Source organism: Prenolepis imparis, unplaced genomic scaffold, assembly GCF_030444845.1.
Source record: "Prenolepis imparis isolate NDT839.2.m4 unplaced genomic scaffold, iyPreImpa1.0 SCAF_4, whole genome shotgun sequence".
Classification (NCBI taxonomy): Eukaryota; Metazoa; Arthropoda; class Insecta; order Hymenoptera; family Formicidae; genus Prenolepis; species Prenolepis imparis.
This window is the reverse complement of record NW_028141162.1, coordinates 19,002,465-19,074,553: the sequence shown is the minus strand read 5'-3', so window position 1 is coordinate 19,074,553 and position 72,089 is coordinate 19,002,465. Positions and strand designations below refer to the sequence as shown.

Below are 72,089 nucleotides of genomic sequence, written 5' to 3'. Positions count from 1 at the left end.
TTCATCATATTTAAGTTTTCTAAGCAACACATATAGTACTTTATGCATTTTTTCCTACAAATTGTAAAATGATGTAAATTTAAAGTGGTATTCAGTATTATTTTGTTCCTATATGCATCTTAAATTTTTATTACTTATATAAGTTATTATGGAAGTATATTGTCATTTATTTTCTGCTTCGATACATACATTTACACATATTTATACATGTGATTATTCACAATACCGCTTGTGAGCTGAGTACAATGTATACAGAGTGTTAAAAAATTAAACCGACAAACTTTGAAGAGAGAAAGAAGACGTATCAAAATAAACATTTTTTGTTAATATTAATTTCTTATACAACGCTCTACTTTAATTATGCAAATTTAATTTCTTTATTTTTGTTTATGAATTAACCTTTTTAAAATAGGCGCCAAGTATACGCGCGTTTAAATCACAAACTCCTATTTCATACCATATGTAGTATAAAACTAAAAACTCATAGAGAAAAATAATATTAACAAAAAATGTTTATTTTGAAGTCTTTTATTTCCCTTCAAAATTCAAAGGTTGGTGTAATTTTTTATGCATGTATACATATACGTAAATATTCATAATAAAATCAGAAATATTTAAATTTCTTATTAACAATTACGATATGCATCTTTTTCATGTTTTAATTCAAAATCTATTTTAAAGAGTTAATCTTTAATACACCCGCTATGAGTTTTACACAGTTATATCACATAACTGAAAGTGTAATACTGACCATTTTTAGAGTAAAAGATTAATATTATGTTCTTGCATATAATTTTTTTAATTAAATAAGACAAGGTGTCTGAAAATTTGATGGAGAAAAAAATCTTTAAGGTACAAAAGGGGGGCCTTCTTTTATATTTCCTTAAACGGAACAACTAAATTTTTTTTTACATAAATCGATTCCTCACAATAATCTGCATAAAAAGCTATAAGTATAAGATGATCAAAAAGTGAATAGTTTACTAGATATTTTGTAATTTAATGTGTATATTATATAATTTTACATAAATTATATAATATCTTGAAAAATATTCATTTTCGATGATTTTACCTTAATATTTTTATACACAAAATGAGAGAAATCAATTGGTGTAAAGAAAACACATAGTTTTTTTTAATATAAAATATATAATTTACAACTATAGCAGCTACATTTCTGATATGTTACATCTTTATTGACTAGTATAATTTAATTAATTCAAACTATTATTTACCTTAATAATTTCAACTTTTATTCCTCACAGTGGTTCTCGCATTTTGAATTTTTCAATCCTTTTTTGAACTATTTGCAGACAATAGATTTCCACATCACCCAGGGGGTACTATTGTTGATGCGTTTTTTTTTAAGTGGTTTCCCCAGTAGGCCTATTCCACTAAAGAGGACAACTATAAAAATGATTTTTGGTGGTGTTGGTGGAAAGGAAAAATTTTATAGAAATTAATAGTCGTTAAATTAATAATCGTTAATGTATGATACAAAGTATTTTCAATTATAGGAAAAGAAATATATTTAGCAAAACCGCAATCTTTTCACAAGTATTATGTTAATTACTAAAACATTGTAAGTTAGAAAAATAAAACTATAAAAATATATTTAAAAAATATAAAAATATAAAAAATAAAATATATTATAATAAATAAAAATAATACTAATAAAATAATACTAATTTCTTTTTTATATATATATGTAAGCGCAGATGAACGGCAGTAAAGAAATTGTTCTAAATCCCTCAGTGAAAAATAAGATAGAATATATTTGGCTCAAGATACAATATAATTTAGCAATGTCAACGGTATTAAATTCGAGCGAGGACTGTCCTTTCCGACAGTTAATCGGCTGTATTTATTTCTTTCGCTTAGACTTCTAGATAATTCTTGACTTTTCGGTTATTGCTTTGTCTTACGACCTCGTCAAGGTAATCGGAGATATTGTTTTTACTTGGCTGTCTCACGAAACAATCCGAGTCGACTTACACTGTTTTGTTTGCGTCCATATTATAATACCGAGTTTGTCTCGAGTAAATATAACGGTCGAGACAAATACTTTTATTATCGATTCGCAATATCTAAGATAAATTATTCACGCGATACAATATTATAATTTAAAATAATTCCGATCCTACATTCGGCCGTTCTGACAATTAAATCTGTCCTCAGATTTCGTCATGATTATTATCGTCATCGCAAGAATCGTCGTTTTCTAGCCATAACCGTCTCTCTCTCTCCTTTATTAGCTAATGTATAAATATCTCGCAAATTTACGTCCTCTCGCTGGGCCCTCCGAATTCTCGCAACCATACTCTCTTCTGATTCACTTATTAACATACTATGAGGTAACGGGTTTCGACTCAAGGTATCCACGTGAATCATATTCTTACCCGGACGATGTACAATAGTGTAACTGAATTCTTCTAATAGTAAAGCCCATCTAGCGACGCGAACGCACAGATCTTTTTTGTTCATTGTTAACGCAAATGCTTGACAATCTGTCACAATTTTAAAATTAATCCCCAACAAATAGACTCTAAATTTTCGCAGAGCCTTTATTATTGCTAGAGTTTCTAACTCGTAACTTGTATATTTCGCCTCGGCGTCCGTAGTTTTTCCGCTCGCGTAGTATATCGGGTGCAAAGCACCATCGTTATCGCACTTCTGGAACAATATAGCGCCGAAACCGTACATCGATGCGTCGGTGTGTAATTCTGTTTCCGCTTTTTGCTTATACAATCTTAACAGCGGTTTTTCGCTCAATATAAATTTCAATTTATCAAAGGCTTCTTTTTCTTTCGCGCCGAACTCAAATTTCACATTCATTTTTAACAAATTGCTCAAAGGTCTGGCTATTAGCGCATAATTTTTAATAAATTTCCGGAAGTATCCGGTCAGTCCCAAAAAACTCTGTACTTGTTTTATCGTTTTCGGCTGCGAGAATCTCATCACGGCTTCCGTCTTATGTTCGGTTGGGCGCGTCGAACCATTTTCAATAATTAGGCCCAAAAACTCAACTCTAGTTTGCAAAAATTTACATTTCCCCCAATTGATATCTAACCCGAATTTCTCAGCAACGCACAAAACCTTCTCAAGGCCCGACAGCGCGACTTCAAAATTCGCAGACGGGACAATTATGTCATCTACGTAGGTCAAAACCACGCCGTCCCTAATCAGCTCTCGAAAGATCTGGTTTATGAATCTCTGGAATACTGCCGGAGAATTGCATAAACCGAAAGGCGCGTAGAGAAACTCGTATTGTCCATCCGGAACTACGAAGGAGGTGTACTTCCTACTCTCTTTTTCTACCGGCACGTGAAAGAATCCGTTTCTTAAATCGATTGTACTGTATACCGACGCCCCCTGCAACGCATCTAATTGATCATCAATTAATGGGAGTGGGTATCGATCTTTAATTATTTTTTTATTCAATTGCCGATAATCGACACACAATCTCGTTTCTCCCGTTTTTTTTTTTTACTAGGACTACTGGACTCGCGTAGTCTGAAAGCGAAGGTTGAATAATACCCGCGGTCAACCATTCGTTTACATGTGCGCTAACTTTTTCCTTCTCCGACGGAGACAAACGCCTCGGCCTTTGATAAACCGGTTCATCGTCGCGAAGTACAATAGTCATTTTATATTCGGTCTCGCCTTTTTGGGTGGGATTATATTTATTAATTATGTCACTTACATTATTTTTATGCTCGCTCGTCAAATGAGATAAATCGACATCGCTAGACTCGCTCGTTAATTCGATTTTAAAAATTTCAGGGAGTCTGTTCGCCGCTCGGATCTCCGCACTAGGTTTTCGCACCGTAATTTTCCCTTCTTCGACATATAAATTAATTTTGTTTATTAAATCGGTTCCTAAAATCAAGTCATATTGCAGCAATTCGTTCGGCACTACCGATAGGCTTGTTAAGAAATAGTCGTCATCAATTTTAATTTCAATGTCGAATTTTCCCTTAGTTTTAAAGTTCTGTGCGCCTATATCGCGAAACACAATTTCTCGATGGGTCAAATTCGGTGACCCTATATTTAAATATTGATCCTCGCGAATTAGTGACAAATCGCTGCCCGTATCAATTAACGCGACTAAATTCTCGTTATCAATTTTTACGTCTTTAAGATATTTACGCTCCGTTTTCGCGATATCACACGCACTTTTAACTTCATTAATTTTAATTTTCTTTTTCTCGCAATTCGCCGCAATATGGCCAAATTCTTTACATTCGAAACATCGTGTACCTTTTGCTTTAAAAGGACAGTTCGCTGCACGATGTCCCTGCGCCCCGCAATTATGGCACCGCATCACACTCTTTGTCGCCACTGAGTCCTCTCTCTCGGCACGTCCCTGGGCGCGCCGCTCTCCCGTGCTTCCTCGGGCTCCCGGCTGCTCTCTCCCTCGTAGCGACACTCTCTCGAACGCCTCAAGTAACGCCCTCCTCGTTCGCAGCCGTTGCACTCGTGCCTGGTCTCGTAATACTGGATCCGGAATTCCCTCAATAACATATTCGACCATTTCGTCTTCCTCAATTTTAATTCGGTTTCCGAGAATTACTTTCTGATGCAAGTATTCGTTGAACGTCTCATCCCTTCGTCAGACACGCTGCTCGAACTGCTTCCTCATATGCACTCTTCCCGGCTCGTGGAAGAACATATTCTTCAACTCGAGTAACAGCTCGTCAACAGCGATCTCGGTGTACGTCGAATTGGAATGAAACCATTCTTGCGCCTTGCCTTTCAGGCGTGCTCCGATCAAAATTCTCGTTAGATCGTCTGTCAGATTATATGCACTTCTCAGGGATCCCACACGCTTCACCCAGGACTCAAACGTGCTGCCGTCGCCCTCGAAATATCCTAATAAACCCGCAATGGCGTTGATGTTGGTTGCGCCTGATTCATGGGAGGTCTCCTTGCTATCGTTTCATTTCTCGACTCGCCTCCGTCAATATTTGTATTTTGGGTGCGTCTTAATAAGTCATTCTCTCGCCGCATTAACTGCAGCTCGCGCTCCATCAATTGCTTATCTCTCCGACACAACTCCATTTCTCGTCGCAGATATTCGACCTCAGTGTCGATCACGCTCGGTTCGTCTACTTCCTCGTTACTCTCCTCCTCACTCGGCACCCGCGACATCCATCCTCCCGCTGGATCTCTCTCAAAAAGTCTGGCTATTAATTCATTTTTCGCGCCAGTAGTCGCCAGGCCCTTCTCTCGCAGTATCGCTTTAAGTTCGTTGACGGTGAAATTGTTTGCGTCTTTCTCAGTGCTTGCCATTCTCTCTCGTCAACCAATTTTCACAACAATCGCGAAAAATCAATACTTGTGGAACAATTATCAATTATCGATTTCGCGTCGCAGCCGTTCACTGCTCTTCGCAGCGTCAACTCACGTCAGATCCCGGCTGAGCCCCCAAAATGTAAGCGCAGATGAACGGTAGTAAAGAAATTGTTCTAAATCCCTCAGTGAAAAATAAGATAGAATATATTTGGCTCAAGATACAATATAATTTGGCAATGTCAACGGTATTAAATTCGAGCGAGGACTGTCCTTTCCGACAGTTAATCGGCTGTATTTATTTCTTTCGCTTAGACTTCTAGATAATTCTTGACATTTCGGTTATTGCTTTGTCTTACGACCTCGTCAAGGTAATCGGAGATATTGTTTTTACTTGGCTGTCTCACGAAACAATCCGAGTCGACTTACACTGTTTTGTTTGCGTCCATATTATAATACCGAGTTTGTCTCGAGTAAATATAACGGTCGAGACAAATACTTTTATTATCGATTCGCAATATCTAAGATAAATTATTCACGCGATACATTATTATAATTTAAAATAATTCCGATCCTACATATATTAAATATATTTTTCAATATTTAATAAATACATACTTTTCGAGATTTATAAGATCGGAGCTTCGATCTGTAACACAATTCTTCATCTTTTTCTTCTTTTTTTTCTTCTTCAATTTCATTAATTGTGGCAGCTTCTGTCTCTTCTTGACTGCTTTCCTGTTGATTTTAATACGAACGTTAGTTCAAAACTAAGTTTCCCCAAAAATAAACCAAAACTAAGTATTAATATTTTTTCCTTACCATTTCATCCTTTATATTGATGTTATGTGTATTTCGTAAATGTGTTTTTATTTTAATAAAATCATATTGTACAAATGATTCATCGCGACATTATATGCATTCAAACGTATTGTTCTCTAATTTTTTTATAAAGGAAAATAATTTAAATTTTTTATTCTCTCTTTTATAGGATTAACATGGTGTGCTATTATTAAATAGTCGTCCGTTTGTTTCGTAAACTTATAAGTGGCAGAAACAATTTTATCGGAGCACAATGTGCATTTTAATTTGGATTGGTTTTCAATTTTATTAAAATAATTTAGCCAATTATTTTTATCTTTTGCATATTCTTTATGATAATTTCTCATGTGTTCATAAACATGAGTATGGTCTTTCTTTAGAGTATAAATAATATCTCGACATATTCTGCACTTAACATTGCAGTAATCCACAGCATCGTAGTGCAACCATTTCCAAGTTTTAATATTTTTATCCATATTCTGTGAACAAAAACAATATTCCTTGTAACATTCTGCATACAAAATTATAAGGGTAAAATGTTTTTATCTTTTTAATTTTTATAACACTTTATGGCGTTCTGTTATAATTTAACACATAACTTTATTGCATATCTTTGTTCAGTATTTTATCATCCTTAACGAAAATATGATGACATGGTCTATTAATACACACTTATGAAAAATATTATGATGATACATAAACGCAACCGAACGAATCGAAACTTGATGTGCTTTTAGAGGAAGGATTGCGCTATACATTTCGCGTAATTAGAATTTTTCAATGCTGTCACATTATTACTTTTTAAACATTTTAATAAATATATCCTCGTTTTTTTTATTTGTCCGTATAATAAAAAAATTCTTGATCAATTATTATTATTTTTTTTTGTTCGGATTGCGATGTAGATGGGTATTGTTTTTGATTTTCTTCATCCCATACTGCTATTTTCGTTTTCTTATAAATATTTTTCTGCAATGTAATTATTAGGGTTTTAATTTAAAACTTAGAAAAATTTAGATAAAAATAAAGAAACTTACTTTTGTACTTTTTGTTAAAGATTCTTTAACTTCGTCACCTTTAACAGAAAGAACTCCTTTTGAAACATTCTGTAAAAAAAAAAAAAAAACACTAATCTTGCTAGAAACTAATTATATCTTGCTAGAAATTAATTATATTTTTTAATAAGAAACTTAATAAATACATACCAAGTTTTCCTTGTTAAATGATCTCAATTTAGATCTATATGATTCTAATGGTTCTACTTTTGTTTCCTGTTGCTATAAAAATCAAGGGTTAGTTTAAAAGTTTTCCTATTTCTTTCTGCGGATTCTACACTAGAGTCGTAAGTCGTAAGAAATTGACCAATCACAGTTGAATGTGAGGAGAATAATCGACTGTGATTGGCTAATTTCTTACAACATATGACTTTACGACTTTATTTACTTACTACTGTTTCATTAGTTAATTGTGAGACGTGAATTCTGTGTATGTGTTCTTTTAACTCGTTTGGATTATTATATATATTTAAACAACTGCATTTAATGGTGCCATTGTCTAAAAATTTTATGAAGGGGTGTATAATTTTATAATTTTGTTCTTCCTCAATATGATCTATTTTATGCTTTTGTTTCAAATGTTCAATTGCATCATATCCAAACTTGAAAATAATTGTAACAATTTTATCGCAGAATGTGCATTTCAATTTCTGCATCTCCTCCGTTTCATTGAAATATTGCAACCACAATTCTTTTTTTTCAACTGATACCTCTTTATGTCGATCTTTTATGTGTTGTTTCACATGAGTGTAGTCTTTTATTAATTTAAATATTTGCGGGCATAACCGGCATCTAATATTATTGGTATCAGTCATTAATATAAAAAATAGCCATTTCCAGCTGTGTGTTTTATTCTCCATGTTTTCTGTGAAAGAAACTTACTTTTGCACTTTTTGTTAAAGATTCTTTAACTTTATCACCTTTAACAGAAAGAACTTTTGAAACATCTTTCTGTAAAAAAAAAAACACTTTAATTTTGCTAAAAAAACATTAATTATATTTTTTAATATGAAACTTAATAAATACATACCAAGATTGTTTCTTTGTTAAATGATCTCAATTAGGATCTATATGGTTCTATTTTTGTTTCAAGATTTTCCTGTTGGTATAAAAATCAAGGGTTAGTCCAAAAGTTTTCCTATTTCTTTCTGCGGGTTCTACACTAGAATCGTAAAGTCGTAAGTCGTAAGAAATTGACCATTCACAGTTGAATGTGAAGAGAATAATCGACTGTGATTGGTTAATTTCTTACAACTTATGACTTTACGACTCTATTTACTTACTATTATTTCATTATTTAATTGTGAGACGTGAATTTGTATGTGTTCTTTTAATTCGTTGGGATTCTTATATATATTTAAACAAGTGCATTTTATGGTGCCATTGTCTAAAAACTTTAGGAACGGATGTATAATTTTATAATTTTTTTCTTCTTCGATATGATTTATTTCATGTTTTTGTTTTAAATGTTCAATTGCATCATCGCCAAACTTTAAAATAATTGTAACAATTTTATTGCAGAATGTACATTTCAATTTCTGCATCTCCTCCGTTTCATCGAAATATTGCAACCACAATTCTCTTTTCTCAACCGATACCTCTTTATGTAGATCTTTCATGTGTCGTTTCACATGAGTGTAGTCTTTTCTTAATTTAAATATTTGTGGGCATAACCGGCATCTAATATTATTGGTATTAGTAATTAATTGAAAAAATAGCCATTTCCAGCTGTGTGTTTTATTCTCCATGTTTTCTGTGAAAGAAACTTACTTTCGCACTTTTTGTTAAAGATTCTTTAATTTTATCACCTTTAACAGAAAGAACTTTTGAAACATCTTTCTGTAAAAAAAAAAAAAAAAACACTTTAATCTTGCTAAAAAAACATTAATTATATTTTTTAATATGAAACTTAATAAATACATACCAAGTTTTCCTTGTGAAATGATCTCAATTTGGATCTATATGATTCTATTTTTGTTTCCTGTTGCTATAAAAATCAAGGGTTAGTCCAAAAGTTTTCCTATTTCTTTCTGCGGGTTCTACACTAGACTCGTAAAGTCGTAAGTCGTAAGAAATTGACCATTCACAGTTGAATGTGAAGAGAATAATCGACTGTGATTGGCTAATTTCTTACGATATATGACTTTACGACTCTATTGTAGACCCCGCATTTTTTATAGGGAAACTTACTTTGGGACTCTTTTTGTTTTTTAAGATCTGTCCTTATTTTATAACTTCTATTCTAATTGTTTTGTAAAAATAAAATAAATATATATAATATGAATATATATAATATATATAATATATATATTTTTTTTACAGAAATCCAGTACCTTATAAATGGTACCTCAGTAAATAGGGAGGACAGATCTGTAAAAGTAAAAATTGTCCAAAAATAAGTTACTTTTTTACTTACTATTTTACTTACTACTATATTATTGTTTTTATCGTCTACAATGTGTATGTTTAATAAATGTGATTTAAATTCAACTGGATTTTCATACGAGATATTTGGACGACAGGTACATTTTAATGTACCATCGGCTAAAATTTTTATGAGTGGACCAATTGCTTTATAATGATTTTGTTCCTGTAGTTGGTCTATGCTGTGATCATCTATTATGTGTTTAGTAGCATTTTCACCGAATTTAAAAATAATTGTAATGGTTTTATCTTTGCACAACGTGCATTTTAATTTATTGTATTTGTCTGTTGTATGAAAAGTCTGCAGCCACTCTTTTTTCTCTTTTAACGAGATTTCTTTGTGCACATCGTTCAAGTGTTTCTTAATGTGTGTGTAATCTCGTTTTAAGGAATAAATCTCATTACACATACGACATGCAACGTTCGATGTGTTATTTAATCCTCGGAAGTAAATCCATTTCCATGTATGTGTGTTTTTTTCCGTATTCTGTGAATATATCAAATTCGGCACGTTATTATATGACAGCTAATATTACATAATGTCTATAAATAAATAATTAAATTAATACAGTAGGCATGAATAACGTGTGCGCAACGCTTGTGAAAAGAAGAAGAGGGGGAAAAAACTATAAACTATAAATTATAATTCGAAAATTTTGACGCTACGTCACTATGTAAAATATAAATCTACTTTCATCGCGTCTTAAGGAAAATTAAATAATACGATTACAAATTACTTATATACTAATGCAACGTTAATTAAATCCGGCTTGCAATCGCTCGGGGAAACGGATCGATCTACCTGAACGTGACGCAAATCGATTTTTGTGGTTTACATCTCGGTTTTGCGTTGCTTGCGGCTCGTTTACGATACTTTCTTCCCGATCGTTATTTTTGTGCTCTTCGTGTCGCTGTTCTTGGTCTTCAGATACGACGAAAGCGGGCTTGAGTCAATCGGAGACTCTCACGTTTTGTCCTTTGATTTTGATTGTAAAGTTTTTGTCATCTCGTTCGACTACCTCGTATGGTCCATCATAAGGCGGTTGAGACGGTCTTCTTGCCGCGTCGTGGCGGAGGAATACATAAGGTGATGACGAAAGCTCTTTAAAAATGAAAGTTCGCTTAGCGCCGTGTCGTGTGACGGGGCTTGGCTTGATGTCGTTGACGCGTTTCTTCAGACGTGCGACGAAATCTGAGTTTGCCTCCTGGTTGCTAGGCAGGAAAAATTCCGCCGGTAGACGGATTCCTGTTCCATAAACCATTTCGGCCGCCGTTGCTTTCAGATCGTCCTTGTCCGAATCCGAAAGTCGCTGAATCGGGAATCGAATCCTCGACGCACCGACATCCGCGTACGGCTCGAATAGCCTATCTATTACCGATTTATATTTGATATATATCGAGCCTTTATATTCTTAGTGTTTAATTCACGCCGGCTGAAAAAGGTGTTATTTACAAATAGTTATTTATCAAGGCAGAGAAAAATATAGAGTCGAAGGGTCTGAATAGCTCAGATGGTGAGAGCAGTCGCCCGGCAAACGAAAGGTCTCGGGTTCGATTCCCGATTCAGCGACTTTCGGATCTATATTTTTCTCGCCTATAATTCTGTAGGGGGGTTAGAGGGGATTTTTGGAATTAAAAATCTCGAATTGAGATTGTTCCTTAATAAAGTCTTGGCGGTGTACCAAGCAAAATGTGTCCCCAGTGCACAATTAGTTAATTCCCCAGTTAATTTGGAATCGACGCACCGACATCCGCGTACGGCTAGAATAACCTATCTATTACCGATTTATGTTAAATAAAAAAGTTTGCACACTCATATATGGAATAAAAATAATCTGCAAACAATGTACTGCACAAAACAAACAAGCGATGAATTCTTGACTTTTTAGAATATTAAGAATCGATACTGTGTAGCCGCGGACTCTATAGGGAATAGTTTGCAGATTATTTTGGTACCATAACCATACCAGCGTACTACCTTTTTGATCTAATATACGTAAAATGAATCCGCGCCGTATGGGGTGCGCGGTTTAAAAATTTTAATTTTCAATATTTTAAAGCGAGCCAAAAATTAATCTTTCATATATTTTAACAGTACATTGTCTGCATATTATGATGGTACCATCAGCATACCAGCCTACAAACTTTTTGATCTAATATACGTAAAATGAATCCGCGCCATATGATATCCACGGCTTAAAAATTTTAATTTTCAATATTTCAAAAACGAGACAAAAATAAATCGTATATATATTTCAACATTACATTGTCTGCACATTATAATGGTACCATCAGCATACCAGCCTACAAACTTTATGGTATAAAATACGAAATATAATTGTTCGCCGCATGAGGTCAGAGGCTTAAAAATTTTAATTTTCAATATTTAAAAACGAGCCAAAAATTAATCGTATATATATATTTCAATAGTACATTGTCTGCACATTATGATGGTACCATCAGCATACCAGCGTACAAACTTTTTGATCTAATATACGTAAAATGAATCCGCGCCATATAGGGTCCGCGGTTTAAAAATTTTAATTTTCAATATTTTAAAACGAGCCAAAAATTAATCTTTCATATATTTTAACATTACATTGTCTGCACATTATGATGGTACCATCAGCATATCAGCGTACAAACATTTTGATCTAACGAGCGCGCGCTACGCGCGCGCCATTCCTCGATTTTATAGAAAGAAGGTTGATATTTTTATATAACGTTTGTTTAAATTTGATTAATATTTTTTGATAGAAATCAGCTGATTAAAGCGTTAATTTGCTAATTTCGCAAAATATATATATTCATTTAATCGAATAAGAATTGAAGAAATATAATTATTATATTAAAATTTAATTATTATGTGTATAGCTTTACTAAAACAAATAAGCAATTGAATACTTAAATACTTTGGAAGTCGATAATATAAAATATGCCGAATAACAATTATAGCTGTGGCGGAACAGTTATAGTTCCACGTAAACTTGTGTCCTCAAACAGTTGAATCTGTAAACAATATTTATTATTTATTATTAGCTTATTTTTTTTTTAATATCAAGGTTAATACGAGATATAAAAATAAATATGAATTTTTCATCTTTATTATCTTTTTTTTATTATCTTTTTCATCTTTTTATATTCATTTAATGTAATTATATATATTTCTGTGTTGTGTGTATATTATAATTTTATATAAAACAAGTTTGATGAAGAGATACATTACATTGTGTCTTTTATTATTAAATTAAGATGTAACAATATATTTTGCTATTTACAATATATTGCTATTTTATTTTTTATAACATTATTATTTTAAAATTTAATTAGCTCGCTATATTAATATTTTTTAATATATATATTCATTTAATTAAGAAGTAAAATATATTTATTAAGTTAAGAATAGAAGTGAGACATAAATCCAAATTAACAATTAAGGTTTCGTAGCGATGATTTTTAAGGACAATAATTATTTCCTTAATTAGAGTCACAAATATATTTCGTAAGACACTTTTCGATAATCTTAATATAATTCGAATTGCGAATGCGCAGTAGAAATGAGTTTCGACATCTATTACCGCGATATATATATATGTATATAGTTATGCATAATTCATAAAAAGATCGTTGTCTATACATACAATCGCGATCGATATCTGAAAACTAATGAAATTATTAATTATAGTTTTCACAATTAATTATTTGTATAATAACATATACTGACAATGAGATGATAGATCTTGAAACGCATTTTTCGCAAAATATATATTCATTTAATTGAATAAGAATTGAAGAAATATATAATTATTATATTAAAATTTAATTATCAAATTACATTTTATTAATACTTTTTGACAGAAATCAGCTGATTAAAGCGTTAATTTGATAATTAAATTTTAAAATAATATGTTTTAAAAATTAAAATTATATATAATACATTTTATAAATAATATGGTATAATACTTTAAACTCGAATAATATTTTTGACAAATATCAGCTGATTTCTGTCAAAAAGTATTAATCGCGGATAAAATACAATAACATTATTTAGAACATATTGTTATAGCCCGAACTATAACCAGTAGTTATTAGAAATTAGAATTTACTGAATATCTTTATAGAATACTGTAAAACATTTTTGGTTATTAAAGAGCGCTCTCGACAAACGCTCGTCGCGTGAAAACGCTAACGCAGCGAGACACGCGCGAAACACCGGAAACCGCGAGATGCAAGCGAAGACCTGCGACTTCAACCTGCTTCGCTTGCAGTTAGAACAAAAACGCGTGAATATTACTAACCAATCAGAGACCTGTTTCCAAGGGCCTCTCCCGAAAGAAATCCAAGAAACAAAGAGGATATAGGACGGAGAGCCCGCCCGCGAACAGTCTCGAATACAATTCCTAAACATCAAGACGTGGTCGCTAATAAGAACCCGGAACATCAGAACGAGACTCACTAATAAAGATCTAAATTATTGAGAGGAATACGAATATACGCTCGTTAACCAAACATCGAATGTTACGCGAATATATAATTAAAGAAAGGACGAGAAATAAAGTGAAACCAAATTTAATCAGAAATAAAAGTGTATTTTAAGAGAAAGAAAAGAGTACAACACTCCTAACTTCCTACGAAGTCCTGCACGACCCGAGGATCCTCATCCTTAATTCGGCGCAACCCCAGTGCCTTGCTCGAGGCACACAACAATTTGGTGGCAGCGGTGGGATCGCGCCGACGGACCGCCAGGACCAGCAGGAACCTGAAGACCTGAAAACAATACAAAAGTATTAGAAAATCAGGCACGTCGAAATAATCGACGGACAACACAGAAAGCAGCATACAAAAAAATTAAGACCCGCAATACACACATACACAATGTGTGGAAGCAGGTACGTCAGTTAGAAAAAACAGCTGACGGAAATAAGCAGAAGCCACAGTGCAGTGAGAGAGAAGGACGGACAACGCAAGCAGTACGAAGAGCGATAAGCAAGCAGCTGAGAATCGAGTAGGATCGCCAACGTCCCAAGGACAACGCCGACCTGCGACAATCTCACGGACAACGCGTCATCACGGAGCGACGACCTGCCGTGTCAAGCACGAGCACCGAGCCGCCAGCCGTTATCAGCCCACGAGCGATCGAGTTGCAGTAGCAGCAGTCAAGCCGTACCGAGCGATAAAGAGCGTAACGATGCGAACCGTAATACTGTAAGTCCGATCCTTATAATATTTCTGCGTGAATGTCGGAAGGGAACAAGACATCCCCGAAACCGATAACGAACAAATCTTGGCTACATAGCGACTCAGCCAAACGAGCGATTCAAGCGTTACCCTTAACTGTAGAAAGACTCGAGCGAGTTCGTAGAAAATTAGAGAACGAATATTCAAGCGAAAGCGAAGACGAATTACCCGCGAACGTCATTGTTAAACGCGAGTTCCCCTTCGATAGTTTTGACGAAAGTATACTAAAGACGCGAACAGACGGTAATAACGAAAATATAAAATAAATTAAAATACGCGCAAGCCAAACCCCTAGCAACGCGTCGCAGAAAAGCGGATGGTCAATTACGTACGATAGTAGCGATTTTGACTCTAACGAAGACAACATGTCGGTAATGCACACCCCACCAAATGGTGCAGCGGACGTATCCGTGGGTGCTGTAGACCGCGAAATTAGTCGCCTACGCGAAACTATAGAGCGCGGAAACGTACATCGCGTAGAAGTCGACGTACACAGGACACCCGTCGAAAACAACGCGAAAGAGGAAAACCCTTTGATGCGCGACGTATTACAAGGCCTACGAGACCTACGAATTGAAATGCTGACAGAAATAAATAAAATGTATGATTCGAGGTCACGCGGAGAGAGATCAGATGACAGTCGTCAAAGCTCCCGCGAACGCGCACGCAAACGGGATGCAAATAGGCACCGCGATAATCGACATCTCCGTGAACACACCCGTAATCAAGATGCGGAAGAGAGATACGACAGTCGGCAAGAATTACGCGAAATCACTCCCGAGCGAGACCGAAATAATCAACGTAATCACCGCGACTACCCTCGCGATCGCGACGCAGGAGATCGACGGAATCTACGCAGACCCACACGCGACCAAGGAGCAGATAGGCGCTACAATAGGCAGAGAAGATCCCGCGAACGCGCTTATGATCGAGAATCGGACGAAGAGCACGAGTCTCGTATGGCTTACGGACAAACCGAGCGTGACATGCGAAATAGGCGGAATGCCTTACAACGCTACATGTCACTAAAGGAAGCGCGAATAATGATACCGGAGTTCGATGGCACAACGCGAACCCGATTACAAAAATTTTTAAACTCCTGTACGTACGCAATTAAAAATATTCGCCCAGATGACGAGGAAGCGTTAATCCAAGGAATATTATTTACCAAATTACGGGGAAAAGCCATGCAAGATTTCGAGACACGAGATATTCAAACGTTCGAAGAATTAAAAGATCAACTCGAAAATTTTTACCAAAGTAAACGAAGTACAGCGCATTTACAAATCGAGTTCAATTCACTCAAGCAAAACTTTAACGAACTGGCACAGAGTTTCGGACAACGCGTCGACAAACTTGCAAGGAAACTATATAGCTTAATGATTGAGGGAGAAAAGCGTTCGAGCACATATAAGCGTGCTATTTTAGAAACCATACAAAGCCAAGCATTACTCAATTTCCAATTCGGGTTACGTAACGAATTGAAAATACTCGTGCGATCACAACGATACACAACACTCCAAGAAGCAATAACGGGCGCAACCGCAGAAGAAAAGTTAATAGGATCTAACACGTCGCGAACGACAAATGCATCGCAAAGTAAAACCGGGCAACAACCGCGACAAGGTCAATATAAAACCACGCAATGTTATAAATGCGCAAAAATCGGGACATTACGGACGCGATTGCCGCAGCAGTAAATACGCGTTCCCAAAATCGGACAAGCCTCCTCGCGCAAATACTTAGAGAAATACGTAGAGAACTTCTGCAATTATTGCAAAAAACGCGGACATAATCGCGACGAGTGTTGGACCCTAAATGGAAGGCCGAAGACAAATACACCGGACCGCGATAAGGGAACTGATAATAAAAAATCGCGAAGCATTAATAGAATTGAAAACCGTAAGAAACCGCAATCGCGAAAAAGAGATACCGAATCCGAGTATAGCAGTGATGAGGAAGAACGGCAAGAAGAAAAGAATAAAAAGACACGCGCGATAGAATATCAGGTGTCTCACGTGCGACAGATGTCTCGTGGAGCAGCGAGCCTGAATTTAATAACTCTACCTATACGCGAAGTAAAGAACGGCAAGATTAACATGCTCTACGATTCTGGAGCTACTGTCTCTCTAATAAAAGTTAAACATCTGAAAGGTGAAACCGAGATATACAACGATAAAATTACTTTGATCGGCATAACCGGGCATAAAGCGCGAACAATAGGAAAATTCTACGACTATCGATTTAGGCAGCCGAAAAATCAAACACGCGATTTATGTCGTAAAGGACGACTTCCCAATGGAATACGAAGGAATCATAGGAATCGATTTTCTACAAAAGCAACAAGTCGCGTGCGATTACAAAAAACAGGAGATTCAAATAGGAAACGCCATATTAAAATTACGACCGTACAATAAAATTCAATTAAAACCGCGTAGCGAAACAGTAATACAAGCGGCAACGAATCGTAATAAGATAGGCGTGATAAAGGCCGAAGAAACAGCACCGGGAATATATATTGGACGATGCCTGGTAGAACCAAAAAATTTTTTGTGCCCCGTCAGTATAATTAATACGACCGATGAGACCGTAGAGATTAGTACGCCGCTCGTAACCGTAGAAGACATATGTGAAGATAATGCACACCAAGTATACACGATATACACGGGCGACACTCATAACTCGTCAACGCGCGACGAACGAATCTGACAATTATTACGCACGGATCATCTAAACGTCGAAGAAAAACGCTCATTACAACGGATATGCGAAGAGTATAGTGATATATTTCATTTAAATTAAGAACCACTGACATGCACCGCGACGATAAAGCACGAGATAAACACGCGCGCCGACACCTCGCCCGTCAACGTAAGACCATACCGCCTTCCCGAGAAGTATAAAGCAGAAGTAAATAAGCAAGTGCAAGGAATGCTAAAAGACCAAATTATTAGAACAAGCTTGAGTCAATGGAATGCTCCATTATTAGTAGTGCCGAAAAAAGCCGATGCGTCAGGAAAACAAAGACTCAGGGTAGTAGTAGACTTCCGGAAAGTTAACGATTTAACTATAGGCGACTCATTTCCCCTGCCTAATATTACCGATATATTGGACCAGTTAGGGAACGCCAAATATTTTACGACACTTGATCTAGCATCAGGATATCACCAGATGCCGATGGCCGAGCGCGATAAAAACAACACCGCCTTTTCAACCCCCTATGGACACTACGAGTGTTTTCAACCGAATGCCGTTTGGATTAAAAAACGCGCCTGCGACCTTCCAACGATTAATGAATTCGGTACTAACAGGGATACAAGGGCTCAGATGTCTCGTTTATCTCGACGACATCGTAATATACGGATCCAGCTTAGAGGATCATAACAGAAGACTCGCGGAAGTACTACAGAGATTACGAAAACATAATTTAAAATTGCAACCGGAAAAGTGCGAATTTTTACGTAAAGAAGTAATATACTTAGGGCATATTATTTCCGAGAACGGCATATTACCCGATCCGTCGAAACTAGACGCGGTAAAAAATTTTCCGACGCCACAAAAAGTAAAAGACATACAATCGTTTATCGGATTAGCGGGCTATCGCTATTCTAGCTACTATCGCAAATTCATTCAAGATTTCTCGCGAATCGCGAAACTGTTAACAAAACTAACAAAAAAGACGGAAGTTTTTGTATGGGGAAACGAACAACAAATCGCGTTCGACACCCTAAAAGAAAAATTAATGTCCGCGCCAGTGTTAAAATATCCGGACTTCATCGAAGAATTCAACGTGACCACCGATGCCTCCGACTACGCAATCGGAGCCGTGCTGTCACAGGGACCGGTAGGCAAGGACCGACCTATCGCTTACGCCAGCCGAGTGTTATCTCGCGCAGAGCAAAATTACAATACGACCGAAAAAGAATTGTTAGCAATCGTATGGGCAGTTAAACATTTTCGACCATATGTCTATGGAACAAAATTAAAAATAATAACCGACCATAAACCTCTAATTTGGCTATTCAACATCACGGACCCCGGATCAAGACTCATCCGCTGGAGATTAAAATTAGAAGAGTACGATTACGAGATAATTCACAAGGCCGGACGAGCAAACCCGAACGCTGACGCGCTAAGCCGACACGTATCTCGAGATGCAAGCGAGAGAAGAAAGAGAGAAATCTTCAAAGTAGAAGAAGAGGAAGACGAGGGAGAAGAAAAACTCGCCGATAACGCAAGAGTATATACCAAAGAGGAGAAGCAACAAATACTCTACGAATATCACGATGCGCCCACAGGAGGACATCAGGGAATCGAACGTACAATAAAAAGAATTCGATTAAATCATAACTGGCCAGGATTGACAAGAGACGTCGAAAAATATATCTCGAAATGCGAATCCTGCCAGAAAAATAAATTATCGCGACGAGTAAAAGCACCCCTCATTATTACGGATACGCCGAGTAAATCATTCGAGAAATGCGCGCTAGATATAGTCGGACCGTTAACAATTACTAATAACGGAAATAAATATTTACTAACTTTCCAAGATAATTTAACCAAATTTAGCAAACCGATACCGATCGCAAACCAAGAAGCTAACACGATCGCGAAAGAATTTGCCATGAAAGTAATTTTCGAATACGGGATTCCCGAAAAAATTCTAACCGACCAAGGAACAAATTTTGTAAGTGAAATATTTAGGAATACGTGCAAATTACTTAAAATCGATAAAATTCAGACAACAGCTTATCACCCCGAAAGCAACGGAGCATTAGAGCGTTTACACCGTACGTTAGCCGAATATTTAAGACACTATATAAATGCCGACCAAACAGACTGGGACGAGTGGATTCCCTACGCAATGTTTACGTATAACACGACCCCACACACGGCTACGGGGTATACACCTTTCAAATTAGTATACGGACATCAAGCGGATCTACCGACAGCCCTAGCGAGACCGCCTAAAGTAACGTATAGTTACGACGACTACTCACAAGAATTAAAAGAAAGAATACGGGCGTCAAACCAACTCGCGAAAGAAAATATTAAAGAAGAAAAAATAAAAGCCAAAGGGTACTACGATAAATCCGCGAAAGAAACAAAATTTAAGATAGGCGACAAAGTAGTAGTATACGACGAGACGCTCCGACGGGGACGATCGAAAAAATTAGATGCGCTATGGGCAGGACCATACGTAATAACCGAAAAGAATTCCGACGTAAACTACACAGTAAAAAAGGAAAGAAAAGCAGTGCGCATGCATACGAATAGACTAAAGCTATTTATAGAAAACTAATACTTACTCAATCATCATCCGCCTTGCAAGCGTCACGACGGTCGGGGCCGTACGGATAGGGCCGCCCTTGTTGTAGGGCCTCTAGGATCCGGTATACTGGAATAAGGAATGCCTCCTCCGGAGGCACAAGCACCACCTCCTGTACGGTACGTACCCCCGTGCAAATGTCAACGGACACCCGCAAAGAAAACGGGGTGCCCGCAGCCCGGCGGATAGCCGCACGGGCCCGCCCCAAACGGGTGGCCGGTAGTTCCGGCCCCACCACAGGCGAGCGACGCATGGCACGTGCACGTACACATACGGAGCAAATAGGCTCCCACCAGGGCGTGATCTCATCACAGCCCAAACAATTAAAAATCATGCCTCTACTGAACATTTTTAATCGACCGAAAAGAATTTTTTTTTTAATACCCAACCGGCACAAAAGCTGTCATAAGACTAAACGATGAGATGCAGAAGCACCCCAGGACTCAAGAGTCACATATGAAACTAACACCTTTCTCACCTGATAAAAGTTGCAAACCAAAGAGATACCATTAACGATAAAATAAACACTCAATATATTATTACAGGACACTCACACTCTTAACCTGCAACGCTGCAGCATCCGCGAATCAACGCGAGAAGAATCGACCGTATGAAATAACGGAATTCAAACATAGCCCAGGGATATACTTTGAGCAAATTAGTCAACTACACTATTCCAAGAAAACATGGAAATTAGTAGTAAAATTAGACCTAGCACTCCTAAACTACAGACAGGAACAAATAAAAAACTATCTAAAACAAACAGAAACAATGTGCGATTCAACTATTTTGCGACTCCCTTATTATAAGATCATATGTATCAATTCGAATAATATCGCGAAACGAAAATTAAAATATTTAAATAACATAACGAATCAAATCAACACTATATACAAAAGACCTATAAACAAACGTCGAGGACTAATAGACGGAATAGGCTCAATAGCGAAAACATTATTCGGGACCATGGACGCAAATGACGAAAAACGCATAAACGAACAGCTAAAATTATTAGAAAATAATCGACAAGTAACAGAACACGCAATTAGAAACCAATTAAAATTAGTAAAACTACTGTAGCGCATTTAGATAAATTAGAAAATATAATTGAACATAACGAAAAAATATTGAAACCATAACCGAAGCGATTTCTTCTAGAAGAAATACGTGACCATTTCAGGGCCATAGATACAATTATAGACGAATTAAAAAAAGACAGAAAATATAATGGAATATTTAACATATATACGAAAAGGCGAAATGCATCCTAAATTAATGCCGATCAATGACATTGTAACCCATTTAAAAGAAGCGGCAGCGCAACTGCCTGAAGGATTATATTTTCCTTTTAAAGTTCGCACAGACGACTGGTCAGCGATAGAAGAAAACACCGCGATAACAGCGTACTGTGATCCGACAACAATATATACTATTTTGCGTTTCCCTTTAATTGCGCAACCGACCTATGATATTGTAAAAGTAATAAAATTCCCCACACCATCCTATAATAATGTATACAATTATATCAAAATATAATAGATAATCAAATAATTGTTATAGATAAAGAAAAATTAACATATGCGACAATGACGGAAACCGAATTGTGAAATTGTAATAAAATTAATACACAATATGTATGTAAACGCAATTCACCTGTACACCGCGTAGATTTAGACGCACCATGCGAAATTCAAATGTACACGCAGCGACAGCATTATCAGAGCAAATGTAATGTAAGACACTATGATTCAACCCACATGTTATGGATAGCATTACACCAAGAGCACACTTGGTTATACTCGACGGACGCCGAACAAACGATAACCATACAATGTGACGGTCAGCTCGAAAATAAAATAATAAGAAATACCGGCGAAATTACGCTAAACGGAAATTGTAAATTGACAACAACGGACACAACAATAGAAACAGAAGAAAAAACATACGAAACCGTTCTAGAAACCTTTCTATCTAATATCAATATAACAATTCCAAGAGACGGAAATATAACGAGACATAACGAAGACACGCTAGAAAATATCTCACAACATTGCTTAGAATTAACAAATCTCAAAGCCAAATTGACAGATATAGATAACGACTTACAAAACAACGAACAAAACTTCTACGCAACGAAACAATTTATTTATCCGATGACATCTAGCGGAATAATAATAATATTAATTATAATAACCATTATAGTATTTTGGATAATAATACGACAAAGAAATAAAAACAAAAGACGACCATCAGTTAGGATAGTCGATGACTTTGGCATACCAAGATCAATATTAAAAAGAAGCCAAAGTACTAGATTTTAGAAATAAGAAACGATTATAAAACTACATTGTAACCGGGAATTATAATTGTATGTAACATTAGAAATAATCTTAACGTAATGTAAGAAAGTAAGCGAAAAACTTCGTACCTCCGTTTTTCTTTTTTTTCGGGGGAGGAATGTTATAGCCCGAACTATAACCAACAGTTATTATAAATTAGAATTTACTGAATATCTTTATAGAATACAGTAAAACATTTTTGCCTATAAAAGAGCGCTCTCGCCAAACGCTAACGCAGCGAAACACGCGCAAAGCACGGAAATCGCGAGATGCAAGCAAAGGCCTGGGACTTCGACCTACTTCGCTTGCATTTAGACCAAAAACGTGTGAATATTATTAACCAATCGGGGACTTGTTTCCAAGGGCCCCGCCCGTTGAAAATCAAAGAACAACAGAAGATATAAGATGGAGAGCCCGCCCGTGAAATCAATCGCAAATTAAGATCCAAATCAGAAGTAACGTAATCGCTAATAAAAGATCGAATCATTAAACAGAGTAAATATGAAACGGTTAATAACTAACAACCGACTACTATAAGAATACCTCTAAAACGAGAGAAGGGCGAGAATAAAGTGAAAACTCAATTAAATTGAAATAAAAGAGTATATTTCTAATTATCCACATCTTTTGGTTCCTGCAACATCCTGTGCGACCCGAGGATTCTCATCCTTTTCACTCGGCGCAACCCCAGTGCCATACGGCGGCACAACAACATATAACGAGTATATAATGAGTTAAATTTAAGTGATTTAGATATTTAGTCTGTGTTTACCGCAAATATTATATATATTTGAAAATCAACTTACAAGTAAAGTTACCTTTGTGTTACTCACCGATTTTGATGAAACTCGGTATACTTGTAGAGTAGTCAAAAATAATGGACACGTATTTTTTTATATCGGCAATGGTGCAATTTTAAGGGTTAAAATTCACGCTTATATTTATAAGCACAAATAAGTAACTCGTTGCATTTAAGCTCGGTATTAAAGTTATTTTTTATTTTTGGAGATTATAAGAGATTTTCATGCTGCAAAAAGCAAATCCAATGTAAAAATTCAAAATGGCGCATCCAATATGGTGATCTGATAAGTCAATCTTATCTCGCTCTTTGCCGAACTCAGGAATAACCGACAAAGAGATGGCAAGAGTTTATTCCCACTTTTTTTCGTATTTTTATTATAATGTTTATAGTATTTTGTTTTTATTATTATAGTATTTATTATAGTATTTTGTATTTTTTTGTATATTATTTCTGCAAAGATTATAAAAATGAAAAAATAAACGAAAAGTAATTATAATTAAATTGAAGAAATTCATTAAACAATTTTTTTTTAATTATAAAATAAAAAAAAATAAAAACTAAAAATACAAAAATACAAAAAAAGTGGGAATAAACTCGCGCCATCTCCTCGTCGGTTATTCCTGAGTTCGGCAAAGAGCGAGATAAGATTGACTTATCAGATCGCCATATTGGATGCGCCATTTTGAATTTTTACATTGGATTTGCTTTTAGCAGCATGAAAATCTCTTATAATCTCCAAAAATAAAAAATAACTTAATACCGAGCTTAAATGCAACGAGTTACTTATTTGTGCTTATAAATATAAGGGTGAATTTTAACCCTTAAAATTGCATCATTGCTGATATAAAAAAAGACGTGTCTATTATTTTTGACTACTCTACAAGTATACCAAGTTTCATCAAAATCGGTGAGTAACACAAAGGTAACTTTACTTGTTAGTAAATATTATAACAAAATACGATCATGTACAAAAACGCGATATGTTGTACTTTATTCTCCTGTAATTGATAATTTGTTACAATATAAGTATGAATTCTGAATGAGTGTAAAAATTAAACAATTAGCAAAAGATTTTATATTTGAATAGTATTTCCATGTCGAATTTACGAAAATATTGAACTTAAGTTTTCAGCGACAAATGTTTGTTATTAATAATAACAATGCATATACATATAATAAGTGTATACTGTACATGATTCAAGGAAGACTTTATAATAATGATTATATCAGACGTTTTTATTTTCTATTCTATGCAAATTATCGAATGGATTAAGCAGTTTTTATAATTACTATAAACTATAAATATGGTCAAATTATTGTTATATCATATAGTTATCAGCACAGCCAGTCAGTTTTAACTTTTATGATGTTAATTATCCATCATCGGAAATCAGACTAATAGTTTACAAGTATTGCAACCAAGACGGCTCAAGTTTTTGTTCAAACATTGATTTTTCTAAAATTGATTTCCCAAAGTCTTATTACAAATGTTAATTAATATTTAAGCATTGAGTTTTTGTTCAATTAAAAAAATTATAATCGATATTATTTTATATTACATGATTTCTTTTTTTTACTGAATTTTTTTTCTCTGTCCCTTCCCTACTTATTTCATAGACCAGGGCCAGGGGGGTGCAAGTGCACCGCCTTGCACTCCCCTCGCGGCGCCCATGGAATCAACGCACCGAAATCCGCGTACGGCTCCTATATAGCCTATTTAAATTCTCAATTTATATTTAATATAGAGGAGCCTTTAAAAAAATTCTTAATGTTATAAGATATATTTGAAAATTACGCCTAGAATGACATCACACTTAATCCATTATCATAATATTGATAAATCTGAAGCAAGGAGAAAGTACGAATTGATGATTACTTATTCTGAGCAATTATCTTCGCCCCAGATACGACAATGCACTATATGTGATGATATTATTCAAAACTGTAATTCTTCTATCTTCATGCAACATTTGACAGAGTGTCACGAAATTGATATATTGATTGATCTATTTAATCCTTGATTAACGGAATAAAAAGACAAAGCGATAAATATTATTGTGTATAAATTAAGAAATATTTTTATCGGCTCTCAGTATATAATAAATGTGATTTTTTAAATCCGGCCAATAGAGCCAAGCACGAAAATTAATTCTAATTTTCCAGAACTGTATCTCTTGGTTTGAGATTACTAAGTTCCATCAATTGACAATCCTCGAACTTACAACGGGAGAATAGGCGAGAAAAATATTGGTCCGAAAAGTCGCTGAAACGGGAATTGAACCCGCGTCTTTCGCTTGCCGGGCGACTGCTCTTACCACTAAGCTATTCAGACCCTTTCGATCCTATATTTTTCATTTGCCTTATAATGGATGTTAGTAAATAACGCCATGAAATAGGCCGAGACGCAAATATAAATTAAGAAATATTTTTATCGGCTCTCAGTATATAATAAATGTGATTTTTTAAATCCGGCCAATAGAGCCAAGCACGAAAATTAATTCTAATTTTCCAGAACTGTATCTATTGGTTTGAGATTACTAAGTTCCATCAATTGACAATCCTCGAACTTACAACGGGAGAATAGGCGAGAAAAATATTGGTCCGAAAAATCGCTGAAACGGGAATTGAACCCGCGTCTCTCGCTTGCCGGGCGACTGCTCTTACCACTAAGCTATTCAGACCCTTTCGATCCTATATTTTTCATTTGCGTGCTTGGCTCTACTGGCCGGATTTAAAAAAATCACATTTATTATATACTGAGAGCCGATAAAAATATTTCTTAATTTATATTTGCGTCTCGGCCTATTTCATGGCGCTATTTACTAACATCCATTATAAGGCAAATGAAAAATATAGGATCGAAAGGGTCTGAATAGCTAGATAAGTAGTGGTAAGAGCAGTCGCCCGGCAAGCGAAAGACGCGGGTTCAATTCCCGCTTCAGCGACTTTTCGGACCAATATTTTTCTCGCCTATTCTCCCGTTGTAAGTTCGAGGATTGTCAATTGATGGAACTTAGTAATCTCAAACCAAGAGATACAGTTCTGGAAAATTAGAATTAATTTTCGTGCTTGGCTCTATTGGCCGGATTTAAAAAATCACATTTATTATTGTGTATGTTTTTCGAATAATTTATAATAATAACAATTTGAACTTACAAAGGGACATGTCATAACTGTCGAGAACCGATTTGATTCTTCTTCAAATATGTTGTTAAATACACAAATCTAAAAGACACGTATTTTTTTATATGTGCGGATATTGAGTTTTAAGGGGTGAAACACCCCTTTAAAGAAAAACGGTATTTTTCTTTAGGATCGAATATCTGGTAAACTATAAGAGGTAGAAAAAAAGACGTACAACAAATTTTAATGGCTTGAAGAGTACTTTAAAGTTATATGAACAACATTTTTTTATTTTTATTTTTTTTAAATACTCCAATCACTTAATTTTTTTTCAAAATAAAAAAAATTTTATTCATATAACTTTAAAGTACTCTTCAAGTCATTAAAATTTGTTGTACGTCTTTTTTTTCTACCTCTTATAGTTTACCAGATATTCGATCCTAAAGAAAAATACCATTTTTCTTTAAAGGGGTGTTTCACCCCTTAAAACTCAATATCCGCACATATAAAAAAATACGTGTCTTTTAGATTTGTGTATTTAATAACATATTTGAAGAAGAATCAAATCGGTTCCGGACAGTTGTGACATGTCCCTTGTTAGTATTATATTTATATATGCACATGATTTAAGCAAAACTTTATAATATTGATTAATACAGTAATTTTTATTTTTTATTCTGTGTAGATTATTCAAGTTTAAGCAGTTTAAATTTTAAAAGAGATGCTGAAGAAGTCGCTACAGTAATCGGTTGCAGCTTAAAATTTTGATTTTTATACAATTTCAAAGAAGAGTGAGAAGTCATCGCGCGCGTGTCCTCGATAAACAATCATTTACTTTTGCCTTTTTGATGTGTATAACAGCAGTGTTATATGCATTTCTTTATTATTATTATTATTATTAATTCTTTATTATTATAATTATTATTAAATTATTATAACTCTAATTATTAATTGTCCTTAATGATTATTGTTCATTGATTGTAATAATTGTAATAAAAAATGATAAAATCTTATAAATAAAAATTCAAATTTATACTTATAAAATAAATAATATAATTAAATAAGTATAATAATATGTTTCTCTTTTATTTATTATATATTGCAACACACATACATAAATTTATTATAATATACAATTATTTTATTTCGCATCTTTTTTCTTTTTTACCAATTTGATGATATAATAAATTAATTAGTTAAACAGAAATTATATTTTTGCTAATTCAAAGAGCATTTTAGGCCGGATTGATAGAGCGATATATAGTTCTGGTTTTATCAATGCTTCGTATAGCATCGACATGAGTCATAAATATTGAAAATCTCAGTTCTAATTTTATATTACCATTCAAAAACAGAGATATGCGAAGTAAAATGCTTTCTCCGAAAAGACTACAAGGACATTGTTTTACAATTTTTTTTTCTTCTACCCAACTGCACAATTAAAACAAAAGTGTTCTCTATTGTTCTTCTTTGTTCTTACATAATGCTAGCTCTATCTTTTTTTCGATGAACATATTGGTTTGCTTTCTTTATTTTTAATTTAAAAAAAACATAAAAGCATTAAAATTTCTAAAAAAATATGTGTCTGTTAAGAGTCTTGTATTATAAACATATAAATATATATATACTATATATATATATATATATATATATATAAAATAAGTGGTAATAACTTTATAGTATAAATTGTATCTGCATAAATATTTGTTATATGTGTGTGACAAGGCCAAATTTATTGTATTTTATTATTTAAATTTATTATTATATATAACAAAACCAAATTTAAGAAGACTTTAATGAATAATTTTTCCGAGAAGAGAATATCTGAACAATACAGAAATAAAAATTTTTTTATGAAATAATATGAAAATTAAACAATGTTATTTTATAAATTTAGCATAAATTATATATATATATATAAACTTTTCTTGTGTTTTTTAAGGCATTAAATATTTTTTTTACTTTTAATATTGTTAAAAAAGAAAAAAATAATAAAAATTAATATTTAACTGTGCTTATATCGAAACAATTATTACAAAATCGGTAAAAAAAATAAAAAAATGAAAAATATGGTCAAGAATTTTAGTAGCAGTAATAAGTAATAATGGTAATAGTCTTTAATATCTTTAAGTTATTAGCAAAAGAGAAGTAAGAGATCGGCTGATCCAGCGAGACGTTACATGTGTGTCTCGACGCGACAGTAAAATTGCGTGAGTTTACGCTGACATTCAGCAGCAGCGCGTAAATTGCATTTTTTACAAGCTATTTCTATCTCTCTCGTTATGCTCACTACTACATTATTAAATTATAAAATATGTTAATTATAAAAATATATTTAAAATAAATATATTATTTCAATAAGTGTACGTATATATTTTATGATTATTCTCTTATTCTTATTAATATTCTGGAATCACACATTGCATAGCAAAAGTTATAAGAAAAATATAACAAGCTTTTACTTTGAAATAAAGAAACCAGCGAAGAATTAATATGCGTAAAAATAAAAATAAAATTTAATTAAGTTTTACATAATTATGTAGCTACTTCTCTAAATTCTTTTTCGTGAAATTTATATTAATTTGTATACTTTAAATATAGCATTTATGTATGCCACTGATTACAGTTATTTTAATATATTCAATTTGTCAACACTGTGACGTAACGCTTTGGTACGCGTCCGTCACAAGGGCGGTAACTCGACCGCGGAGGGAGTCCGGGGGTTGCGCCTCTTCTTGTCTGGGAGGGCGCCGATTTTTGTTCGGCAGACTTCTGCCGTTGTACCGTTTTCGCGTCTTTCGTTTTCGTTTTGTTTCGTTTAGTCTCGTTCGCGTCTACAGTTCATTGTAGTTAGCGAGTCGCATAGGGTTCCCAGTGAACGGCGGAAGGAAGACTATGTCAAAGCAAGAAAGAAGAAGATGCTGGATACCGTAGGGAGGAGCAAGGGGGGAGCCTCTCGCGCGCGACACGAAGAATTTTTCCCGGAAAAGGTCATGTATTCTCTTTCTTCTGTGCCCGGTTACCGCCGCGCGATTCCCGCCGAGAAATGATGCTGCTTTAAAATTTACAGCAATATTACCGACGCTTAAGGAAAAGGAGGAGTGGCTGCCCGAAAGACGCAAGGCCACGAGGACCGCCACCGCTACTGCAGGGCAGGTGGACGGCCTGGACGGCCCGAACGCCCCGCCGACCCAGGAAAGGATCCGTTGTCGGCCTGGCCAGCCGGACGGACCGCCAGGGCAATTAGCGGGCTTAATTAAGACGGGCCTACCAGCGAAATCACCGTTTGAAAATCTACCCCGATACCGAAGAGGGGCAACCGGATCGAAGAATTCGGCGTGGGACGCTATCTAACACCCCTCCCAGCGAGGGAAGCGCGATCGGTTGGGGGAAGCCAATGCGTGAATCGATGCGCGAGGATCGAAAGATCGAGAGTGAGGGCGCACCTCCCAGATTTTGACTTCCGAGGGACGACCACAGCCGGCGAAACCACTGCGCATCAATTTGTAAGGTCGCCACTTGGGGTAACCCGTAGAAGTAGAAGATCGGAGTAACGCCGGCCTCAGCTCGCGGAAAAGATCCGGCGTATGACCGGCAATTACCGTTTGTTTTGTTATTAGGAATTTTCGCGAAATACCGTATCGTTACCGAGCGAATTTTATAAATTGGAGATAAATTCGCTTCGGGGACAGGCTGAGGCGGGCCGGATACCGATTCCGTTTTTTTTGTACAAGCGAGCCCACTCAGAGATGCCGGGTCGTCGACAGTCATTCCCGTCTGTGTGTGTGTGATTTCTTTGATGTCCTCATAGCGATCATTCCCGCGTCCGGAAGTTAAACCGAAGTCACTACTTTCGCGGTGACCTCTGTTACCGAAGAGAAACTCGGGTTACGCGAAGCGACCGTTTTCCGGATCGAGATTACACGTCCCGCTGTATCGTGCGTAGATTCTCGGTTACTTCGCGGAGGGAGCGGGCGAATGAAAAGTATTAGTGGTCCGTATATTTTGTCGTTATCGTGTTTATTGTTTGGGAAAATTGAGGATAATTGTTACGCGTGTCAAGATTACGGTCAGAGTTGCCCGAGCGAGGGCCCGGATCACCGGAAAATTGTGAAGACGGCTTTCGATACGTTGCTTTGGTACACCCGTTGCGTGAAGACGCTCTCGCGCTACCGTTCGGGCTCTCGAGAATAGAAATTCGCGGACGCCTTCGACGATCTCCGTATCATACACCGAAAAATTGAGTATCGGTATCTCTTTGATTATCGCCGCACTCTCTCTCATTTTTCCTTGCGACCCTTCTACCACATTGCATTCCCCCTAAGAAATCCGACATTTATATTACTCCGTTATTATTGTCGCGAATATTGTTACCGGCGTATGCTGAACAACTGTACAACGAAGCTATTCTCCTTTTTAGTATAATATATGTTCTACTTTCTTTCTATATGTAACGTGAGCTTGGGATTTATTACGACACTCTCTCTCCAGATTCCTCTCCCCCTAAGAGAACGTCGCTCTCCGCAGAGCTACCGAAAATTCGCGTGTCGTATATTAGTGCGTTAATTGAGACAGCGCGATTACGCGCGCCTGGCGCCCAATATTACCTGCTACCATTCGGGGTTTTCCCTGATACCGAGCTACCGTTTCTCTTTCCTTTTTTTTGGGGGGCATTTTGGGGCGATTATTCGAGATTACCGTCAATTTGGCCGTGTGCCCTCGAACCACGGCGGATTCGAGCGGAAAACACGTCGCAACACATTTAAACTATTCTAAAAATTTTAATATTATTTTAAATTTTCAAATTATTCATTAACCTGTGCTTATGTAATGTATTTTATGTTTTTAATATTTAATAGAATTTGCACTAATAAAATAAGATTTACAACTTTATAAATTATATAGTTAACAATATTGCAAATTACATAAAAACAGTTTTAAAATATTTATATTTTTTATTATACAAGTTTACAATTATTAATACATATGTAATATATTATCAGATTTACATATAAATAATCATATATTATAACTAAAATGTGATTCTTAAAATCGGCCACAGAGCCAAGCCCGAAAATTAATTCCAATTTTTCGGCACGGTATCTCGAATTGAAATTACAACGTTCCATCAAATTAATAATCCTCGACTTATTACAACGGGAACATAGGCGAGAAAAATATTGGTCCGAAAAGTCGCTGAAGCGGGAATTGAACCCGCGTCTTTCGCTTGCCGGGCGACTGCTCTTACCACTAAGCTATTCAGACCCTTTCGATCCTATATTTTTCATTTGCCTTCTAATGAATGTTAGTAAATAGCGCCATGAGTTAGGCCGAGACGCGTTTAAAATTAAGAAAAATCTTTTTATCGGCTCTCAGTATTTAATAACTAAAATGTGATTCTTAAAATCGGCCACAGAGCCATATATATGTACGAATCATATATTATGTACAATTATACCACAGAATCATATATTATGTACAATTATATTATATACATATAAATATATTTATATTTATATAGCGCTCATTTGCTGCAACAATGACATAACTTAGAAATCAAAAATTTTCGAGTTGAATACCGAGAGAAAAGTTGCTACATTTGTACTACTATTAAATCATGTCTCCTGAAAAATCACATTTTTTTAGTTATGTCATTGTTGCAGCAAATAAGCGCGTTATACATATGTATATATAAATTTTTTTTATTTATATGAATATTATATTATAGTATATTACATTGTATATACTATCACATAAAATAAATGAATAAGTTCATATTGTAGATAGATTAAAATAGTAGTTGATTGATACAGATAATTATTTTATGTTATAATATATAATGATGAACTATTATGTTATGATATATTATAATAATCTGTTATGTAGAAGATTTAATATATAGGGCTTTTATACGCGAATATTTCTAATGTATCATATGCGCCAATGTTCTTTTCACCTAGGCAATTGTACGGCAAATCTTCGTTAATTTTTGGCATTATATCCCATTCGTGTTCTAAATGCCATTTCAACTCTTCTTGTTCCTCAGATTTCAGTTGCTGTATAAAGGGAAGACCGCAGAAGATATACGCTGTAAAATAAATAATTCTCATGAAAAACATATATACATACATAAAAAGTTAATTGATTTACTGATAATATAATTCACACCACCGTTAAATAGCTACATTAAAACAAATTTGATTTCTTAGATAAGATTTTAATATCTATATTTAATATACGTATGGTAAAAAATTAAAATACTTACGTATAATGTAATCTTTTGATTTATGTGCCACATCAAAAGTAAAACGACATTTCTTGATTTCAAATCCCACGTTTTTAAGCATTTGTTTTATATCTGACTTAGCATCAAGTGCGTCATGAAATTTCGACGTATATTTCTTCATGTATCATGAAAATACAAAAATAATAATTAAAAATATGTAACAGGAGACTTACAATTAGAAAATAATATCTAAAATATTAACAAATGTATATGTACCTTAAAGTATTTGCCATAAGATGGGTGCGACTGTAATATTTCATAAAGTTTAAACGCATCATGTTTTATAACCATCATTGCATAGAAGTATCCTCCAGGTTTCAGCATATTATAAATATTGCGAAATTCTTGTCTATTAAATAAAAAAAAAATATATATATATATAATTAATTTCTAACAGTTATGTATGTGTTATAATACTTTTGGACTAAACAAATTTATTTAATACTAATCTTATGTTAATGTTGCACCAAAATCAATTAACATAGAGCTTATTGTTTCAATATGTTGTACTTTTTATCATTATATATAATATTTTGCATAAATATCAACATAAAAATAAAAAAAAAGCAATTTCGTGAAAATTTTTAAAAGGTTCTATAAAAATATTATTTATTTAAAACAACTTTTGTAAAACTTTTTTTCTTTATATAATAAAATTTAATTTATACTTACAGAATATCATTGCGAGAAAGTATCGTCGGAAAAGAGAAAATGTGATCGAATTGATCTATATATTTCTTGGGTAGATTCTTAGTTTGAATGTTAAATACTTCAAAATCAATTTCTTTGCTGCTTTTATATGTTTTTCTCGCATATTGTATCATTTTCTCTGAACTATCGGTACCTTAAAGTAATACGCAATATTTGAGAATTAAAAAATAATTTTGTCTTAAAATTTATTGTTATACACACAATTTTATATAATTTATTCTTTATATTCTTACCTATTATTGTCGATTTACTCTCAAGCTTTGGCAATAAATAATTTTTGGTGATATTTCCAAAAGCACAATTCACTTCCATACATTTTGTTGGAACAGAGAATAGTTTTTTTTGTGATACTATTCTCATTAGCTCTTCAGCATATCTCAGCATATGTTCTTTTATGGCCAGCTCCGGATTGAATTCCATATCTTTTTATGAATGGAAATAACTAACACTCAAAAAAAAAGAACACACGAAACACACTACTACAATATTTTATTATGTTCTTTTTGATTTTTTGTTCACCGAACGAAGTTCACTTATTGTAAGAGAATATAATAATAGATATTACGGAAATTTCTGATAACACACGGTAACAATACACTTTGCACGATAGAATGCTATGATGTAGCTAGGATACGTTATGCGTTATAGTTATAGAAGTAAAGGCCCGAGAAATTTTGACCTTTTTATATACTCTTCCCTCCTTGTTCTTCTTCTTCCATTGGCTCTACAGTCCTTGAAGGGCCTCGGCCTGGCGTACTATTCGTCGCCACTCTTCCCGCAATCTCGCCAGATCCTCCTCATTCCTTGTCCGCGTTTGTCTTCGTAAGTCCGTCCGTGTTCCGAGGCTTTGTTTAGCTTTCTTAACATGTTGTCTTTTTACTGGGTGGGGTTGTTAGCCCCACGCCCAACCCTCCTCCTTTCTTAACCTGGCTTGGGACAGGCTATGGCAGAGTTACTCTACTTCCTTCCACTCAGGTACAAACAGTGAACAGCGGGGAAACTAGCGAACAGTGGGGAAACAACAAAGTGGGAGATAGCTATGGTGTATGTTCGACACATGCACTAACTTATAGAAAATATATGTATGTGTGTGAAATCCCTAAAAAAAATATTATATTTGTAAAATTTTGTAAAAAGAATTATAAAAATATTTTTACAAATTTGAAAAAGCTTGTTAAAAATTAGCTTTTCAAGAACGGATATAAAATCAATTGAATTAATCAAGTATGTAAGTAAGTTAATTATGTACTATTAATTTATAATTGACTCGAAATGAAGGAAAAATTAAGATTTTATTATATATAGTTTTGGTAAATACAATATATGTATATAGTTTAAACAAAAGTTTTATTTTCAGCAAATTTTCAGTAGCATAAAATGACCTTATTGAAGTAAAATACGAAATTTTGATAGGCTCCAGCTACGCAATTAAACGTATACATTTTTGCAAATGTCTTATTTCGACAATCTTTAATAATAATTTACGAATACGCACATAGCTTGATGTTAATTATTTTATATTATCTTCCAAAATCAAATTTCATATATGTAAAAATGAATTTTTAGTCGTATATAAATAGATATATTAAACGCGAAAATATTTTAATAAAGTACAGACGACGGCTAAAATTTTTTTAACATTATTCATGCCATTGGTGATATATGTATGTCAAAATCAGTAGTGTTAATTTTTTTTTTTTTTAACATATTTATATAACATATTGTACATGTCTATATAAGGTTGTGCGTGAGGCAGGTTGATACATCAAAGATTATACTGCGTAAAGTAGATACAACCATTTATTAATAAAGACACTTATCGCTAGATCCGAGGATTTGGTGATTTAGCTATAAGTCGAGAGCTGAGTACGTTTTATGTATAAAAAGAAGACATTTTTTTCGAAAGTTGGCGTTTTAGTCCTTCCAAGTGGTTCCATCTGAGCGCCAAATGAGTCAGACAATAGACTGCCTCGGGCATTCCCAGCTGGGCCGAGCGCAACAGATCGAGCCGAAAGGCCTCGAGTTTAACGCGTGAAAAGCTGAAACGGTTAAAACATGTGACAAGGGTCTGCCGTCACATATTATATATATAAACAAATATTATAATTATTACACAAATATGTAATTAAAAAATTGAAATAGTCGATATAGGGAATCTAATGTTGTATTCAAACAAATCTCTATGGGGTTGTACAATAATTTCTACATATCATTTTTCTATTTACTTAGTTAATATTTGATTTTTGATGCCGACTAATTGCTGAATATCACAGGAATATAGCAGATCGCATAAGGAAATATTTAAAAATTTTGAAAAATTGATTTTACTTTTCTTAAATCTTCTTAAATGCTTATAATATCAAGAATGAATCGCGTTAAGTAAAATTTCGTAGACATAGGCAAAGAATCGTACAAATATGGACCATCTGCAGGACACAGGTCTAAGATTATTGCCGTCTATAACAGGTTTTCTTTCATTTTCAGCTTTTGTGTATTCATTGTATACATAAAGTGATAAATGAATGGAGAAAGTAAAGATTTTCAAAGAAAATTTTTACGAGCGTATATTTCTAACAGGCAAAAATATCAAAAAATGCAATAAGAGAGGTCACAAGCAGAAATTTTCAAGTAAGATGTGTTGAGCCAAGCGGCTTTTTAAGAAAAGCACTGTGCTCATAAATTACAAATAAATAATCAAAATAAAAATTGTTTTAATTAATAAAAAATTTGTTATATAAATTCGATAAATTGATAAATCTTTTTTTTTATGTTATATTTGCATACGTTAGAAATTTTGAATAAAATCGCATTTTTTTAAAATTAGTCTTTTTAATCGTTTGACATAATCTTTATAAAGTTATAGAATCGCTCGACTTTAATTATTTTTAATAAATAAGAATTTTATACATATTTGATTGTGTTGTTAAAATTAAATTTATATAATGTTTTTTTAATTTTTTTCTGTTTTTCTCTTTTTACTTAAGAAATATTATTTTATTAAAAAATATATGAAAAAAGAATAGTAATCATTTACGTTTTACAATTTGATAATAATTTTGAGAATAAGAATGAAAAAACTGCACTACTTGAATAAGCAATTTATTTATTTTTTTATTTATTTTTTTACGAAGAAATTTCTTTCATAATTCAATAATAACGAATTTGTAACAATGATGATAATTATAATGAGAGAGATCGAAATAACTTGTTAAAACATTCTAAATAATGTGTCTCGAAAATCCTAATGTATCTGTATTATATATTTTATATATTTATGATATGACTAATGTGTATCGAAAAATCTAATGTATCTCGATGCGAATTATCATGGTAAAAGTATTTCTGCTTTACTTTTTCTGTTTATACTCATGTACGATTTCTGACATCGAGTAATTACTATTGTCACGATGAGTCACACAAGAGCCGCACATTTAAGGTAGTTTTCTTGTGAATCGCAATTAATAAGAAAAATTTGAAAATTTAGCTATTTATTAATAAATATGATATCTACACGTTTGTACAATTTAAAAATACTTGACCGTTCCAAACGCGAGATAATCGCTCAAAAATTGCATTTTTTTCAGATATTACATACACAAAAAGTAAGAAAATCTCATGTTTTAGCTTTTAATAATTAATAGGAACAACAAGAAAATAATATAAGACAGATATATGGAAGAAATAAATTACACTTTAGGAATATGTTACACTCTAGAAATATTAATAAAAAAACTGAAATTATTAACCGTTTAGTTTTAGAAATGCAATAATAAAAAGATGTTTACTTTCACGGTTATTCGACGTGAAAGAGCGATTGAAAAGGATGCGCCGCAGCTCATTGTTTTGTGTGTGAAGGTCAGAAATACTTAAAGGTTTCACTTGTATAACCATAAATAATCAGATGTTTTAACATTTACTTATAAAATTTTGAATTGTACTGTCGCAAGACGACTGCCTTAGGAATATATTTTAATGCTTTCTTTTTTTTTATTATAAATAAAGAAAGCAAACCAATATGTTTATCGGCAAAATATAGTTTATCTGTTAAATAGCTCTATTCTTGCTCGAACGAGTCGATATTTTCCATTCACGATGTTTCCAATGTATATCGAGAAAGCCTAACGTACGAAAAATCATGATAAAAATATGCTTGCATTTTTTTGTACCTACGTAGGTATGATTTTTGCCTTCGAGCGATTGCTGTCCGATGAATCATGCATTGCATATTTGAAGATAATATTATGTAGGGACAAGGAAGGACAATAGAGAACAAGATATACTTTTTGGTTGACTGTAGGTAGAAGTTGTGTAGAAGAAAAGAAATGAAACAATGTCCTTGTGGTCTTGACGGAGAGAGCATTTTACTTCGTATATCTCAGTTTTTAAAAGAAAATATAAAACTAGAACTGATGTTCAATATTTCCTCATGCCGATGCTGCACGAAGTATTGATGAAAAATTAGAACCATGTATTGCTCTATTTATTCCGGCCTAAAATCCTTTTTGATTTTTTTGTCTTATATATTACAGATTAATATAATACTTTGCAGTTAATAGTAATACACAAGACTCTTTAACAGACACATATTTTTTAGAAATTTTGTAACATTTATGATGCTCTATAAATAATTATATATATTTTTATAATTACATATATATAATTATAAATATGGGAATTTATAATAATTATATTTTATTGTTTAGATTATTCAGAAAATTTAAGAAAAATATCATATACTCTTTAAAAAATGGAATATAACTGTTCACGTTGAAATAACATAGAAAAATTGTGCACAGATTATGTTATTACTATTTGAGAAAATTAATAATCACAAGATATATATTTATCTTTTAATTTTTGTTAATAGGAAGATTATAAAAATTATGACTCTTAATTTTACGACAATATCTATGAATAAGAAATTAAGAAAATGTGCATTGATACCAAATGATTTCATAAAATGCATTGATGTTTATGAAGAGAGACTTAGACTTAAAGAAGAAAAAAAAGAATAACCTAAGCCTTGTAGAAAAAATATAAAGAAAATGCAACTTGAGAACATATACATTAGATTTAATATCTTTATTAAAATAATTTTAATACAAAATTTTATAATAACCCATAATTAAAATTGTTTATAAAGTTTCAATTAAGATTAAAAATATATTCTTATAAAATAAATTTTGAAAATCAATTCTTAAAAATTCTTAAGAGATCTCAACATTTTGAAGTTCTTGCAATCACTGAAAGATCTTCGTACAACAATTTATAAAAATGTTAATTACAACTGTGAATTACAACTCGTCCTTAAAATTTTTTAAATCTGCATCTATGTAACTTCATCCGATGTGTTAGCTGATTCCAAAATGTCATTCTTTCCGAGAGAAGATTGTTTTCCATAATTATCTTAGACGAATTTCCTATGTATAGATACTCTATTAGTAATTATATAGTAATTAAATAGTAATTAGTAGAAACTAAATTACATCGATGACTTTGAATCTAGCTTCATCGGATTCATCGATGTCTTCATTGCCGAAGTAGAATTCGCGAATACTAGTGCTTATTTCATCTCGAAATTGTGTATCTCGAAGACGGTATCGCTCTTCGTAGTATAAGCTGAGAGGTGCAACATTGTGGAAATCACTATTCAATTTCTTCACATGTTCACCCTGATCTCGTCCGTAAATACCTGAGGAGCATCTTATGCATAAATTGTTTGTTCAACTTAAAAAAAATTTTATATAAGAAATTTTATATTACGTTATCATAAAATAAGATTAATCGAAATTTTAATAATGCTTGTGTCGAAGAATTATCCAATAATTTATTAATATGTAATAATTTGCAACACGGTTAAAAGTGTGATGTTAAAACTGTATTTACATGTTATCTAGATTTTGTTTCTAAAACAAATACTTTTATAAGATTTGATGCAAGCTTTGTTGAAATAAGTTACAGGAAGAAGTAGTTTTCCGATCTTATTCTAAAAATTATCTTCAAAATTTTATAAATGTTTCTAAGAAAAATTATCCTGCGCAGTTTTCCGATAATTGTAATTCTAAAATGATAATATCATGTAAATCTCTCGGTTTTTGAGCTGGAGATCTATGTAGAAAGTTAGTAGTCCCTTATCTGTTACCTTAAGGGTTCCTTCTTCTGATGTAATTCCTGTCATCCAAGGTTTATCAGCTATACGGCCTTGTCGCACGGAAATTAATGGATCTTCCGCCATAAAAACACCTGCGTGTCTGGGTTCGATCACTGGTTTAAAGGGTATCATTGGACAATAACCATAATGCTGAGATAAAACAAGGGATAATTAATTAATTTAAATTATAGAAAAACCAGTTGGAATAAAAACATATGTTTGATAGGAAGATAAATAAGGCTTTGTTGAATGGTAATAAAGAAGTATGACATAAGAAAACTAATTAACAACAGTGCTAAATAGAGTGATAAACAAACTCTATAATTAAATATCAAAATAATATCAAAATAAAGGAAAAAATATTGAAATAATTAAATATTAAATAATAAAATATTAAAACATTAAAATATTAAAATTAAATAATAAATATTAAATAAGTATTAACTAATAAAGTATTAAAAATAAAGTTAAGTCAAGATTAAAAGAATCGAGCGATTTGTGTGATTTTCAATTCACGGTCTATAATGTATTGCGCGTTTATTAAAAATTCGATCAGTTTAGCCTTTACTGAAAACCGAAAATCTAAAATACACGTTTTTTGATTACAATATTAATCGTTCAATGTAGAAATACAAATTTGTTTTTATTTTTATATTTAATAAAATTATTTCTACACAAAATAAATTCATTTTTATGCAGATTTCTAAAACATATGTTATTTTTCTCAGAATTAATCATCTGTTCGTTAATAGCGCAACATTTGAATGATTGATAAAATATGCAGAATATCGTATTCAAGAAATAGGGAAGATTTCTATTATCGATATCATAATTAGCGATGACGATTCTTTAGTTAATCAGTCTCTTGTTTCCTGTTTTTTTTTTTTTAAATTTTAATCGATAGAGATGCGCGATGCACGAGCGTGAATAAAAATGTCAATTACATATACAGAAAAACATGCACGTCTCGTTAAACTGGTTTTTCTCGCATCGCCAGAACTTTGTGAACATATTTATTCACACAGTTTCGTAACTGAATTAGATTATTTAAAACACATATTACTCATAAATAAAAATTATCTTGTCAGAAAAATTCCTACGGCGCCTATTCAAATAAATAAAGTATCAACAAACAAATAATATCGGTCATAATAAATAAATAAATATTTTAACAAATTTCATGAATATATATACCAGGTGTCTCATTTTAAAGGACCCACTCAAATATCTCATTGTCAGAAACACTGCGTTAAATCGAAAAATGTTTTCTACAAAAGTTGTAAGGTTTCGAGGGGAACATAACATAGTAATATTCATTTGACCTTGGGCAGCATCTCCAAGGTCAAGTGAAGGTGAGAATTTGAAGGTGAGAAGATGAATTTTGAAGAAAATAAAAAAATGCTTCAGATAAAAGTTGTTCAAATTAATTAGTAGAAAAAGATGTTATAATAAAAATATGGGTTTCCATTTAAAAAATTTATTCTCACCTTCACTTGACCTTGGAGACGCCGCCATGAATATTACTATGTTATGTCCCCCTCGAAACCCTACAACTTTTGTAGGAAACATTTTTTGATTTAACGCAGTGTTTCTGAGATATTTGAGTGGGTCCTTTAAAATGGGACACCCGGTATATATATATGCAGATTGATGAAAACGTGATCTATCATCATAATTTTTTTCGAGTTTATTTTAATTTTGCATCGGGACACGCCTATTCCAAAGTGGGATAAAATGACTTCGCGTGACTGTTCACGGATCATGCAACCATATCAATGTCAGTACGTAAGCATACATATATAATTTTTCTGAAACTGATGCACGCGCAGAGATATAGAGCTTGTCTCTCACTGTTACGCTTTTAACAGCTGTGCATGAATGTGTTTAGATGACATTTTAAGTTAAATAGTAAAAGTAAATAGTTCACGCGCATACAAAATATTAATATTACAAACTGGTGTGTGTGAAGTTGGCGTCTCATTTTGTGGAAACTCATAAATAAATAAGAGTTCTGGCTTTATTTACAATAGTTCTAGAGTTCCTGATAGTTTAAACAAATAGTTCCGGCCATTAAAGCAAAAAAATCGATTCGGACAAACTGAGACGCCAAGTTCACGCAGCGAATGTACATGCCCAGAACTATATGAGAACTGCTTTAAATGAAGCAGAACTATTAAAAATCGACTGGCGTCTCACCTTTAAAGTCGAAAAAATGCATTTTTCGATCAAAATAATTAGTTTAAAAAAGTTCTAAGTGATTTATTTATCAGAACTCTTTGGAAATGTAATGTACATGCCCAGAACTATATGAGAACTGCTTTAAATGAAGCTGAACTCTTGAAAATTGACTGGCGTCTCACCTTTAAAGTCGAAAAAATGCATTTTTCGAGTAGAATAATTAGTTGAAAAATTTCTATGTGTTTAAATTATCAGAACTCTTTAGAAATGTAATGTACATGCCCAGAACTATATGAGAACTGCTTTAAACGAAGCAGAACTCTTGAAAATCAACTGGCGTCTCACCTTTAAAGTGGAAAAAATGCATTTTTCGATCAAAATAATTAGTTTAAAAAAGTTCTAAGTGATTTATTTATCAGAACTCTTTAGAAATGTAATGTACATGCCCAGAACTATATGAGAACTGCTTTAAATGAAGAAGAACTATTGAAAATCGACTGGCGTCTCACCTTTAGACTCGAAAATATGCATTTTTCGGGCAAAATAACTGTTTCAAAAAATGTCTACTTGTTTTAATTATCAGAACTCTTTGGAAAGGCAATATACATGCCCAGAACTATATGAGAACTGCTTTAGAATAAGCAGAACTCTTGAAAATCGACTGGCGTCTCATCTTTAGACTCGAAAATATGCATTTTCGGGCAAAATGATTGTTTAACAAACTTTTTAATTGTTTTAATTATCAGAACTCTTTAGAAATGTATTGTACATGTCAGAAACTATACGAGAACTGCTTTAGAATAAGCAGAACTCTCGAAAATCGACTGGCATCTCACTTCGACATCTATAGCTATTGGTATCCGGTTGTCTTTATTTTTGTTTAATTAGTGTTTATTGCTTTTAAAAGGTAGAACTCTTCTTAGAACTCGTGTAGAACTAAAGATCTTTTCATTTCTGATAATTACTGATAAGGAAAACGCCGTAGGACAAAGTGGTGAGACGCTGCGTGAACTTGACGTCTCAGTTTGTCCGAATCAATTTTTTTGCTTTAATGGCCAGAACTATTTGTTTAAACTATCAGGAACTCTAGAACTATTGTAAATAAAGCTAGAACTCTTATTTATTTATGAGTTTCCACAAAATGAGACGCCAACTTCACACACACTACAAACTGGACTTGATTTATGTGCTCGATTTTTTACATAAAGATTACATCAAAATAGTAATTAACAATTTAAATCAGAGATTACATTAGAATAATTATTAATAATTTAAATAAGATTATATTACAAATAATAAATGTGATTCATATACAGGATGTTCTATTTTAAAGAAATAAAAAAAATTTTATATTAAATAAATAAATAAAAAAAAATATATATATTTTATTAGACTTAGGTATAAAAGATAAAGAGCCAGAGAGAGAAGGGAATAAAAATTCATAAATTTCATGCAACACGTAGCAACGCTATGCACACATGATTGGCACCTTAACGAATGCCTTCAGATACCTGTCGAAATAAAGAATAAAGAAATGCGTAAAAAGGCCGCACGAGAAAACATTTAACAAGCAGTCAAAGTATTAAATATTCAGGTCAAATTCCAGCAGTTAATTCAAGTTCTTAGATCATATATATACATACTTTGCATCTAATTAAATGTTACATTTGCACACTCTAAGACACCTATATTTATGTGAAAAATATACGAAGCCTATAAATCGACAGAGAAATTAATTAGTAAGAAATAAATTGTATTAAATTATTCGATAATTGAAATTATTTATACTTCTTCCTTTTACTTCGAGATTTAAGAAACATGATTGAGATCGTTTCAACATTCATTCATTTAATATTAACGAAAGAAAAACTCCAGTAAATTAGAAGTATAGTAAAATAAATTGTTTATTTTTAAATAATCTATAATTGTAATTTAAAAAAAATTGTATTTTTTAATTATAATATTTCGTTTTACATATATTAAATTGTCCCGTTTAATTTTTACATTACGATAACTGTCATATTCATGTTTTATTTATATAATATTTTTTAATTATATTATATAAACTCTCTTAATAAAATATTATTATTGTTGAAAATATTATACATGACATCATCTACAATGATTCGTTATTATCAGAGATAAATATGTTAAAAAATTCATTTACCTACCTAGAAAAGACGATCGGTACCAATAAATCTCCTTTGCGTTTTATATTTTTATATTAATATTTAATTTATATTTTAAACTATATGCATTATTATAATTCAAGAAAAAATATAATGTATTAAAAGATAAATATTTTTTATATTTTATATAATATAATATTTTATATATAATTGATATCAATTATTTATATAATTAAAGAAAGAATATAATGAATTTAAAGATAAATGTCATTTAAATATTTTAAAGAGATAAATTATAAGGAATTAAAAACTACACAAAGGCCGGAGAGAATAAAAGTGTTTCACACATATAGATGCAAATATATATACATATTAATGTGATTTATTATGAAAATCTTGCCAAAGACCTTACCTTCTGAAAGAGGGTTCACCATATGGTAATGAACACTTGCGCCTCCCGCACTTTCGCCAAAGAGAGTCACTCTGTTCGGATCACCGCCAAAAGAAACGATATTCTCCTGCACCTATCGCATGGCTTGCTGCTGATCTTTCAATCCAAGATTGCCCAGACATTCCAGGTCCTCCGTACTCAAGAAGCCCAGCGGTCCAAGTCTAATGCAAAAAATCGACGTGTTATTACGCATAACACATCTGTTATTTAAAAATCGATTTCTCTTTGAATTACGAGGCGCATTTTTTAAGTAAGGACCGTTTTGAAATAAAAAAAAGATCTTAACAATATAAAACTATAAAAAATAATTTATTATAGCCAAAAAACTTCTACAAGCTTACTTTATTTTTCCACATAATCATCATAAACGCCGTTACTAAGTGGTTCAAGACACAGGCGGCAGACTTTTAAGAAAATGGAATTATGAAGCTGTTGAAATTATATCAAAAATAGGTGGAAGTCAATGATGATTATGTGGAAAAATAAAGTAAGCTTGTAGAAGTTTTTTGGCTAAAATAAATTATTTTTATATGTTAAGATCTTTTTTTTATTTCAAAACGGACCTTACTTTAAAAATGCGCCTCGTATATAAAAGAAATTGTAATAACTTTCTTACTCCTCCTCCCCAATAATTGCGTAAAAACAAACATCATTCATTGTGCATATAATATTTTTACATAACTTTAATATAAGAAATTACACATCTCTGCGTGTAAAAAATTAAATTACACAATTAATCTTAGAGTGACATTAGTCATCCACGTGGTATAAAATTTGAATACACTTATTGTACTAAAGTGTAAGTCTCTTTTTCAAAATATAAAGTTACATTTTCATTATTTTTATAAAATAATTAGTTGATAAAAATAAACGAAAATGAAAACTTTTATGATTATTTTGACAAGAAAAATTTTGATTAGATTTTATCTTATCAGAGGAACATTTTAAAAAATCTTACGTAAGAACTACTTCAACTTCCTTCTCCCAAAAACCTAACGTAATCTAAGAATGACCCCTATATGTCTTTATATTTTAATTCGTCTGAAAATAGATGACAGATGTCAATCATGCAATCAATAATGTCATTTAATAGCGACCCCTTCAAGATTAAAGAATAATCAAGATCGAACTTCACCGAAAATTGAGGCTGACGAGGACAAAATCGTGATCCAGCAGAAATTTGGGCCCGTAAAATTCGGAATGACCAGCCCCGGTGAGCCATCCGCCACCGTGAAACCAGATCATGACCGGATATCGATGGGCGGTGGATGACGGCGTTTCGGAAGCGCGCTGCGTATAGCCGTTCAGGTAAAGACAGTCCTCGCCGCCGATGATCTCTTCCTGATATGTGTAGCTATTCCGTTGCGTACAAATTTCCGCGTTTTCCACAGCTGCTCGTACTCCGTTCCAGGCGGCCGCGGGTTGAGGCGGCTTCAAAAAAATTAAATTGCGATGATTTTGATTCATCCATGCATGGAAATTGATCTTGCGAAGGCTCGACGATGCTGGACAAATTAAGCGTTTCAAGGACACGACACTTTGGTGAAATAAAGAAATTTATCTTGTCTTGAGATCAATAAATTGTCTTGGATACTAAGATATGAAAGAAGCTAGTAAGAGTCAAGGACAGATATTAGGTGCAATAAAATTCTTTTTAAAATCTTCTATACTTATTTTGAACGTTTCCACTCTTCGATGATCCAAAGAAAGGACCAGAAAGTTAAACAATAGGTATAGAGAAATTTAAAAAGAATTTTATTGCTCCTAATATCAGTGCCTGACTTTTACTAGTCCTTTTTATGAAACTGTCTTGAGACACAATATGAAATTGTTGTTTCAGAACGTTCAATTAAATTGTTTGGTTTCTTTAGAATTAGTCAATGTTTTTAGAAGTGGAGACAAAAATATTATTAATAAGAGAGCCGAATTTAGCGAGAGTAGGCAAAAATTTAGTAATAGAAAAAATTAAGTAATAAAAATAATTTCGATTATGTTTTAATATTATTAAAATTTTATTCCTAAAATTGTACGAATATATAATAAATATATATTACACATTTGTACAAAATAAATATTATAAACATCACGGGAATTGTATATAAAATCTAAAAATTATAGTGTATAAATTTTCTACAAATATAGATGTTTTACTTATATTGCAGAATTGAATATCGAAAATAAATTTAATACGGGCATTTATATTTATTATTATATAATATTTATTATTTAACGAGTCTTATTTGATATGATATTTATATTTATTATAATATTAAATATTTTATAATACTGTAGTTTTATAATATAGTTTAATGAGATTTCCAATTGTGTTTTGCTCTTCCGTTTTTTACGCAAAAATGTTCTGAAAAATGAACCTTATATTTAATATGTAAATGTTCAAGTGTAGAGACAACAAATTTCGCATTGATGCGTCAGCCATTTGTAATGCTGATTAATGTACATGTATATTTTATGTTATTATTCGAAGCGTAGGTAATTTATGCGCGTGCTTATTCTTGTAAGCGACTTATACGTATGAGTAAATTATTCCTGATGAGCAAAATTATGACGATGTTTATGATTAAGGAAACTCGTTTGTCATACTTGTATTGGCTTTTTACAAAATTAAGTTAAAATTATTTTTAATTTAGCCATTTTGATTTATCGAAATAGAAAAAATTTGCAAAAATGTGTAACATTATGTGTAACATTAAAGATCTTTATGTTAAATATTTTAAAATATTAATTGTTATATTTAATACCATTCTTGACATAAAACTCAAGATTTGATCTCGAATCTCAATTCATGATTCAAATATTAACCTGATATTATTTGTGATATTAATTACAATTAAGTATAATGTCTTTATTGAAAAATGTAAAATTTTTCAATACAAAATTTGCAAAAACAAACCACAGAGTGTGTTGGTGAATGACTTTACTCGTGTTTATATTTGCATAATAACATCTTTTTTCATTTTCAGAATAGATCGATGATATTACGTACGAAGAATTATGCAATGTGTTTGTGATTATCTCATATTACATAATTGAGAAAAAAAATAATCGACAGCTAAAGACATTTAGACTTTTATTTATTAAGAGTTTCCTATAAAAAATTTAACTGCAAGATTTAATTAGAAAGAATCAATAAGCACATACATTTCTTTATAAACATAATAGTAAATAAAATATAGAACGATGACGTATTAAAACATACATTAAGAATAAAATAAATACTTTAAATTCTCATTTTATTTATATTTATTTATATTTATATTTTTATATATTTACTTTTCATTATATTAGTAAATGAGAAATACATTATACAAATTCGAGTAGAGAAAATTAAGAAATATATATTATACATTGCTAAAAATTTTAAATTAACATTTTATATAATTACATATGACAAATGTTAAAAAGAATTTGTTATATAATAAAATAATAATTAAATTTGATACGTCAACATATTTTAGTTTCATTTCCGCTATTGTTACGGTTTACTTTATATCTAATTGATGATAAATTTCCAAGCTTCTAGAATTCAAAATTAATATCAGATAATTTTTCTCTCTTCCCCTCTCTCTTTCTCTCTCCTTTTTTCTCTTTTTTTCTCTTATATCCTTATATCAGGTATTATATTAGCATCACTGAATACGCGTGATGTTACGAAATAAACGATGAATAAAATGCAAGGAGCAATCTCCGTAAGTCGTTAAATGACGAAGGCAATCGACCAGCAGAATATCTAATGCGAGCAAAATATAATTAGCATGATTTCCGTGATGTATATATTGCGACGTCTTTACCCGCCTCGCGAACGCCGATCGCGAAGGGGGGTTCGTGCAATCTCAAAAGTTCAACGGTAATGATTAGTTATTCGTTAACGATAGAAATTCCGGTATCCGGAGCGTTCGTTAAATATACGAACCTTCGGTAACCGGGGTGCTCGGTAATTCGGTAACCCGGTATGTTCGTGAAATAATTGGGCGCCAGGCGCGATTTCTCGCGCCACGGTAACGAGAATATTTTAGAGTAGCGGAATAGCGGTCCGGCTGCGCCTAGCCCAGTCTATGGCAGAGGGGCGCGATTCTTAAGTAACACAATGAATAGATTCTGGAGAGGAGGGGGGGAAGCATTCGATATACACTTTCAATATTTAACAAGCAAGTATATTTAACATATATTACATTAAATGGACATTTACAATTATCAAGCTAATAATAACGGAGTTACAAAAAGATTAACATACGATCGGAACAAAGCTCGGTAGAGAATATAATCGCGATATACAAACGTATTCGAAGTGACAATAACAACGGTAGCGAACAATAGGTGCGAGAAGATAAGTGCGATATCCAAAAACTCAGGAATGCGATCGCGGCATTCCTCACGCGCGCGAGACTAATGTCTTCACAATCGATATATCGGGATGTCGGAATATTCGGCGAACGGTAATTACGGTAGATTTGAGAAGGCTCAAATGGCTCACGGAAAACTTTTATAACGCTATTATATAATACGGTATTTACGGAATCTTCACAAAAATTGAATACACGGTAATGTCGCGGTATACGTACGACTCTCGCAGAGTAAAACGCAATTTCAATACGGTAACGTTAACTCGCAGAAAGCGACCCCGCGCAAATTCCGATGCTCCTTCACGCGATCTTAGAATTCCAACCAAAGAAACGATACGGTATGATGTGGTACGATACAATATATTGTTACGGATATTAATTTATGACTACTGTGTGTGTGTGTCGGCGGCAACTTCCCCGAGAGGGACACTTTCGCGGAATCCGGTCTAGCTAGTATCGCGGTAACAATTATCTGGAGCGATTATGCTCTGAAAACGGAAACGGTAATTCGGTATAAAGCCGCCGATTTTACTCAGCCGAATTTAACCCACGGCACGGTAATACACGACACTAGCTCAATCGGGAACAATAACTACTCATGAGCTACCCGAGTGGCGGCTTACAGTATCTCGCAGTGTTGCGTATCGGCTGTCGTCCCGGAGTTGCTGCTCACTCTCATAATCGCCGGACAGAAGTGACTCTCCGAGAGAGAGTCCTTAGGTCCCTCAAGTTCCGCGCCGATTTCCCACGCATCCTGTCGATTTTAGATCGCCGTGGGGTGGCCTGGATCCGCCCATCGATCCCCCAGCGCCCTCGGCGTTATATCGATGATTTTCGGGGACTCGTCTCCCGCTCTTTCCGGTATCGTGGCGGTATCTTTCCATAATTCGTGATTCCCGGGGTTTGAATTGGCAGGCTGGCCGGGCCTTCATCCAATTCTCCCCGCGGGTGTTTATGGACTGACACGGGGCCCTCCACTCATTCTGCAGCATGAGGAGGTCTCTCGGTGTCCGTTATGGTTTCCAGCTGATCTCTAAAACAATTTATATTTTAGACGGTATATCGGGATGGTGGTAGCGACGGGAACTCGATACATGACCTTCGTTGCGGTATCCTTCCTACGGTAGCTTCGTCCTCTGATCTCCGGAGTCTTGCTTCACATTTTGCTGAGGGGTCCTCCACTCAGGTAGTCGTTTCACGATTATTTCAAATCACGTTCGGTCAATACGGTAACGCAGGAAGTATAATACAAACAAAAATAAAATAAAATATAATTTTATCGCGTTAAGGTCGCTCCCTCTCAGGGTGTGAGGGGCAACCCCAGGACGGCTCTTCCCCCTCTCCGGTCGAGCTTTCGCCCTTGTGACGGCGCTCAAAAGGCGTCACGTCACAATATATACTTCGCTTATATTGAGGATAAAATTTCAATGCCTGTCACTTCTATTCAAATATACAAGATGCCCTGCATCTTGCATTATTATCACCTGCAAGAAACTTGATAAGACAATCTTTCGTTTTTCACATCTCATCAGTTATAATTAATCAGTAAAATCGTATTATAATTAATCAGTTGTAATTTACTTCATTATTTTGAGATCGTTAAATTTTCTTACATTTATTAATTAAATACAAGATGAATCTCTTCTGTATATTACATTTTATTTGAAAAAACATAAAATGTAAAAAACAGTAAGAGAGGAAAAAAGAGATTAATATAAAAATTATTTCAATTGACACAAGCTATCTTAAAATATCTCAATTAATCAATTTTTTTTATAATTCTATTTGTTTAAAGAAAAATATGTGTATAAAGAATTAAATATTACTTAAATATTGCGACAAAATATAAAATATACTTGACAATTAGAAATCATAAAAAAATCTATCTAGTTATTAGTAAGTTTTAAAATAATGGCGAGGGAGAATATTTATTGTTGATAAATAAGAGCTAATATGGTTATTTAATTATTTATAAATTCTTACATTGCAATAACATGTATTTATTCGTAAGTTTATGCGTAAACCGCATAGAATAGTTTTAGAAACATATTTGAAATATTCTGATTTGAATATACTTTCTTATTTTCTCTTAAAAACACTTTCAAACGATCTTCCAATCGACTCAAATCATATAAACGCTTGCGGTAACATATTTAACTTGCTTCGCAAACACAATAAATTTAATATTAAGTGTCTTTGCACATCTTCTTTAATATTAATACCTTTTTATATTAATTTTTAGCTTCTCCTATTTATATATTTATCATTTAATTATCTTTTCAATTCCTATCTTCTATTTAATGTGTGTAAAGTGCGACTTACATCATTAAATAATTATGCCATTTGTTAAATAGCACTAATGAAAACATTTTATGTATTTTATTCTATAAAATTTTATTGAATTAACTTTCATTTATTTTATAATAGAGATAAACATATTTCGTAACTTTATTTTGAACAAATTATAATTGTAACTTTTGATATTTATAATTTTATACTTTGAACTTTAATTTTGTATGTTTTAACTTTAAAAATAAAGTAAGCTTGTAGAAGTTTTTTGACTATAATAAATTATTTTTATATCTTTATTATATCTTATTAAGATCTGTTCAATTCAAAGTTCGCGAATGGTGATAGTGCGCGACGTGGAGTGAGTCGGGAAGTGATAGCGAGTATGCTGGTACCACGAAATAACGAACGCCTGTTTCCTATCGAACTGTAGTCTGTATTTCTCCTTTATCGAATATTCTGAATATACACTTTCGCAATCGTATAGAGACTGGACTCTACTGAGAACCACAATAGCAACGGCCGAAGTTAGGCGAACTATGCTTTTAGTCACAGAGATATCGTACGAATTTCGGTTTTGCTTTCGGAGCGACTGAGACGCGAGCGCGAGAAGCGGCGGACGAAAAACGAGAGCGAGCGTTTCGGGGAACGTCAATTTATACCCTCGACCTTCCAGAAAGTTCCGCATCATGAGATCATCGTTCGAAAGGTGAGCAAAGCGTGGTACGGGATCCTTCTGGAAAGTCGGAGGGCAAATCTGTTTGTTTCCCTATTTGTTTGCTTACGGACGGTTGCCCGAGAGCGTTCTAACGGCGCGGCTTGAAGGGCCGCGCCTTGCGCGCGCGAAACTATCGGCGCGGGCTCGAGCGATCGCGATTGGCGTGCGGGCCTGAGAGTGGTAATCGGCCCGACGGTGGCGCCAAATTCTAATTGATACGCCGCTCGCTGGACATGAATCAGCTGTCGCGACGGATCAGTCACTCACCTGTTCACACACACATACACACATACATTTTTCCTTTCATTCGTCTTGCTTGATTCGCAACAAGATCTTTTTTTTATTTCAAAACGGATCTTATTTTTAAAATGCGCCTCGTATTATTATATTTTTATATTATATTATTATTTTATATTATATTTTAACTTTATATTTATATTTTTAGAAAACTTACATATACTGTATTGTATAAATATAATTATATTTTCAGAAAATTTTTATATGAATCTTTACATTTCTGTATATTAGTTTTATAATATATTAATATTAATAATAAGAGAGAATTATATACACATATATGGAACACATGCAAAATTACTAATTTATGTATTATGTATAATATAATATGTATTTTAACTATCGATGCAATAATGTTAGCAACAGTCCATAACGTATGCAAAGCTAAACGATGCACGTGCTGTATTTACAACGACAGAACATCACATGAATATAAAGAGACGATAAAAAAAAGTGTCGAAACATTCTATATATTATTGAGACTCTTTTTTTACAATGAACTCGTGCTCGGAAAAATTTATCATATATTCATCTGATTGTAACATAATTTTTTCCGCGAAAGGAAGACGTAATAATACGATACGTAGGATTGATTTAAAAAAGTGCGAAACCACTGCTAAATTTAATTGCAACAGCGGCGGTACTAATTGCGAAGAAAAAAAATAACTAACGACGCGTAAATCCGGAGGAGAAAAAACTCGATACTTTTATTATTAGGATTATTATTACGTGATCGCGCTACATAAGGCACGTGATTGCCGTGCAAAAGTCCCTGACGCTGCTTTCTGAAGGATTGCGCGATAAATCCATTAGGAATCATTAAGGATACAGCAAGCAAGTTTAGCTAATTAATTCTGCCTCATTCTAATCTTATAATTTTTTAAATTATAAATCATAATGCAGCTAGGTCAGTTCGTACAAGTTTTCGCAATTATTTTTCAATTATGATAAATATTGTTGATTATTTAAGTACTAAATATATATTCAGCGACTTTCGGACCAATATTTTTTCTCGCTTATATTTCATTTGGGGGGGGGGTCAGAGGGGAACGTCGGAATTAAAAATCTCGAGTCGATATTATTCCGAAAAAATCTTGGCAGTATACCAAGTAAAAAAATTCGTGCCCCGTGCACAAGTATTTAATTCCAACGAAAAATTAAAAATTTCGTTGGAATCAACGCACCGAGAACCGCGTACAGCTCCTATAACCTTCTTAATTCTCAATTTATATATATTTAGCTTAAAATATTTTTTTAGAGCGAGATAGGTGTCAAACATGTTTTTAATTTGCAATAAACAATTGGATAACTCTTTGATATATATATTCAAAATAAAAGTTCTAACGAATTAATTAATCAACAGGTAGAATTAATTAATGCTCGCTTAAAAGTAAAGATATAAAAAAATCTTTATTATAGATTTACATTCCTAAATTTAAATCTTAATTACTTTAAAGCTATTTTTATCACACTGTTTAATATCTCGATTCGTTTTCAAAAAAGATTCGCAGAATTAATTAGAAATTAATGGGAACTAGAAAGTTTATAATTTTTTTTGATTGACTATTTCAGAATTATTCTACCCATTTTGTTAAGATCTAATTGCCTAAAATAAACAAAATAATCTTACCCTAAATCTGAGATTTCCGATCGGTGGTGCAGCATAGGGAATTCCCAGGAATGCATGAATGTCTCTTCCGAATCTTATACGCATTGTTGCACCTATCAACGTGCCATTTCGCACTGTTGCTATTGATAAACTATAGACGGTATATGCATTAAGTATAAAAAGATAAATGAAGCCTAATTGGATTAGTATGTTATCTCGGACTTTCCACATTTTTTTCGACACTCCTAAAGTATCTGAAGTTCAGCTTCCGATCGTCGAGAGATTTTATAAAGAACCTGTCAACAATATTGTTAAAAATATGTAATATTTAAATTTTATATAAGTTTAATATATAAATTACAGTTATAAATTACAATATATTATATAAAACGCGATACATGCATAAAACAAATATTTCATTACAAAGATATGTGTAAACGAATATCAGTATTTGTAGACTGTAACAAGAAGAGATAAAGAGAGAAATGCCTGAATTAAATTTTGAAATAAATAATAAATTTATTATATCTATAATTATATCTAGAATCTATAATATAGATTTTTATCACATTAATTTTTGCAAATATTCCTGTTAAAATAACAATATAATAATTAAACTGTTATATTTTAATTAACTATAGTTATTTATATTATATATGTATATATGTTGCGACGCCGTCGCCAATCTCGGAAACGCCGATTCCGAGGGGATAGCGTGCAATTGTTTATACATCGGTAGCAAATCGGAAAAGTCGGTAAACGGTAATCCGGCGGTATCTCGGTATCCTCACCAAAACGAGATCGATCTTATTGGGCGCCAGGCGCGATTCCTCGCGCCACAGTAACGATATTATAATATCGATACGGGATACGAGTCCGGCAGCTCCGTATATGGGAGAGGGGTGCGGTTCTGGGGGAAATAGCTATATCGGAGAGAGAACGTTATTAGAATTAAGACCGAATTTTCACAATAATTAACACTGTATATTTAAAACATAGTAAAAATGAATATTACAAGAAGGGTATAGAACAAGGATAATTTACAAGCAAATATACTTAAATAGATATGACAACGAGGTTTTACAGACACTTAGATAATTAAACGGTAATACAATAGGTAATTCGGCCGGGAAACGACACCCGGTACGTAATCTAAATGCGATCCAAAATGTGACGAAGTAATACACGGAAGTATTAATTTTCGCGAATGATATAAGCGTTTACTGTTTCAAATATACGAAGATACTCTTAAGTCCTAATCACCTTGAATAACAAAAAAACGGAAACTTGATCGACAATTTCTTTGATATTGATACTTGCGTTTCGAGAGTCCCTCGCTCCCGGCGCGAAGGTCGCGTAAATCAGATACTAATAAAATCGGTACATAGACTCTATCGGAATCCTAGACGGTAATTTCGTGAAAGGTACGACTCTCGCAGAGTTGCTATCTATACGGTAACGCTAACTCGCAGAGAACGACTCACGCAAATTCCCTCTTTAAGTCCCGTGATTTTAGTCTGCATAAACGTCGATGATTCTTACTTTATTGAGTTTAAACCCACGGCACGATACGGTACGATACGAGACAATAATACAAATGTTAGTAACGACGACTGTCGGTGGCAACTTCCCTGAGAGGGACACCCTCGCGATACCCGGTGTAAGCTGGCCTCACGGCAGCGATAATTTCGGAACGATAATGCTCCCAAACGAAATCGGTAATTGTAAGATATCTCGTTAATGAGATGCAGCGGTATTCCCTGAACGAACGTATAACTCGACGCCAGCCTGCACCGGGACTTATTCCTATGAACTACCTGAGCGGTGGCTTACAATATTAATAGCGAATTCCTCAGCGTGGTCGGGATGCTTCCGGGCTCGTCCTCACGATTTGATCGCTCGCCGAACAGTGTCTCTCTCCGAGAGAGTCTCCCGGTTCTTCGAGTCCCGCGCCGATTTCCCGCGCATCCTGCCGATATTCAACCGCCGAGGGGTTTTGGATCCACCCATCGATCGCCCGTCTTTCCACGCGTCATCGCCGTGGATTTCGGGAGTACTAGATGTCGTCACCGTTCGGTATCCTTGCTGTTATATAGCGGTGTACGACGGATATGGCTCCAGGTGTCGGAACTGGCAGGCTGGCCGGGTCTTACTCCAGTTCCTCCTGATTTTGCGTTTAGCCGTATGCGGGGCCCTCCACCCATTCTGGTCGGTATCCTTTGTCGTATTATCCTCGGTGGAATCTATAAAAAAGGTGTATCAGAGGTCGGAAATTAAGATGGCGGTAATGGCGGGAACTCGATACGTGACCTGGGAGTTGGAGGCGTCTTTATCGGTGACCTCCTCGGTATTCTCCCATGGTGGTCTGCTCTCCGGATTTCTTGAGTCCTGCTTCACAATTCTATAAGGTCACCCTCCACTCAGGCAGTCGTCTCGCGCCCCCCCTCCCTTAAGGGCGATTCTAATAGTATCGGTACGGTAGCGCGGAAGGAAATATAATATATTTCGAGGTCGCCTCCTCTCAGGTGCGAGAGACAACCCCCGAAGCGTTTTCCTCGCCCCCCTCGGTCGAGCCGTAGCCCTTGTGACGGCGCTCCCGAGGCGTCACGTCACAATGTATATATAATACAAAAATATATATACGTAATATCTGTTTGAATACATCTAAATATTTAAATAGAAATATTTAACAATTTACCTCTATATAATAAAAGTTATGGCTATATAGAACGAACGATTTGACTATCATTATCAAGAGAGATCATTAACAATAATGAGAAGAAAAAGATAATATTTATATTGAGTTTGATTTATGACCGACATAATTATAGAGAAAGTGAATTTATTCGTATGTCTATATTGCATCATCAAATGATCAATGATTTTCAGTATCATCTATACGATTCGATGAGCCGCGATTAAGCAAACCACAACACATGCTAGAGAAATTGGTTTTACAGGGAAAATGTAAAATAGATTCAAGATCAATGATACATAAGTGACGAGTTACGAAATAAAAAAGAATGTACTCTTAATTACTAGTATAATTAATTAAAAAATAACTAGTAGATGTATAATTCATGGAATTTATAGAGTAGAAAAATTTAAAATAATTAGCTAAAAAATTAATAATATTTGACACTCCATCAAGATCGGAAGTGCAAGAGGAGAATTATATGAGCTATGCGATAGTTTAATTATTCATACTCACGGGGGCGGATTCATCGCACAGTCATCGCAATCACATCAAATGTACCTACATAAGTAGGCTACGATGCTCGACGTATCAATCTTGTGCATAGATTACAGTTTAGCCCCGCAAGCTCCCTATCCACGCGCCCTTGAAGAAGTTGTGTATTCTTACGCATGGGCGTTAAAGCATGCAACATTACCCGGAAGTACAGCGAAAAAAGTGATATTTGTCGGTAAGTAAATATTATCTTTGTTTTGAATAACGTTGACTCGCTTTTTATTGGAATGTAATCTTTAATATGGAAGGCAAGGCCCTTTACAGTATTTTTCCAATGGTCGTATTACAATATATTTGCCCATGCGTTCGCGGCTGTAGCCAGAGCGGAAGAGAGTCGAGAGAGCGAGAGAGGCGCTTCATTCGCTCACGCCAGCGCCGAAACCCAGCGCGCCACCAGTCATGCGCTAAGGCGACATTCTCTCAAACATATCGCCTCCCTTGAAAGGGTTAAACCCTTTAAAAAATTAAGGACTTGTGTGTCCAGGAAGCGATTGGATCCTTGATGGATGTAAAACTAAATTATCTGAAAACAAAGAAAAAGAAAGGGGGCACGCAGAAAGAATATATTAATCTCAAATTTGCCATTTTTGTTGCATCGAGAACAGAAACAAAAAATGAAAATGTCAAAGAAGAAAAAAAGAAAAAGAATAAACTCAATCCTTTCGAAGTGGTAATATACAGGTTTTCGTGATTGGTCTTTTATATGTTCCTTTAACGGTTCGAATGGACACTACTCGTGTTACTCCGTCATTTCCGGGGTGAATATCTTCTATTCGTCCGACCAACCACTTTAGTGGCAATGAGTCTCCCTCCTGAATCATGACCATATCACCAATATTGGGCTGCAGTCCTTTGGAAAGTTGCCATTTGTTTCGCTGTTGCAGTTGCTGCAAGTATTCACGACTCCAGCGCTTCCAAAAGTGCTGGTATATTTGATTAATATGCTGCCATCGTGAAAGTCTATTAGTTGATAAGTGCGTAATATCCTGTTGCGGAATAGAGGTAAGAGCGTCTCCAACTAGGAAGTGCCCAGGTGTTAGATAGGAAAGATCATTGGGATCAGCTGAAAGAGGTGTTAAAGGGCGCGAGTTCATAACAGCTTCAATTTGAGTGAGCACAGTGTACATCTCTTCAAATGTTAATACCGCATCACCAACGACGCGCCTCAAGTGATTTTTAGCCGACTTTACGGCCGCCTCCCAAATGCCCCCAAAATGAAGAGCATGGGGCGGTATAAAATGCCATTCTATATGGTCCTTGCTTAATGCGATGTCCACCTACTCCTGATGATGTTTACCATGCAACATTTGATAGAACTCTTTCAATCTGTTAGCTGCTCCTTGAAAATTTGTCCCGTTGTCTGAGTATATGTGCGACATCTTGCCCCGACGAGCGATAAAGCGATTAAGAGCATTTAGAAATGCTTCAGTAGAAAGGCTACTCACTAACTCTATATGTACTGCTTTCGTGGCTAGACATACAAAAATCGCTATATATGCCTTTACTATTTTGGCATTACGAAGCTGACCCGACTTTACATACAGTGGCCCACCATAATCCACACCGCTGGACGCAAATGGTTTGGATGGTGTCACTCTAGGAGAAGGCAATTCACTCATGACTGCTTCGGACGCACGTGGAGCTGCCTTGAAACAAATTATACATTTTTTAATATATTTTTTGACGCTACTACGTGCTGCAAGGGGCCAATATTTGGCACGAATAGCCGCCAGAGTAGCTTGTGCTCCTGCATGCAAGTATCTTTGATGTTCGTACGCTGTAACTAATTGTGTGAATGGATGATGAGCTGGTAATAAAATAGGGTGTTTTGCGTCAATTCCTACTGCTGCGTTTTGAAGACGCCCGCCTACCCTTATAATGTTCTGTTTGTCGATGAATGGCGATAAGTTTAATAAGCTGCTTCTTCTTGGAACGTATCCCTTTGACTTAAGAGCTTGTATATCTTCTTTAAATGCTGCTTCTTGAATGATCTTCACCAGGCGCAAGGTCGACTTCACCAATTCCTGCGTAGTTATGCGCCCTGTGATCCTGTTCTCTGCTCTGCTTCTTACATTGTGGATAAACCTCAAACAGAGTGCATTGATTCTAATTAGCTTGTTTAGTGAGGAGAATCGCTCAAATAAATTTTGTGCATCCTCTTCTTCAATAGTGATCATGGCATTGACAGCTCGTTTTTGTTCTGGTAAATCTTCTGATGACAGCCATGGAATGTTAGTATTCCAGTCTTGACGCTCCTTATGTAGCCACGTCGGTCCCGACCACCAAAGGTCTGATTTGACTAAAGATAGAGGAAGAGCTCCTCTAGATACATAATCTGCGGGATTTGATTCTGTTGCTACATGGTACCAGCTGTTTGTTTGTGACAGTTTGTGAATTTCACCTATCCTGTTGGAGACAAAAGTATTCCATTTTTTGTCGGTTGCCTTTATCCAGTGCAGAACTATGGTGGAGTCCGTCCAATGGTATACTCTTTCTGGCTTGAGGCGTAGTGCCTTCAATACCTTGTCCATTAGTTGTGCTAGTAGTAAAGCTCCGCACAATTCTAACCTTGGCAGACTAACTGTCTTTAAAGGCGCAACTCGAGATTTTGAGCACAATAGCCGTATTGAATTTTGTCCTTGGGGAGTAGTAATTTTAAAATACACGCAGGCTCCATATGCTTTCTCGCTTGCATCCGAAAAACCATGTATTTGAATCTCCGAGGCGTCCTTGCATGCCACATATCTCGGGAATCTGAAACTGTGAATCGTATTTAACTGTGATTCATAGTTTGTCCAGGCGGTGTGTATGTCCATAGCAACAGTTTCGTCCCATGCCAAATTCAATTGCCAGACTCTTTGTATTAACACCTTTGCAGTGAGGGTTATAGGTTCCAGCAATCCCAACGGATCAAATATTTTAGACAACGCTGACAACATACTTCTTTTAGTTACCTTTCGAGTGTTGGCTATATTGATGTCATATTGAAATTCATCATTGATTATATTCCATTGCATGCCTAATGTGCATATTTCTTGGCTGCTGTTAATGAAGTGAACCGGCTCATGAGAATCTGTGCATGTTATGTCCTTTAATACTTCCGGAAAGTTGGATGCCCATTTCCTGAGTTGAAATCCTCCCTTTTCTAATACACTTATAGTTTCATCACGAATCTTCTTTATTTCGTGCTCGGTGTTAGCTCCTGATAATAAATCGTCGACATAGAAATCGTTGATGATTATGGCTGATCCTATAGGGTAGCTTGATGAGTTAGGCCAGTTTCAACATTGCCCTTATTGCCAGAAAGGATGCACATGCTGTGCCATAGGTTACAGTTTGTAGTTCAAATTCAGATATTTCTTCACTTGGGTCGTTTCGTCAAAATATAGTTTAAAAGGCAGTTTGCGACTTGTCTACTTGCACCTGCCTATACATTCGTGCAATATCCGCTGTAATTCCATATTGGAAGGTGCGGAATCGTAGTAGGATTGAAAAGAGATCTTGCTGTAAAGTTGGTCCTACCATGAGGCAGTCATTTAATGAGATTCCAGTACTAGTCTTGCAGGAGGCGTCAAACACTACACGCAGCTTCGTCGTCAGGCTGTTACTCTTTAATACTGCGTGATATGGTATGTAGTAACGTAGTGTTTGCTTACTTGCTTGCTCCTCAGTAATGCGTATCATGTGGCCTAAATCTGAATACTCAGTCATAAACTGTACGTATTGTTGTCTTAGTAGTGAGTGCTTTTGTAATCGACGTTCCATGGACAAGAATCGGCTTAAGGCCACACTGCGAGATTCGCCAAGCTGTTGCACCTTCGTTTCCTTGAATGGCATCTGTACGATGAATCGACCGTCCTCACTTCTCTCCGTAGTCTTCATAAAGTGGCTCATGCAAGCCTTTTCTTCAGGATTAAATGGAGCTTCAGTGATGATCTGATCCATTTCCCAGAATTTGGCTAAGTTTTGATTAATCTGATGATTGATTGATACACTGCATAGTCCAGATTTTGTAAATATCTTCCCGGGAAGTTTTCCGCCAACGATCCATCCTAACTGTGTCTTCTGAAAAGTGGGTTGATTTTTATGCTTTTGTATTTGTCCCACACATATTAGTTGCCAAAATACTTCAGCCCCTATAAGCATGTCTATTTCATTTGATACGTGAAAGTGAGGATCAGCTAGTCTTATGTTGCTTGGAATCTGTAAATTGTTAATGTTGAGGTGAGTTCGAGGCAGGTTTTCAGTAATAGCATTCAGTACATGACATTCGATTTCTTGTGAGAATGCTGTGTTAATTGATTTTATGCGTACTTTAATTGCATGGCAAGAGTGCGTCTGAGATTTGTTTATGCCGCTTATGGACATATTGACTCGTTTTTGCGTCAGATTTAATTTCTGAGCTAGCTTCTCAGTGATGAAATTGGATTGAGATCCTGAGTCTAATAATACTCTGCATGCGTGAGGCTTATCGATAGCATCAACGACGGCAGTTGACAGTATGACTTGATAATACTTATCTTGAGTGACATGATGATTCAAAATTGCTGCGTTAGAGTTATTCGATTGCTGAGATTGACTCGTAGCTTCCGTATCCTTTTGATGCTTGTCTTGTATGTGTAGAAGAGTGTTATGCTTTTTGCTGCAGGCTTGACATGTTGATGATCTGCAATCCTTTGCTTGATGAGAAGTTGAACGTAGACAGTTGAGGCATAACCGCTTAGCTCTGACTTCTTTATTTCTGTCCGCACTTGACAGTTTCAGAAAACTAGAACATTGAAATATATGATGTTTTTCTTTGCAATAAGCACAATAAATGTTGGAAGTAGCTACGTGAACGTTGGTGATTTTATTGTTCTTTCGTGGGTTTAAAGCGGATGAGTCTCCAGATGCCTTTTTGGATACGACTGACATTGCTTTACATTTGTGTGCGAGAAAGTCGGTGAGTTGCTTCAACGTTGGAATTTCACCCGTCGGGATGTGGTTTTCCCATTCACTAACAATGCTAGAATCCAATCTTGTAATGATTAAGTGAACTATAAGGTCGTCCCAATGGTCGATTGGTCGACCTAGACTCTTTAAAGAGCGTAAATGTCTCAGTACGTCGTCGATTAACTTTCGCAGTGCTATATAATTGCCTTTCGTCACCGTGGGCAAATCATACAATGACTTTATATGTTCTTGAGCTATTACGCATTTGTCATCGTAACGCTGTTTCAATAATTCTAATGCTTCTTGATAGTTATCGGGAGTGATTTCCAAAGACTTAATGACATGCGCGGCATCGCCTTCGAGACATGAGATCAAATAATGAAACCGTTGTATATTCGTTAATCTTGTATTTGCATGAATCATAGAGTCAAATGTATTATAAAATGGATACCAATCTCGTAATTGCCGTTAAATTTTGGTATAGCAATTTTTGGCAAATGAACTTGACTAATATCGCGAACGTAACCTTCAAGAGGCGGCGCTTGAGCTAGTGGCTGATTTACATTTCCGGTTTCACGCGCGGATGATAATAAACGTTCGATTTTGCTGGCAATGCTGAAGTAATTTTCTTCGAAACTCATGTATTCCCTCTCTTGCTCGGTCTTAAATTGTTCTACGTCATCTAAATCTACAGCAGTAGCTAGTAATTCATCAATTTGTACTTGAATTTCATTAAATTGATTCCAATATTCAACGAATTTTTCCTTTCGCTGTTTTACGTATGTGATATCTATCGACTGCAGATCTATCGCGTCGATCGCGTTTCGCGTGCGTGTACACTGTGCTTTTATCATTGTTCGTCTAGCTTTAAGAGCCTTCATTTTTCGCACTGACATTGTAAATGATATGCTTTATGTTGTATGGGACAGGGAAATAATGCAAGAAAGTTGGAGACTTACCCCGATGTTGCTTGTCTGTGTCGCGATGCTGCGACAATGCTTCGTTCTATACGTCTTTTTGTGGTTATGTTGCCCTCGGCCTTGCCACTTTCTGCGAGTATCCGGCTCGAAGGACCAATGTTTTGAATAACGTTGACTCGCTTTTTATTGGAATGTAACCTTTAATATGGAAGGCAAGGCTCTTTACAGTATTTTTCCAATGGTCGTATTACAATATATTTGCCCATGCGTTCGCGGCTGTAGCCAGAGCGGAAGAGAGTCGAGAGAGCGAGAGAGGCGCTTCATTCGCTCACGCCAGCGCCGAAACCCAGCGCGCCACCAGTCATGCGCTAAGGCGACATTCTCTCAAACAATCTTCGATATGCCTATATAATGTATATAATAGCAGATTTGATTATTCGATACGGTAAATACTTGGGAATTTTAATGATTTATTTTTTGACAGGTGATTCCGCAGGTGGTATCTTACAATTGGAAGTCACCTTAAAATGCCTGCAGTTAAATATAAGGAAACCGGATGGTGTTTTTATGGCTTATTCACCGGTGATCATCGACTTTATTCCGTCGCTATCCTATGTGCTCTTCCTCACCGATCCGTTCTTATTGCTCGGAATTATAATACGAATCTTAAAGACTTACGTGGGGCCTGATAATGAAAAACTTACAAGGTAAAACTTCAGTTAAAATTATTATTATAATCTTTTTTCAATCAAAGTATTTTTTTATATGATGAAAATCGAAGTATGATGAAAAATGTTTTATTAAAAAAATATAACGAAGATCAATCGTTTCTATACTCTCTGATGTATCGCATATATATATTTTTTATTGTGAAAACGTTGTACAATTCACATAAATACAATTTATTCCGCAGGAAACATGAAAATGAAGAATGGACCAAATTGGATACAGAGTTTTCTGCGGAAATGAATAACAATGACAACGCGAGAAAATTAGTATCTCTTCCATCTGATTCGACATTAAATTCTGTCAATTTAAGAGAAGTCGATGGTATATATATACAAATCAATTACATACATATCCCTATAATAAATAAATAAATAAATAAATAAATATATATATATATATATATATATAAGATTTGTTTATATCTACTTCGCTTTTAAGAAGATTTCCTAATGCAATAATTACTATAAAGATCCAAAAGTGCAAGTTCAGTCCCGAGAATATATTACAAATTTTTAAATATATACAGAATATTCAGCTTCGCTTTAGTTTTGTCTATTTCGCCTATAAGGAAAAAAATGCAGTGTCAACAGAAATGATAATATTTTAGGACAAAGTAACAATTCTCTGTTTGGATGGTTCCTCAATCGAAGAAACAATAGAAATGTTAGGCAGCTTGATACAAAGAATGCGAAAACTCCTTCGGAGGAATTTATATTTACAATACCGAAGGATCCGCTCATGAATGTTTATCTTGCATCAAACAATATGTTAGTCCATTTTCCGCCTATGAAGATAATGGTACGTGATTTTGACGATGCAAAATGTGATGCGTTCTGTTCGCTATTGAGATTGAATATTTCGGAACATCTCATACATATAATAAATTTGTTTTTAGACAACACAGTTTGATCCTTGTCTCAATGATTGCGTCATGTTTGCGAGAAAGCTTCGATCTCTCGGCAACAAAGTTACGCTGGATATATTGCCGGATCTGCCGCATGGATTTTTAAATTTAATAAATGTAAAATTGTTTTTGTGTGTCTCTCTTTATGTGAGTAAATCATCACACAGTACATCCACATTATTTCATTTTATTTTTGTCATGTTTAGGTTTCGAAAGAAGCAATGGAGGGCGTGAAACTCTCTGCTAGAAGAATAAAAGAGTCGCTAGAGCTATAACTGTGTAATATGAGAAAATATTTTCTATTAAGACATGTATATTAATATCATATATGTATATCATATAATTAATATCATTAATATCATTAATATCATATATATTAATATAAAATAAACGTTCTTTAATATCGCATTTATACAGCGAATATAATTATCTCTAGATGCAATCAAGTATTTACGATATCATTTTCAACGACTTAACTATTGATAATGTTTTATGGTTTACATATATTATATTAATTTATTTATATATTAAACAGGAAAAAGAGATTTTTTTAATACTCACAAATAATATATGATTGCATTTATTAATATTAGCAAAAGATAGCTTAAATATATTTTTTATAAACAAATAATTTTATATATATTTTAACAATAATAGTGTAGTAGTAAGCATATCGTGAAAGATCGAAATAGTTTGGAAGATACCTAATGTATCTTGATAAATTATCACGTTAAAATAAAATATTTTTGCATTCTTCTATCTTGTTTATTTATTAATATTTAATTTGTGACGCCGATTAATTGTTTTCGTCACTATAAGTCACGAATTGCACTCTTAAGGAAATATTATATATAGCATTAGACTTTGCAAATATTAATTTTATTTCATAAATTTTCTTGAATTTTCTCAAATGTTTGTAATTTTAAAATACTGCGAAGATTTTTGAAATTTTGAGATGTAATAAATGACAAAGTTATTTATGACCTGCAATATTCAGATTGAAAAACTCTCAATCTTCAAAGGTAGACAAAGGAAAAACCTAGACAAAAGAATGCCTGGAATGCAACCATAGTTTCACCACTACTTTTTTTTTTACCTGTTGCACGTCCCAGATCTGGCCGCAGGTACGTCGGAGATAAAAGTTGTATTATACTAAGAGTTTGGGGTAGTGTGAGAATGAAAATACCGTTAACCATAGCGAATTGACCACGCAGAGCAAAGCAATTTGTTGGCTGACTTATAGAGAAAATATAAGAAAATTGTAATATTGTGAAAATTAAACTTTAGGCGAAAATTTTCATCAAAATTATACAACACGCAACTAATGCTCATAAGTCAAATTAATATCTTCATCATAAATTGCAAATAATTAATACAAAATATTTTTAAACTATTTAAACGGATGGTTAGGTTTGTCGTAAGGTTTTGCTATTATGGATAAAACTATGAATATTTTTTTCTTTGCGTTATATCTCTATGCAAAAAAAAAAAACTTTAAAATAATGTTAAAAATACAATTTTTAATAAAACGCGTGTGCTTCTTTTGGAATTATATTTTTAAAACCTTTGATATCAAATTTTAAAAAATATTAAACCGCTCGATTTTAATTTTATTTATTGTACAAATATAACATATATCTATTTATAGTTTAATTATGACTTGGTGTGTTGCGGGTTCCAAAACTGATATAAAACCTATACAGCCTCTAGGCATTTTCTTGTCCATATATTAACAGCATGTCAAACTTTCAATTCTCAACATGAATGAACACGTTCCATTGTCATTTCTCATCCTGTGCATCATCGACAAATAAAAGACTAAAATAAGAAAAGGTTTCTTTTTTCTGTATATTTGAAGATTTAAGGTTGATTCAGACTATACGGCACGGACCGTCACGTTCCGGCAACGGCACGTATCGACACCGACACGACAAAACATTAAAACATGCGTTTTAAATGAGACTGTCCACACTAACCGACATCGACCTGCACGTTCCGTTAACGGAACGTACCGGCATTGACCGACATTATCGCAAAGAATATTTTGACGGTCCGTGCCGGTCCGTATCGGTACGTGTCGGTGCTGGGTCTGCCAGTATGAATTAGATCAGGCCTGCGGCCGGGTTGCATTTCGGCGAATATAATATAATATAATATATATATATATATATATATATATATATATATATTATATACATATATATAATATAATATATAATCAAGGTTAATAATCAAAGTCCAATGCTCTCCTTCAAATTTTCTTTGTTTTAATATGGGATGTACCCATTTTCGTTTTTTTCTTTCTTTACTTTTTTTTACATCGGATTTATTTTCATCTAAAAGTAAGACTATAAGAGCCAATTCATCATCGCTGTGACTGCTGTAAAACTGACGGACGGATGACGGACGATTGCCGAAGCAGTCTGAATATATGCAAAAATTTGTCGTGTCGGTGTCGATACGTGCCGTTGCCGGAACGTGACGGTCCGTGCCGTATAGTCTGAATCAACCTTAATAAGTTTTCGGTCTGTATACTGAAAGTCATAACTTGTACCTTTGTCATTTTTTTTATATTTTGTATATAGTGCTATTTATCAAAATATTTTTACATATTGTGAAATTTTATTATTTTATATACTTTAAATATAGCATATATATGCCACGAATTACAGATATTTTAAAATATTTCCTTTGTCAACACATATATATGAACTATTCTCAAAGTTTAATTACTATTTTAAATTTTTTCTTTTTTTTAAATCTATACTGTAGTCGATAGGATGTCGATAGGAGAGATATATATATTCGATTCAAACTCTTAACTCTTTTCTAATTCTCAGAAATCGTATAAACTCTTTATTATTGTTACTCTTGTAAATTCTCAGAGAGAGAGAGACGCGCTCGACCGAGCGGTCGCCGTTTATAAACACTCGGTTAAAACGCTTATCCTTTCAAATGAAGCCAATCACGGCATGGCACGTTTCGTCAAAGGTATACAATAAAATCGAGGCAACGGACAGATAAGCATACACGAAAACACGACAATGACCCGACACGAAAATAATAACATAATACATATACTGGTGACTTATTCCACGGACATCCCGCTACGTCAGATACCGCCTACAGTTCGACCATTCTGACATTAGGCCGTCCCGGCCTAACATAGTCATCAATGACGCGAAGTACATCAAAACACTTATTTGTTGCATCTCAGACGAGTGCATGTCCGAGAAACTGACCATAATAATAATTTCACATATAAAGTAATAATTTATTGTCTTGGACCAATGACGCGCGCATCATACAAATAAAACGCCGAAATACGCGCGGCGCGTTTGTCAGCCCGAAGGGCATCCGCCAATATTCGCGTTGTCTGGACGGCGTCACGAACGACGTGCACTCCATTGTCGCCGCGTACATCTTGTCATGGGGGGATCCATCCCCTAATTCAAAAATTGAAAAATATTTCTTATTTCATCGATGAATAAAAGCCTTCCTGTCCGTAAATGACGTCTCACGCGGGCGCGAATACATCGGCCGCTCGCACCTCAACGGAACGCTCGCTACAAGGTCAGGCGCACCGTTTTCCGCCTGTGAGTCTCCGGGACAGCACGACTCGTACGTCTCACAAATTTCTTTCGCATCTTCTTCGTCAATATTGATCTGCCGCTCGTCATGCACGCTACTCGAATCGTCGATATTTTCGATCGTCATAATTTTGTTGACGGTACTCGTCTCCCCGACCGCTACTACCTTGACCGGTAAACATAATTCGGCCGGGACACTGCTGCTTTTAATTAGGCTGATTGGTGACCCTGAATCGATTACCGCGCCGTCCCTGCGATCGTAATTCGCGCGTCCGTCTATTGTCGAAATGCTTATGTCTAGCATATACGGTTCCGGGAACGCGACGCCCCCCGACGCAACCGTCAAAATCTCCGCCGACCCCTCCGACGGCCCCGTGCCCGTCGGGGACCCGCGCTTAGGACACCCCGCCGCTAAGTTCCCCGCCGCCCCGCAAATATAACACGCGCGCTCCGTCGGCGGCCGCTCGCACCGCGCCGCGACGTGCCCCGACTCACCGCACCGATAGCATCTCGCACGCATCCGCTCTGTCGTTCCGCCAACTTCCGCTTCCTTCCCGGCTCCTTGATTCCCCATCCGGCGCGACCCCTCGCCGGCAACCAGCCCTGCGCTGCCTCCTCTCCATCCCGATCCTACGGTCGATCCCATCCTCCTGTCCTCCCGTTCAACGACGATGCTCTCGAACGCCTGCATTAATTCCGCCTTCGACCGGAATCTCATAAGGCGCGCCTGATTCCGCAGCCGCACATCCGTGATGCCCTCGATGATGTAATCGAGGAGCTCGTCCTCAGCCACCGGGACACGATTCGCGAGGATCACCTTCTCGTGGCAGTATTCGCAGAACGGCTCGTTCCCTCTCCACACACGAGCCTCGAATTCCTTCCGGAGAACCAATTTGCCTGGGCGCAAATCGAACATTTGCCTCATCTCCTCTAAGAGTTCCTCGATACGTAATGTTAAATATTCGGTTCTCGAATAGAACCATGTCAATGCGTGTCCCCGCAGACGCGAGCCGATCAAAATCCTTGTCGCGTTCTCATCTAGTTGATACGTGTCTCTCAAAAGCTCGAGCTGACTTCTTTACCGCAGAATGTGTTGTCACTCGCGTCAAACTCCGGGACCAATTCTTTAATGCCCCTGACTCCACCGCCGAACACTCCCGTCGATGCATCCGACGAGTCGCGGGACAGCTCTCTCTCTCTTCTCAAAAGCGATCTTTTTCTCTCCCACAGCTCTTTTTCTCTCCGCAAAAGATTTAACTCCGCGCGCTCCAGGTCCTCCATACGCGGAACGCATCCTCGTTCCTCGCGCGCCGCCGCGATCCGTTCGCGATCCTCCAACCATGCGGGCGAGGCAGCTCCCTGCTCTCGCACCACCGCGGTCCGGTCTTCCTCGACCTCCACCGCACCAACACCTCGCGCGTCGTCAGAGGCCGACGTCCCGGCCGGGCGCGACGACTTCAGCTGTCTACTCAAGGCCATCCACACGCCCGAGCCGCCGTCGCCCATCCTTTGAATCAGCTCAGCCTTCGTTCCTCCAGTCGGCAGTCCCCTCGCACGCAGACCCTCCTTCAGTTCGGCCACCGTGAAACCACTGCCCCATAGCTCATTCATACTGCACTTCTCACAGCTGAGCGGTCGACACATACAGATTCACAATCCCACTTCTGATAACTGTAGTCGATAGGATGTCGATAGGAGAGATATATATATTCGATTCAAACTCTTAACTCTTTTCTAATTCTCAGAAATCATATAAACTCTTTATTATTGTTACTCTTCTAAATTCTCAGAGAGAGAGACGCGCTCGACCGAGCGGTCGCCGTTTATAAACATTTGGTTAAAACGCTTATCCTTTCAAATGAAGTCAATCACGGCATGGCACGTTTCGTCAAAGGTATACAATAAAATCGATTACAATAAAAACGGACAGATAAGCATACACGAAAACACGACAATGACCCGACACGAAAATAATAACATAATACATATACTGGTGACTTATTCCACGGACATCCCGCTACGTCAGATACCGCCTACAATACTTATTTAAAATATTTTGTTTTTTAATATTTAATAATAATTTAATGTAGGCAATTTTGATTAATAAATACGTATAAAACAAAATTTTGAATCTTACAAAATATATGTATATAACTAATAATAAATATATATTTCACAATTTTACAAATAATTTCAGTAGTAGAAGTATTACCTTTCGTTGAACAAAACAAAAAGCTGAAGCATAAAAATTACAAAAGAACGGAAGAATTGACGCAGTATGTTTAGAAAACATTTTGCGGACATCTCAGTCGAGAATTTTGTGAATGTTTGTTTCTCTTTCTCTTTGAAAAACTTTGAAGAAATCCGAATTGATTCAAACTGAACGTTGCACAATATAAATGTTATTGTTACATATGTGATAAAGTATCAAGCGCGAATGTTGGTAGCGCAGGCGCGAGCGGCGAGGAGCGTCGAGCGAGCGAGTCGGGGGTTTAGCTAGGGAGAGCGGGAGAAGGAGAGCTCTCTCGATTTCCAACCACGTAGCGATACACACGTTTCGGGAACTACTGTTCAAGTATCATTATTAGCCAAGTAAAGGATTATTCATCATGTAAAGAAAACGGAGTAATCTTTTTTATACCTGCAACAATTACCTCACTTCTCCCGACGAAGACTAGAATACACGACAGATGGCGACGAGGATGGGATCCTGTGATTGACGGCTAGTACAACGCTAATTCTGCTGGGATCATCTGCGTACGGTCGAACGAAAGGTTGCACTCATAAAAAAAAGGGAGAAGCACGTGAGTACATTAGCACGCAAAAGTTTCAAGAGAAGCAAGTAGAATTGTCGCAGCATGATGACAGAGACATCGGCTTCGTTGGTTCCGGTGGTACACGGAAATTTTGCAATAGAAACTTTTGATCCGAACGTGACAAATTGGAGACGGTGGTTAAGACGTTTCGAGGGGGCAGCTACAGTTTTTAAAGTTCCGGAGGCGCAAAAAGTTGCGTATTTATTACATTTTATCGGCTCTCTTTCTTTTGACTTAATTTGCGATAAAGTGGCTCCGGTGGACCCGTATACACAAACCTACGCTGTTCTAACGGCAAAGTTAGCGGAGTACTACGCACCCGCACCCCTCGAAATTGCAGAAAATTATCGGTTTCACCAGAGGAAGCAGGGAGAGAGCGAAACGGTGCAGCAATACGTTGCTGCGTTACATAAATTAAGTATAAATTGCAATTTTGGACAATATTTGCAGACTGCTCTAAGAAACCAGTTAGCTTTTGGATTGTTGAGTAAAAGAGCTCAATCACGGTTGCTTGAAACGAAGGACCTTACTTTTGAAAAGGCGGTGGAAATGGCAACATCCATGGAGTTATCAGAGAAGGACGTGGACCAAATTCAGGCTGGACCAGCAAATGTAATTTCGTTAAATCAAAAAGAAAAATTTTCAAATAAGAAGAACGAACGAGCTACAGCAAGGAAGAAGACACAAGGAAAGTCAAACGCGTTCGTAAATAAGAGGCGAAACGGTAACGTTTCGTGGGCACATTCCAGTGCCGATGTAAACATTACATGTTTCAGGTGCGGTGGCAAACATCTAGCGACTGTTTGTACTTTAGACAGGAATGTTGCTTGTAGAAATTGTGGTACAAAAGGTCATTTACAGAAAGTATGCAAAAGAAAAAGCAAAGTAGCGGCGAATGAATTGGGGGAGATTTTATCGACGCAGACGGAGCATAATAAGTTTCGTGAAAAATATTATACAGCGGTAATTTTAGGTGATAAGGAAGCACGTTTCGAAATTGATAGCGGAGCGGCCGTCACCATTGTAAGTAAATCGTTTGTTGGAATTTTTTGTCCTGGCGTGCGCGTCGAAAAATCGAACCTACAATTGGTTACTTTCTGTAAAACGACAATTCCAGTTGTCGGATTTGTTAAAGTTCAAGTACGGTATGGCAGTATGGTCAAAATGTTAAATATGTACATTGCAAATACAGATAGAGAACCATTATTAGGCCGCGAATGGATTAGGCAATTAAAAATTCAATTATCAGATACATTAAATACATTAAATACAGATTTACCTAAGGAAGTCGAGTTTTTATTACAACAATATAAAGAGGGTTTAGATCCAAATTCATCTAAAATA

At 34.9% G+C, this 72,089-nt stretch overlaps 1 protein-coding gene and 2 pseudogenes across 2 annotated transcripts; 1 reads left to right on the top strand and 2 right to left on the bottom strand.

The window, feature by feature from the left end:
• Positions 1-38,913: 38,913 nt before the first annotated feature.
• LOC145934785 (juvenile hormone esterase-like) lies at positions 38,914-53,731 on the bottom strand (annotated as a pseudogene). The gene is made up of 5 exons (XR_014425108.1): positions 53,626-53,731; positions 45,466-45,761; positions 44,292-44,491; positions 39,564-39,722; positions 38,914-39,113 (listed from the first exon to the last, which is right to left on the bottom strand). The product of XR_014425108.1 is annotated as a juvenile hormone esterase-like (transcript).
• Positions 53,732-58,131: 4,400 nt separating this feature from the next.
• On the bottom strand, positions 58,132-62,667 carry LOC145935237 (uncharacterized). The gene is made up of 3 exons (XM_083036384.1): positions 62,238-62,667; positions 60,409-62,142; positions 58,132-60,056 (listed from the first exon to the last, which is right to left on the bottom strand). Exons 1-3 carry the CDS (start codon positions 62,665-62,667, stop codon positions 58,132-58,134), a joined length of 4,089 nt encoding a protein of 1,362 aa, XP_082892510.1.
• Positions 62,668-62,811: 144 nt separating this feature from the next.
• LOC145935236 (hormone-sensitive lipase-like) lies at positions 62,812-64,704 on the top strand (annotated as a pseudogene).
• Positions 64,705-72,089: the final 7,385 nt, after the last annotated feature.

Coding starts and splice junctions, on each gene's coding strand:
- LOC145935237 (XM_083036384.1), bottom strand. CDS start 62,667: ATGAAGGCTCTTAAAGCTAGACGAACAATGATAAAAGCACAGTGTACA. Junction 62,143..62,237: donor TAACGGCAATTACGAGATTG/GTATCCATTTTA, acceptor CATGTCTCGAAG/GCGATGCCGCGCATGTCATT. Junction 60,057..60,408: donor TGACGCCTCCTGCAAGACTA/GTACTGGAATCT, acceptor ATTTATTATCAG/GAGCTAACACCGAGCACGAA.